Source organism: Garra rufa, chromosome 16, assembly GCF_049309525.1.
Source record: "Garra rufa chromosome 16, GarRuf1.0, whole genome shotgun sequence".
Lineage (NCBI taxonomy): Eukaryota > Metazoa > Chordata > Actinopteri > Cypriniformes > Cyprinidae > Garra > Garra rufa.
In genome coordinates this window covers 25,444,253-25,516,341 of record NC_133376.1, presented here as the reverse complement: position 1 = coordinate 25,516,341, position 72,089 = coordinate 25,444,253, and positions in this window count along the sequence as shown.

Below are 72,089 nucleotides of genomic sequence, written 5' to 3'. Positions count from 1 at the left end.
AACTTTCGACCCTCCGTCGTGAAGGGATGCCAAAACTTTCGAAAAGGGGCCCGTCGCCTTTACTAAAACGGCTATAACTTTTCAATAGAATGAGATATCTTCATCAAACTCATGTATGTAAGAGCTAAATCTGAGGTCACATGAAAAAAAAATGCGGAGCTTGGCCACTTGGTGGCGCTGTAAGAGGGAAAAAACATAAAAACAGCCATAACTATCGACTTGGTCCAGAGGTCATTTAGAAAAGGGGCCTGTCCAAATACACCCAAAATAGCCTATAAAGCCTAAACGAAAACTCAAAACTTCACAAAACCTGGTGAGCATATGCAACAGGTGATTCTAAACAAGCATGCAAAGTTTGAGGGAGATCGGACCACAGCTGACGCTATAATAGTCATACATGTTAAAAAAACATATTTCTATGGTAAATATCCAGTATTTGCCAAAAATGCTTTTTAAAATTATTGATTTAGGTGGTTTCAGACTTGCTAAATAATATGTAGTGTATTTTTTATATGTGCTTGAATGCCTTAAAGAGCTTAGAACCCTGGTAATCATTGCTTGCAGCTATATTATAAAATTTATTTTTCCCTGTGATGGTAAAACAGAATTTTCAGCAGCCATTATGCTTTTCAGTGTCACATGATCCTTCAGAAATCTTTCCAATATGCTGATTTGTTGATATGAAGTTTCCACTGACAGGTCATTTATTTTGGCTCACATTGAAAGCGAAAGTGCTGTAAATTGTGTCAAAATCACAGCCAGTCACTCAATATGCAGTATTTGATGTTTACCATGCAGCTTTGTGAGATGTGCTTTTGGACCAATTAGATATCATAGTGGGCAGAGCAATTTGAAAGAAGGAACCTTTTCTTAAATCTGTGATTTTAGACTGACTAAGTGGAAACTGTCAAGAACATTGAGTTCCTATGTGTTCACTTGGTGGAGAACCTTACCTGGTCCCTCAACACTAGCTCCATAACCAAGAAATCCCAGCAGCGTCTCTACTTCCAGAGAAGGCTAAGGAAATTCCAGCTTCCACCACCCATTCCTCATCTCATTCAATTCAGGGACTACGGAGAGCATCCTGAGCTGGCACATCATTGCCTGGTTTGGAAATTGCATCTTGGATTGCAAGACCCTGCAGCAGATAGTGAAGACAGTAAAGAAGATAATCAGGGTGTCTTCTTCTCTCCATCACAAACATTTACACTACACACTGTATATGTTAAGCCAACAGTATACTGGGTGACACACACAACCCTTGCAAATACACTCTTCACCTTTATCTGGAAAAAGGTACCAAAGCATTCGGGCTCTCACAACCAGACTGTATCTTTCCACAAGCCATCAAAAAGCCATTCTTAACAGAAAGAGACTAGACTGATACACACAAACACAAACACAAGCACACACACAAACACATACATATTTGTTTTGCTATCCTAGTCAGGATATTGATAGACTTCCACTGATTTTCTATCAGGTTAATGATATTTACTATCACCTAACATAACCCCTACTTCTAAACTTACCCATCGAAAAAAAAAAAGTGCAAATAAGATGTAAAAAAATATATTTCTAAGTCTTTTTAACTAGTGAGGAACAGTACATGTCCACACTAGTGGGTTGTCAAAGTATTTCACAATATAAATGAGGACATTTGGTCCTCACAAGTACACACACACACACACACACACACACACACACACACACACACACACACACACACACACACACACACACACACACACACACACACACACACACACACACACACACACGTTGGGTTTACATGTTTTATGGGGACATTCCATAAGCGTAATGGTTTTTATACTGTACAAACTGTACTTTCTATCGCCCTACACCTACCCTACACCTAAACCTAGCCCTCATAGGAGATTGTTCACACTTTTACTTCATCAAAAAAACTCATTGTGCATGATTCATAAGCCTGTTTCCTCATGGGGACCTGAGAAATGTCCCCACAAGGTCAAAATCTACTGGTATTCCTATCCTTGTGGGGACATTTGGTCCCCACAACGTGATGAATACCAGGTAAACACACACACACACACACACACACACACACACACACACACACACACACACACACACACACACACACACACACACACACACACACACACACACACACACACACACAAAATGACGTAATGGTTTTTATACTGTACAAACGATATTTGCTATCACCCTACACCTTCCCTACACCTAAACCTAGCCCTCACAGGAGACTGTGCATATATTTACATTCTCAAAAAAAAAAAACGTATTCTGTATGATTTATAAGCCTTTTGAAAAGTGGGGACATGGGCAATGTCCTCATAAGTCACCCTCTCCTTGTAATACCTATGTCATACCCATGTTATTACACCAATTTGTGTCCAGATATGTCACAAAAACAAGGTACACACACACACACACACACACACACACACACCGCAAATAAACACCTTGAACCCCGAGAATTTATCAGTTGTCCCTTTATCGCATCACACCTGATCTGGACTTGGTACAAAGACAATCTTTAGGACAAATGTAGAAATTTGTCCCCCCATTTATAATGGCTGTCACATCCCTGTTCAGGGCCAAAAACCTGACAGAAAGACTCTCTCCTGGGTCATCCAGTTCCCCAAAGCCCTCAGCATCTAGGATAGATAGCCAGGGAGAAGTCCATCTTGGAAAGGGCTTCTGATTGCCTATTGGGAGGAGTATATTGGGATGAGCTATGTACATCCGCCTGTCTCCTCCTGATAAAGTATGCATACGTTAGATCATACATGATATATTATCCATTTCCAGACTGTACTGGCAGGAGAGACCTAATCAAGTAGCCAGCACACACACTCTCTCTTCAAGCACACACAACTGCATTGATAAGTGACTGACAGCCATGTGAACTGGAATGGATGGAAAATGCTAAGAGTAATGTGTGAATGTAAAGGTCAGCTGGGCATTTTGTACAACTGAATGGAGGAAATGAGGGATGCGGCATTTCCCCCCGGGGCCGGGAGGTGAACGTGACATTGATGTGTTTCCAAAGAACTGTAATATGTTAGAGGGCTGGTGTTCTTAATGTGAACATGTCCAAGGTTAAACAAGACAGCTGTGGCTATTCAGAACAGCTAAAAATCACTGAATTAAAAGCAAACTAAAAGGAACGTTTCACCCAGAAATGAAAATGTACTCACGTACAGGCCATCCAAGATGTAGATTTATTTCTTCATCAGAACAGATTTGAAGAAATGTAGCATTACATCACTTTCTCACTAATGGATCCTCTGCAGTGAATGGGTGTCATCAAAATTAGTGTTCAAACAGCAGTAAAAACATTGTAATTCATGACTCCAGTCCATTTTGTGAAGTTATGTTCAAAACTATGTTTTTAAAAGAAAAAAATCTTTAACCAAGGTGTGTTAACTTGAAACTGTCACTTCTGACTAAAATGCCAGTCCATAATCCATAACAAAACAACACTTTCTACCCTGAAAATGTCCATCCCCTATTGTCATCTCACATCAAAATCCACCAGCAACTGTTTTTGAATGTTTTTAATTGTAAATGGTGCTTAAACTGTTTATCTCCTGTTTCAGACAAGACAACTTATTCACTGGAGAAAGCAATAACATGGATAGAGGACCAGAAACAACAGTTAAAAATGTCTTGATGTTTAAAACAAACACAGCTTTTTCGCTTCACGAGACATAAACTGATGGTCTAGAGTTATACTTTTGGATTATAGTCATGCTTTTATCAACTGTTTGGACTCTCATTCTGATGGCACCCATTCACAGCAGAAGGATCCATGGGTGAGCAAATAATGCAATGCTAAATTTCTCCAAATCTGTTCCAAAGAAGAAACAAGCTCATCTATATCTTAGATTGCCTGGGTAAACCTTCAGCATTTTTTTCATTTTTGGGTGAACTATTCCTTAGAAGGGACATATTCTGAAATCATTGACTCAACTTTATGTCATTCCAATAAGACTGCATTATAACTTTCCTCTACAGAACACACACACACACACACACACACACACACATGTTGGGTTTACATGTTTTATGGGGACATTCCATAGGCGTAATGGTTTTCATACTGTACAAACCGTACTTTCTATCGCCCTACACCTACCCTACACCTAAACCTAGCCCTCACAGGAGATTGTGCACACTTTTACTTCCTCAAAAAAACTCATTGTGCATGATTTATAAGCCTGTTTCCTCATGGGGACCTGAGAAATGTCCCCACAAGGTCAAAATCTACTGGTATTCCTATCCTTGTGGGGACATTTGGTCCCCACAACGTGATGAATACCAGGTGCACACACACACACACACACACACACACACACACACACACACACACACACACACACACACACACACACACACACACACACACACACACACACAAAAAGATATTATGAACAATGTTTCAAATGTTTTTGTCCATATAAAAAAAAGTCAAACTGGCCTAAAACAACACTAGCATCAATCATTTGCATTCTATGGACTGAAATACACACACATACCTTCTTTTGTGTTCCACAGAAAAAAGAACGTCATTCAAGTTTGGAACATCATGAAGGTTAGCCAATGATTATAACATTTTTACTTTTGGGTGAACTATCCCTATACACTATTTCCACCTAAAACGAATGCTTCATTGTGTTTGTGAGTTTAGGAATCTATTCAAGGCCACTTCACTAGTTAAAAAAGTTATTCACAGATGTTTTATAGTACTGTAGAACTCTACCTCACCCTACTTGCTAAACCCTGCTGTTAAGTGCAGACTATTTGTAGGTTTCAAAAGTTGAATTTCTTTGAATATCAACATTAGAAGACTGACAAAAATGAAAGAAAATAGTTTGTTTTATGTCGACTGCTTTTCAGGGAACATGAGAGCATTGGAGTCGAATCAAATCTCCATCTGAGGAAGATCAAAGTGGTATTGATCCTCCCGTTATTATATGCAGAACACCTGATGAGAAATAAGTGTAATCTCCCACCAATAACAGTCATCTTTGCTGTTTATAGTTTAAGAAAACTGTCTGATAATCCAGGTTCTGTGTGTGTGTGTGTGTGTGTGTGTGTGTGTGTGTGTGTTATATAATGCAATTGCGGGCTATTCGTTTATCATTTCTTACATGATATGAATGGCGACCTCTGAGAATACAGAGACGTACGTGGATTGTAGTTTTACCGTCATAGATAGATATAATGTTGACATTAGCAGCGGTCACCTGTGGCACAGCTGACATATTGCAATGTGATGTGTATGATTGTCTCGACATGTGGCATTAGCAACAGGCTTGAATGTTCATTTACTCAGTCATCTGTCAGCGATGCCAGGAACGGGCCCTCGCCGCCGACATGATATTATGACAGTAGCATCTATATGACCAAATTAATAGGTCCTCCTGTGCCCTCAACTGCATCTCAGATTAGAACAAGGTTAATAATATATCAAAACATGTATTTTATTCACACCTAAGAAAGGTTTCATTGTAATCCTATGGCACTTATGGTTAGGTAAAAGTGTTTCCGAGGTTATTTGTTACATAAACACAGGTACACACAGACACATGCACAGTTAATCATCCTTGACTAATGGAGACCCATAGACGAAGCGGTTAACGCTCGGATGGATCTTCTATTTCTCTCTGTCTCTGTTTTTTTTTTTTAATGCTGCTGAAGTACACCAAGCAAAGATAACTTTCATTCACACACCGCCTAATCTGTTATGAACTCAGGCCAAGCCTGAAAGCTTTCTCCATCAAGTGTGTGTGTGTGTGTGTCCACACGGTCTAAGGTAATAACTGGCAATTTGTCTATTAAAATTCACTCACTGACGTGAGTGATGCTATTACTGATACTACAGCTCGGCTTGGCACACAATAAACATTTGAGTATGATTTTATTAGAATTTCGGTCTATATTAGCTAGCACTTTCTGACCTTACAAAATACAATAAATACAATAAAAACCAATGCTGCATTGTAATTCAATATTACTATATTATATCTAATATTGGCACCCTCTGTAAATATGAGCAAAGGCGGCTGTGAAAATAAATGTGCATCGTTTATCTTGTTGATCTTTCATTCAAAAAAATTCTTAAAATTCCAACCTTTCACTGAAGTTAAACAGTTGAAAGTAAGGGGAAACTCACATGTTGGCCACAATTATTGGCACCCCTAGAAGTTCATATGAGGAAAATAACTCTAAAGTATATTCCCATTCATTTATATATATATATATATATATATATATATATATATATATATATTATTATTTTTTTTTTTTTCACACCAGGGTGACTAGAAGCATGAAATTGTCCAGCCATGTTCCACAGGATTATAAATATGAGGTACACAAATGCCAAATTCCCTTAATTATCCATCACAAGGAAAATATAAAACCAAAGAATATAGTTCTAATGTGCAGAACAAGATTGTTGAGCTTCACAAAATAGGAAGTGGCTGTAAGAAAATAGCTGAAGCAATGCAAATTCCCATTTTCAGTATCAGGACAAAACTAAAGATGTTACAAATCTGCCTGGAAGTAGATGTGTGTCTATATCGCATGGTGAGAAGGAGAATTTGAGTGGCCAAAGGCTTACCAAGGATCACAGCTAGAGAAATGCAGAGAGTTTTGGAGTCAGAAAGCCTAAAAAATATATATAAAAAAAAACCCTACATCACCACACGCTGTTCGGGAGGGTTTCAAGAAATATCCTCCTCACTCAGCCAAAAACAGACTCTAGCATATTCAGTTGTCAGACACGACTGCTACTTCAAACGGGACTGGATTCTATGGTGAGATGAAACTAAAATAAAACTAAAAAAAGAGTGTTTTGGCAGCAAACCCATCAGATGAAAGGTACCCCATGCCAGAGGTCCTGGAGATCTTGTTCAGATACATGGCATCATGAATTCTAACAAATACCAACAGATAAAAAGTCTAAACCTGACTGCCTCTGTTAGAAATCTTATACTGGGCTATGGTTGGATCTTCCATCAGGACAATGATTCAAAACAAACATGAAGCACAAAATGAAGCTTCTGCCATGGCCATCCCATTTCCTTGACCTGAACCCTATAGAAAATGAGTGGGGTGACCAGCATGGAGCTGGGAATCTGAAAGATCTCGAGTGATTCTTTATGAAGGAATGGTTTCTGATCTCTTGTCAGGTGTTCTCCAAACTCATCAGGCATTACAGGAGAAAACTCAGAGGTGTTATTATGAGAAAAGAACGTTGCAATAATTGGGCGCCAACAATTGTGGCCAATGTAAACTAGAAAAAAAACAAAAAAAAAACATGTCTTTTCCCCCATTTCCATTGTTTTATTTCAATGAAAGGTTAGAATTTTGAACTATGAGGTGTAGTTGAGTGGGAAGAGGTATGTAACACTTTCTTACAAAGGTTTAACTTAGTATTCAGTGCAAATAACAGCCAATGGGTTTGGAACGACATGAGAGTGAATAAATAATAAAAGCAGCATTAGCTAGTACTTTCAAGCCTTAAAAAAATACAGCACAGTCTTGGTATCGGATGCTTTCCTGACTTCCAAACATTAAATAATGTGTTTCTCATAAGCGAGACAGCAAGTGTGCCAATAAAAAAGGCCTGCGGACAGGTAATGCACTGAGATTTGCTGATAATTTTTCTCAGTATTATTAATGCAATTCTTTCCCATCATAGCGGACCCCACCAATGAGTTTATTGGAAAGCTAACAAGATGATATACTGCCGTCTCAAAAGCCTTTCATATCTCTAAGATTAATGTTTGTGTTTGCGTGTTATGGGGTGAAGGCTAGTGACGGTGACGGCGCGACACTTTCAGGACACGTTGCAGGAAAATAACTCTTTTATGAGGAGGCGAAATTCTGTTAGGAAGGCAAAATGGGGAAGGAAAAAAAAGGGAGTTTGCTATAAAATGATTCTTGGGAACTAATAAAGCAAAGAGGAAAGGTTATGTTTTGCATTCAATCTTTGTACTCTCCAACACCTTACTTAGTCTTTTTTCCTTTTCTTTTTAAGTGGACCAGCCTTTGATCAGCGAGCGTCAGGATTTGAAAATAAGCTCTAGGCTTTTTAGAAATCTAATAATGAGATGATGAAAAGTAGCTTGTTTTAATAGGTAGACGTTGGGAGCATTCCAAGTGCTGATGACACTCAGAGTAAATCCAAGAGGATAACAACCCCCTAAAACACATCGAGTTAGCAAGGCTAAAAATGTCCATCAAGCCGATGAAAATAACCCAGCAGAAGCTCGCAATTGAAAGAAAGGTGGAGTAAGCTAAACTCGAGCGGGTTTAGGACTGTCAGAGTACGAATTCTGGGAGAGATGTGAAGAAATGCCGTGCGGGTTTGTGGTGCGCGTTCTAGAGCAGAAGGTCATGGCTCTCAGTGCCGTGGCCATAATTAAAGTCCTCGTCCACACAAGCACAAGTCAAGTGTCCTGTCCTTGTGCTGAGGAGAGCAGTCGAAGGCTGGGAGAGAGCGAGCAGTGGAAATGTTCATGACATTTAAACTGGAATCCCATAAGACAATGTCTTACATCCTGAAGCACAAACTCAGAGGAGTGGAAAGAGCATATGAACAATACAAATATACAATCGCTATCAATAAGATCAACCTTTTTTACCGGTTCGCTATCTCGAAGTGGTCGGACAGGAGCTCCGATGTCATTCAGAGCATATCAGGTGTGTGTGTGGTCCGCGAATGTCCTCGCACTCAAACGTCCTCACTAAAACCCACCAGGGGCCTCCGTCATTAGATAAAGCACTGGATAAAGAAAGAGTCATCCATAAATACATGAGTGAGGAAGATATGAGCCAGATCTCTCAGCCCCACTCACTGACCTACAGCAAGAAAGACTTTCAATCTCCTAAGAGAGTGGCGTGTTCTATATCTAAAGTGCTGTTCTTGGATCAGCCCTGGGCTTTCAATACTTTCCCATCATCACATGCTTAAAGAGGAACCAGGAAGGGAATTAAACACACTCTGTGCTATTGAGGGTACCACACCTGAAGGCCCTTTCACACTAAATGTGGTACTGAAAAGTGAAGCATATGGTCTGTTCAACAAAGAGTAAAGTTAATATCAGATGGTCTGAATGAAAAGCAAATTTACTCCAGGACAATAGGTGGTGCCATTCACTTTTCAGGTTTTGACCTTGGAGTTAATAAGATTTTTTTAAACAAAATCACAATACTACTTTTATTCAGCAAGGATGCATTGAATTGAACAAAGGAGACAGTAAAGACATTTAAAAAAAAATGTATGCAAAGAGTTTTAAAATATCTTAAAATTACATTAAAATATATGTTAATATATTTTAATTATTTTAATATATGTGACCCTAGACCATAAAACCAGTCATAAGGGTCAATTTTTTGAAATTGAGATTTATACGTAATCTGAAACCTGAATAAATAAGCTATCCATTGATGTATGGTTAGGATAGGACTATTTGGCAATCTGTAATCTGAGGGTGCAAAAATATTGCTTTTAAAGTTGTCCAAATGAAGTTCTTAGCAATGCATTTTACTAATCAAAAATGTATTAATTATCAATAAATTTTAATATATTTACGGAAAGATAATTTACAAAATATCTTCATGGCACATCTTTACATAATATCCTAATGAGTTTTGGCCTAAAAGAAAAATTTATAATTTTGACCCATGTATTTTTGGCTATTGCTACAAATATACCCATGCTACTTAAAACTGGTTTTGTGGTCCAGGCTCACATATTTTAAAAACCTAAAATATATTTTAATGTATACAAAAAAATAAAATAAAATAAAATAAATAAATAAATTTTTATTAAGTTTTTTTTTTTTTCTGTTTTTTTTTTTGGAAATAATTGTTATACAGCTTCTTCCATGCAACAACTGATAGTGACCAGAAGCATTAAAATGTATATTATAATGTATATATAGTACTATTCAATATATATATATATATATTGAATAGTACTATGTATACATTATAATATACATTTTAATGCTTCTGGTCACTATCAGTTGTTGCATGGAAGAAGCTGTATAACAATTCTTTCCAAAAAAAAAAACAGAAAAAAAAAAAAAAACTTAATAAAAATGTAATAAAAATAATAAATCAGATGGGATTTTTTCAACATACCCTAACTGTATTGAATCGCATGTGCATTGCACAGCTAGACAAGATGAGCATTTGTGGTTAAAAAGTGTATAAATATTAATTTATTTAAGAAAATGACCAAACGTTTCGCTAGATAAGACCCTTATTTCCACGTCTGGGATCGTTTAGAGCCCTTTGAAGCTGCATTTAAACTGCATTTTGGAAGTTCAAACTCGCAGGCACCGTTGAGGTCCACTATATGGAGAAAATTCCTAAAATGTTTTCCTCAAAAAACAATAATTTCTTTATGACTGAAGGAAGAAAAACATAAACATCTTGGATGACAGTAAATTATCTGTAATTTTTGTTCTGGAAGTGAACTAATCCTTTAAGACCTACATTTTGTTTACAAGCATACTTCCAAAGACGGGCATTTTGACACAATGAAGATTGTGTATTTAACTACTCAAGGCCTGTAAAGCGGCAAAAATAACTACACTTGTGTTCTGTGAGCACTGTTTTAATGTGCGCATGCCTCTCAGACAGCACACGCATGCAGTGAAATAAGTTCTGTTTCGCTGCTGATAGCATTTCAGAAAATCACTTGTTTTCAAACTGCATGTAAACGCTTTATGTTTTTGTGACCACGTAGCACAGCAACATCATGTGAGCGTGTAACCCGGATAGAGACGATAGTCCAAAATCTCTACAAGTTGACAAATTTCTACCGGTTAATCGTGTCTACCAGTTTAACGGCCAACCCTTAATATACTGTGTTAAATTGGAAGAAACATCAGCATACAAGTTTGGAACGACAATGAGTGAATTTTACAGGCATGTACTTGCATGTCAAAATAGTGCGAGAGGATCATACTCAGACCTAGAGGAGCAGGAGTCAATGGCTTATTTAGTGCCATATGGTGATATTTAGTGAATTTTTGACTCTTGCAAAGTGTGTGTGTGTTTGCAAGTGTGTATATTGTTGCCATCAGGTGCCCATCTGTGCCATCGCTACTTCAAAGAAGTAGTTGTTGCGCACTACCTTGCAGACAGATTAATTATTTACACGGCTTTTTAATGCTGCACAGACAAGCATTTTGTTCGTAGAGGAAATACAAAACCCTGCTGGAAATCTGCGGGTACACACTCCCATCTGGATCAATGATTAAGAGTGTCACCGCGAGTCGTTTTCAAACTCCTGCTTGCGAATTCACACGAGGCAGGTTAAGTCTACAGCTAGCCTCAGCGGATAAAGGTGGAATAATTTGGTTGATTGTCATTGAAGTGTGAACACGCATGCCGGCAGATTCACGTCACCGGCCAATCAGAGCCGCTTTAGAGATAAGCCTGCCCTCTTTCTGCTTGCAGTGTTAATTAAAACTTTTGCACTTCCAGAAAAATACACACACACACACACACACGCGCAAAGATAACAGGAAAGACAACTTCCCAGCGGTGCTAAGTCTCCGTCTCCTTCGCTCTTTCTTGTTCAATCCCATCCTTTTCCTCTCACTCTGACTCTATAACAATCTTTCAATCTTTATTTAAATGGCTCGCCCATAAGTCAAGCTCAAAGCCGTGTCTGCCGGCCCCATGAGAAAGGAATTAAAATCAGCCCTGTCACTCCCTCTCTCCTCATCTAAGAAAAAGAGAGAGGGGGGATAAAGCATCTTAGTGCCAGACTTACGAGCAGTCCGTGCTACATCAGGCCTGACAGAGGCTGCAGTTATGAGGCCTGGCTGGGAGATTTATACTCACTTCTTCTGTGGCCTGCTGGGAGACATGCGCATGCAGAGATGCTCAGGACCCCCCATATTTATCTGCATTATTGCTGCTGCATTTACCCCTGACGGCAAATTTCTCATGACACAGACTCTTCAGAGACTATAGAAAAGCCAGGGTCAGAAGGTTGCCTCTGATATCTTTAGATCTGAGTTTAAAGGCACAACTTTCACCATAATTCGATGTACATCACAAATTTTCTATTTACACTGTGATGTCCAGTGTCTTTTTTGACACAATTTTATAAAAAAAAAAAAAAAAACCCTGAAATGTATGCGGTACCAGGTTAACCTGACTAATTTGTTGGACAGAACGAATTGCGATGATACACAGTATCAAAATAATGACAAAAATGTAACACTTTCAAGCATTTTGCAAACAAAAGACATATGCCAATGTATTTTGTCAATGGAAACATCCCAAAAAGCAAAATATGTACCAAAATACCTTCCATTTAATGCACATTTCATGGACATGGTGTCTATGAAAGAATTGCATTTTAAAACATGCTAAATCATGCAATGGAATGCACTAAACGATTTCAAGGACAAGATGTATCAGAGAAAACACAAAATATATACAAAGTTATATACAAATATATATATATATATATATATATATATATATATATATATATATATATATATATATATAGTTTGGGGTTGTTAAGATTTTTAAATGTTTTTAAAAGAGGTCTAATGCTCATCATGGCTGTTTTTAATCAAAATTAATCACCGAATCACTTGATCAAGTAAAAATGGTTATATTGTAAAATTTAATAACATTTTAAAGGTCCACTGAAGAGCTTTGAAACACGCAGTGTTTTAATATGTATTGACGTAATTTCAACTGAAACAGGATAACAAGGTGGGACATATCAAGCAGTCCTGCCTCTTTTTTTTTCCGTTTATATCGCAGCATGGGCCAGAGGCGTTGCGCTTGGTAAAGATGCGTTTGACAGCTTTTGACAGCCTTTGACAGCCATAGTCTAATAGATTACCCCTTTTACTCTTCAATGCTGTTTGTCTAACTGTTTCTCCTCCTAATTTCATCCATAATGAATTTAATGCCATAATGAATTCAAATGTGTCTGTTACGTTTTGTGGTCACGCCTCTGGACCAAAGAAGGTTTGTGTGAAACAGTATGAAACCAGACTTATTTTGCCCCAATGGAAAGCATATTTACACTGTCTTATTCCTTCTCTATTGCTTATATAGTGCACTATGTTCCATTTATTGTACAGAAAATATTAACTTGTGAACAAGTGTCCCATTTCAGTCAGTCCGATTTCATCCTCACCATCTATTTATAGTGAAGGGGGCGGGACGCTTTGGATTCTGCAGAGCATTTGATTGGACAGAAAATATGATGAAAAGCTGAAGTGCAGGGTGATTTCATCACAATCACTGCTCCATATTGGCGAAAGTTACAGACTGCACGTTTTGAATGCTTATATCTCTAAATGCAATTTTTATCATTGTTTGGGAGCACACTAGCTTATTAGATAACCTCAAGGATAACATATTCATACTAAAAAAACAAAAAACTTTAATTTTGATTTCATGGGGACTTTAAAATAACTTTTAAATATTAATGTTTTAAAATGTCACTTATTTAATTTTCAGCAACTGTTACTATGGTTTTTAGAGTCACATGATCCTTCAGAAATCATACTAATATGCTGATTTGGTGACCAGGAAACATTTCTTATTATAATCAATGTTGCGCTCATGCTAAATATGATTTGTGAAAACTGATACTATTTTTAGGATTCCATGATGAAGCGAAAGTTCAAAAGAACAGTATTTATTTAAAACTTAACTATTTTGTAGCAATGTAAAAGTATTTTACTGTCACATTTAATCAATTTAATGTGTTCTTCCTAACTAAAAAAAAAAAAAAACTCTGAAGTACTGTATCTCATTAAAAAAAGTTGATGAAGAAGTTAGTGACAAGCTGGGTAAACTTAATTCATTAAAACTGATTTCAATAATCCGTGAAATGAAAAGTACATTCATCTTTATGTCCACAAAATAGGGACTTTTTTTGTTTGGTTGTTACCTAAAATTTCTTTCTTTTTTTTCTGTGCAAAATAAAGTGCTGGCATCCCTTGACGAAATACAACTGGCTTTTGGACTTTCTGGATCCTGCTGATTCTGCACGGCATGTTGAGTCACCTACAAGGCAAACGCTTACTTAAGTTGAGCACTTTTCTGGACAACTAGTAAACATGCGTAGTTGTGCAAGTTCTGCTTCATGCACCGATGTATCCAATGTTCGGCCAGAGAGAGGGTTTGTGGGTGGACATCAAGGGCTGTGTGTGCCTGAGGGGTAGGGGTGCTCGTCCTTGACGTCAAACGTGGAAAGTAATGAGCTCTCAGGTGGGATTTACGGCATGCTGTAACTCTTGAACTCCAGACAGAATGGATGAGAAGAGCAGGCAGTGGCAGCTATTGGCACGAGGCCTGAGATATGTAAAGAGCCAGTCATCTCCTGAGTGATGGAGCCACCCGCCGCCGCTCTCCCTGCCCAGCCGTCAGAGCCACTGATGTGGTTATGACTTCCTTTCCACCCTAAATCTATCAGAGCTACTATTCTTCAAACAAATCACCTGCGAAGGAATTCATTTGGGATACTTTCAAACTCTGACGCTTAGGAGGAGAAAGAGAGAGTGCGGGGGAGAAGATGGCTTTGAGACTCTTCACTTCATGATTTTGTAATCAAAACACTGGTTTCTGTTTCACCATGGGGATACATACAGGAGAAAGTACATAAGGTAAATTGTCTTAGTCAATGAACCGTGAATGTCACATATTGCTATAAGAAATCATACCGTTTGGAGCTGCAACAAACAGGCGCTTTCTATTTTCTTTCGAATACAGAACTAGAATTTCAGGTCTGGTTTAGCAGCCCACAGGGCCGTGGGGGTGCTCTTTTACAAAAGACTTGTACAACACTCTCTGCTCCTACCTCGACCCTGAGCGTGTGGTTAGGGTATATATATATATATCGTTTCAGAGGTTGAATTCTTCCCGTAACCTTCCCCTTCAGTTTCCTCTCTAAAGTCCTTTCTTAGCTGAGCCAGGCTTCCCCAAGGATTGCCATACAACCTTGCCTGAAATTGTTCTCAGCCACTCCCTTGTGTGCATACGTGTGTGTGTTCAAGCATCAGTTTTAGGCCTTTTAATTGCCTGCGACTGTTCCCTCTGACACTCTATGTGTGTATCGTGGTGTGAAACGTCAAGATGGTTGCGAGACAGTTTTAGCTATGTGCTTACTCGCCTATTTACACGCAAACATTGTGCATTTGTGAAGCGCTGCAATAAATTAATAAAACTGTGTACAGTAAATTCTCTGGCTGGTTGCAAATAACCGCCCAGAAGGAAATATGTACAGTGTTGTGACAGAATCACCAAACACTAACATTCAAAAGAGCATCAGAAAGTGTTAAATGAATACTTTTGATCAGAAAAGACATTTGCTACAAAAAGTTATATGCTGATCTTTTGAACAACAGATTCAGACTATTTCATTAGAATATTCAGTATACTATAAATCTTGTGTCTACTGCATATGAGACAGAAGTTTCTCTCCAGTGCCTTTTCACTATAATAAATCACTAAAGCCATCTTTTTAACTCAGTCAAACTAAAAGCAATTACATATTCTCCAAGAAGCAAAAAAAATGAAGAGAGTTATTATTACTATGATTATTATTATTATTTTAGTCATATTACGAATAAAGTTTGCTACAGACATTTCAATCCCTCCCTCTAAATAGACTGCACAATTGACAGGATTGTGTCATACATGTTCTTGTGTAAAATGCTGGAAAAATGACAAATAAAGAAAAACCTGAAGTAATTTTAACCCAGGTATTTAACTTGAAGACACGTTTTCTTCCCTTAAAATGTGAGTAATTGCTGAGTGGGTGTAATGTCGATCTCTCTCTCCTTCTTCAGCAACCCACCAATACCTCACCCCAACTGCCCGTTTCAGTCTATTCCCTACTGGCAATCGTGAAAAGAGTAGCGAGAAAAATAAACACTTCAGTGATGAATCTTTTCCATTTCTTTTAATATAAAAACCATCAGAAGATCAGCTTAATTTTTACATCTGCCTCTAAGAGCATCTCAGCTCAGCTGACTGGCAGCTTCTCAAGAGGCTTTTCAATAAATGCGGTAAAATTTTTCTTTTTTCCTTATGGCTTCAGTGTTGGATGAAAGGAAGGAATCTGAGGTGGTTGGACCTTTTTAGAGCGGCAGGAGCTCCACCCTCTGTGTCTGTGACTCATGCTTCTGAAAGGTAAAATGTGAAATGTGAAATGTGAAAGAAAGGAACAAAGAAAGACTGAGAATGAGAGAAAAAAAGGAAGAAAGAAAGGAAGCATAAAAAGAAAGGACTAAAAAAAGACAGAATGAAAGGAAGGAAGGAAGGAAGGAAGGAGAGAAGGAAGGAAAAAGGAAAAGGAAGGAAAAAGGAAAAGAGGAAGCAAGGACAGAAGATAAAAATAATAAGCATATGTCTGTGACTCATGATCTGAAAGGTAACATGTGAAATGTGAAAAAAGGAATAAAGACAGACAGAGAATGAGAGAGAGTGAGAGGAAGAAAGGAAGGAATATAAAAGGAGGGAAAGAAGGAAAGAAGGAAAGAAAAGGAAAAGAAGAAGGAAGAAAGGATGAAAATGAACAGAAAATAAAGGAAGGAAGGAAAAAGAAAAGGTAGGAAGAAGAAAAGGTAAGAAGGAAGCATAGAAAGAAAGGAAGAAAGACATAATGAGAGGGAGGTAGGAAGGATGGAAGAAAGGCAAGAAGGAAGGAAGGAAGATGAAAGGATGAAAGGAAGGGAGGAAGATAAAATGAAGGTGGAAAGTAAGGGGAAGGAAGAAAATGTAGGAAAGAGAAAAGGTAGAAAAGGAAGAAAGGAAGGGCAGGATGAGAAGGAGTGATGAGAAAGATGTGAGAAGGAAAGGAGTGAATTAAGAAAGGTAGGAAAGGTATGGAAAAGAATGAAGAAAATGAACAGAAAATAAAGGAAGGAAGGAAGGAAGGAAGGAAGAAGAAAAGAAAAGGTAGGAAGAAGAAAAGGAAGGAAGGAACCATAGAAGGAACCATATAAATAAATAAATAAAAAAGAATAAGAGGGAGGGAAGGAGGGAGGGAGGAAGGGAGAAGGCAGGGAAGGAAAAAGGAAGAAAAAAAGGAAAGGAAGGAAGAAAGGAAGGAAGGAACTGGAAAGAAGAACATGTAGAAAATGAAGAAAGGAAAGACAGGATGGGAAGAAGGAGTGAAGAGAAAGATATGTGAGAAGGAAAGGGTGAATTAGGAAAGGAAAAGTATTGGAGAAATGGAAAAGGATTCAGAAAATGAACAGAAAAAATAAAGGAAGGAAGGAAGGAAGGAAGGAAGCATAGAAAGAAAGGAAGAAAGACAGTATGAGAGGGAAGAAGGAAGGAAAAAGGAAAAGAGGAAAGAATGAAGGAAGATGAAAGGAAGGAAGAAAGGAAGTAGAAAGAAGAAAAGGTAGTAAGACGGAAATGTAGAAAAAGAAGAAAGGAAAGGCAGGATGGGAAAAGGAGTAAAGAGAAAGAAATGTGAGAAGGAAATGAGGGTAGGAAAAGAAAGGTAGGAAGAAATGTACAAGGAAGAATGAATAAAATGAACAGAAAAATAAAGGAAGGAAGGAAGGAAGGAAGAAAGAAAGGCACCATAGAAATAAAGAAAGAGAATGAGAGGAAGGAAGGGATGAAGGAAGGAAGGAAGGAAGGAAGGAGAGAAAGGAGAGGAAGAGGGAGGAAGAAAGGAAGGACGAAAGGCAAGAAGGAAGGGAAACAGGAAAGAGAAAGGAAGGAAGGAAGAAAGGAAGGAAGATGAAAGGAAGGGAGGAAGATAAAAGGTAGGAAGAAAAGAAGTGGAAAGAAGAAAAGGTAGGAAAGAGAAAAGTTAGAAAAGGAAGAAAGCAAAGGCAGGATGAGAAGGAGTGATGAGAAAGAGAGTGAATTAGGAAAGGTTGGAGGAAATGGAAAAGGAATGAAGAAAATGAACAGAAAATGAAGGAAGGAAAAAGAAAATGTGTGGAAAGATGGAAGGAAGGAAGGAAGGAAGTGGAAAGAAGTAAAGGTATGAAGAAGAAAATGTAGAAAAGAAAGAAAGTAAAGGCAGGATGGTAAGAAGGAGTGAAGATAAAGAGGTGTGAAAAGGAAAGGGGGAAATTAAGAAAGGAAAGGTAGGAAGAAATGGAAAAGGAAAGATGAAGAAAATGAAAATAAAAATAAAAAGGAAGGAAGGAAGGAAGGAATCAGCTAGAAAGGAATAAGAAAGAAAATTAATTGAAGAAAGGAAATGAAAGGAAAAATGCTATAGAAAGAAAAGAGAGGAAGGATGAGAGGGGAGGAAATAAGGAACAAAAGAAAGGAAGTGAAAAGTACAGAATTAGGAAAGGAAGGAAAGAAGAATGGAAAAAGAAAGTAAGAGAGGGAAGTGCAACAAAATGAAAAGCAAAGAAAAAAGAAGGTAAAAAGACAGAAAAAAAGAAAGGCTTATATTAGAGTCCCTGTTTACTCCCTTTAAGTTATTCATTGTTTTGTGGCTAAATCCATGTCAGATAGCTCATGCTGCGCTGATGCATGCTGGGATTGAAACCGAGAGAACCACTGGAACAATCACTATACAGCCAGCGTGACAAATGGAAACTAAGCTTTCTAATTCAATCGCCACCTACTAGAATACCTAAAATGCACAACTCGCAAGGCCCGACATTATTTATGGTAACAAAAACACCACACGTGCCTATTTAAGCAACTTATTACGAGTGCAGAATCATTTCCCGCCGTACGATACACTGATCTGAAATTATTTAGCTTATAATGAGTATTAATGCAATTCAGAGCATAAATGCTAACATCAGTTCAAAATCAGCAAGCGCAGAGTGATCCGTACGGTTGCGCCCAGGCCTGAAGTACACTAAACAATCACCATAATGAATACAGCACTGGACTCGGCGGCGCTGAAGTCGAGTTCAGAATCGGTTGTAGTTAGTGCGTGGGGTGTTTTTTTACGCATAAAGAGGCTTTTCAGCCTCACTGCATTAGCTCAGTGGGCACTTTCTCTAGCACGCTGCCATTTATCTTGTCTCAAAGATGTATGCCACCATGGAAATATATCCCATTTTACCAGCCTTTCATAAAACATATTCTTTGGTAATGGTCTTCTGTCGAGGCCTTATGTATTATTGAACAGGTCTCATTTTCATTCAAACAACCTGTAAGTCCTTCATAGCGGAGAGGGAGGAGGAAAAAATATAATAATAAAAAAAACTTAATAACTTTTCTCACGAAAATTAGTCACCTTGTCCTTTGCAGGCAATTTTCTTTTGGTCGGCGTGGTATTTATCAAGCAGGGGATATGCAGGTGAAAGTACGCCTCTGACGCAGTTTTATTGGCTTCTATTTACTCGGGCTCTAGCCGAACACGGACCGGCGCGCACACGCACACACACGCGCACACGTGCGCTCGCAAGCAGCCAGGGTTCCGTGTGATTACATGCAGAATTCCATTTCCAATTTGACATGAGCTGTGGGTGGTTTATTAATCTTGCGGCTTTAAAGACATGCCACGTTTTCCTTGACTTTCCCTCATCTCCTTAGGCTGAGAGTCTGTGGATTCGCGTGCGACGGGGAAGGTGGTCCAACTGGCAGAATGCTCGGGGGCTGAGATGCGTCTTTTCTTTCTAACGCTCTCTGAACATGTGTTTCAGTGTGTGGTGATCAAGAGCAGTTTCAACTGATTTGTAAATGCATGTGTGTTTGTATGTTTGCACAGGCCCGAGTCTCATACAAAACTGTTTGCTGGCCTTCCTTGTGCTAATGGAATGCTGACCTGATTAATGCCAATATGAAATATGCAATGCCTTTATTAAAATGCGTTTCTAATTATGCAGGCTGTGATATCGACCTTGTTTGTAATTGAACGCGTTGTTTGTAATACAAACGCATTGTGTACTGCTCGTCGATTCATGAGTGACGTGATGGACTGAACATGTTCTCGCACGCCAGGCCAGAGACTCTCTCTCATCACTGACGTGTTTGTGGCAGCAAAAGAACCCTGATGGATTGAGTTAAATGGTTTTCAAACACATTTTTTTGCAGTATAAAAAAGGCAAAATAAATTTTACCTAAAGAAGTAAGGTAAATTTGTTTCAAAAGTTTACATCCACCTTTCAGAATCTGCAAAATGTTAATTATTTTACCAAAATCATACATCAGGATTATGCAAAATTCATGTTATTGTTTATTTAGAACTGACCTGAATATGATATCTCACATAAAATATGTTTACATATAGTCCACAAGAAAAAAATAATAATATAAAAATTACTTTGTTCAAAAGTTTACATCCTCTTGATTCCATGCCCTTGGTTTTCCAGCATTTTTGTGCATTTAAACAAAGTCTGTATAATTTGGATATCAATCTTTTCGCACTGAGGACAACTGAGGGACTATTACAGCAGGGTCAAATGCTCACTGATGCTCCAGAAGGAAAAATTATGCATTAAGAGCTGGGGGTGAAAACTTTTGAACAACATAGAGAGGTGTCCATTTTTCTTATTTTTCTTAAATTTTATTTTATTCATTTAGTACTCCCCTTTAGAGGCTACAGAAGATAGTTGCATGTTTCCCAGAGGACTAAACAAGTTAATCTTTAAAATCAAAATGTTTTCACCCCCCAGCATTTAATGCATGTTTTTTCCTTCTAAAGCATTGGTGAGCGTTTGAACCTTCTGTAATAGTTGCATATGAGTCCCTCAGTTGTCCTCATTGTGAAAAGATGGATCTCAAAAGCATACAGTCATTGTTGGAAAGGGTTCAAATACACAAAAATGCTGAAACCAAAAAAATTGTGTGACCTGAAGGACTTTTCTGAAGACCAGCAGACAATTTAACTGTTCAGGACAAAGGGATTCACAAGGGATTTGTGAACAACTATCACTAAAAAAAAAAAAAGAAAACAGCAGTGGATCATTCTGGTAATAACACAGTGTAAAGAATCAGGGGGATGTAAACTTTTGAAAGGGGTCCTTTTAATATATTAAACTATTATTTTCTCTTGTGGACTATCTTAAATATCTTATTCAGGTCAGTACTTAATAAAAAATGACATGCATTTTGTATGATCCTACTTATTTTGGTACAATAAAAAAGGGGATGTAAACTTTTGAACCCAACTGTACTTTGTGATTTTAAAGGAATGGTTCACTGAAAAAAAATAATTTGTTTAAATTTACTGTCAGGCCTTTCAAGGATGAGTTTGTGGAGAATAGGCATCACTTGCTCAGCAATGGATCCACTGGAGCGAATGGTTGCCTTTAAAATCAGAGTCTAAACTGCTGATATAAACATCACAATAATCCACAAGTAATCCACACAACTTCAGTCCATCAATTATCATCTTGTGAAGTGAAAAGCAGTGTGCAATAAATTCATCATTAGGAGTTTTAACTTCAAACCAATGCTTCCGACTAAAATATAAGGCTGTTGTTCATATTATTACTAGGGCTGTCAAAATTAACGCGTTAATTATGCGTTAACGCAAATTCATTTTAACGGCACTAATTTTATTAATGCGCGATTAATGCAGCGCCCATTTTCTGTTTGACCCATTAACCTAGGATTAAAGAAATGGATGCACAGTGTTGCCAACCTAGCGAAAAGTGTCTAGCAACAATACATAAACACATAATTGGACAAACCTAATATAGTTTCTGAGGCTCTCCGGTTTTGTCGAACGAGCGCGAGGTCTCCCAATGCTCGCGCACCTCCCTCTCTTTATATCTGCGTCTGCTCTGTTCAGCGAGCGGCAGAAGAGCAACGCTTTCAGTTAAACCAGATATTATGTTGCTTCCAGTACTTGAAGTGGGCCGGTATGCAGGCACTTCTGTATTTTATCCTTTTGCGTACTTGCACTTTTTCATGCGTACCGGCACTTCTGCCATAATGAATGAATGCAAGCGGAGTCGGTCTACGTCAGGATTGGTGCTGTGGGGTTGATGCGTAAAGCCACATACGAGTATGCAAGCGTCAAACACATCATATGCACGCCAAAGTTAATTTCAGCTTATTAATAGCACGCCAAATAGAAACAGAAAATCGTGCTACTAGTACGCATTTTCATGAGACCGGGCTCTCGAATCAGTACATTATAACGAAAACAATACCTTAAAAAAATAAAAGAAGCAGGTTTTTGCGATCACATAACTTTAAACGGGTAAACTCCTAAAAAGTCCAAGGATCGTGAAAGCATTCAAACAGGAAGTTAAAAACAACGATAATAATGCAGAGTATAGTGACTTATGTCCAGATGCGATTGAATCATGATCATAATTCAGGATTTTTTTCAGTCATTATTTCATATTACTTTGGTTGTCTGATAACAGAAACACTAACATATTGTCACATCCCCGGACTTTCATGTTGGTTTCTCCCATTCTCCCCCGCAGTTCAGTGTGTGTTTGGTTCCTCCTTCATTGTCTCCACCTGGATGTGTAATCAGTCTGTGTATATAAGGTGTGTGTTTTCCCCTGTACTCTTGTCGGTCTTTGATGTTATATGGATGTCTTACCCTGCTGTTCCTGTGTCTGCTTGTATTCCGTTGGATTTATTAAATATTCGTCTTTTACTACGTTGTTGTTCGTGTGTTCCTGCCTACATCGTGACAGAAAGACCGACCTAAACAGTTATTTTGCGTGTTCACCTCCGGCTGAAGCAGGGGGAATTACCGCTCGAGGGATACACATTGATGTTCCAGCTCGTAGTTCAAACCACCAGCTACTCGGACGACGCGCTCTGTGCATTCTATGACGCAAGTCTCAATGCGTCATGCAGAGCGTCGTCGTCCGAGAACGGCCCTCGAGCGGACTTCGCCGCGTTTATGGAGTGGACACTGGCGAGAAACAAACCCTCGTTTCCCACCCGTTCCCAGGAGAATCTCGCCAGTGCCACTCCAGACCCAGAGCCCAGCCAGCCACCCCGACCCGCGGATTGTGAGCCCATCAGAGACGGGAAGCCCGAGCCCGGAGCGACAGCAGTATGGAGTGCCGACAGGGCCAAAACTGCTGATCAGGTGCGTGAGCCGACTATTACATCTGCGACGGTGGAGTGCTTCGTGGAGCAAGAGAGTGCGGTAGAGAGCCCCGCCCACTGCACTATCACTGAGGGTGAGCTGAAACTAGATTTTGGGGATGTAATTGACTGTGTCATGGAAATACCTATCTGCCTGGACTTCCCACCCACCCTCCCTCTTCTGCCTAGTCCTGAATCTCCGCTGGTTCCGCCCAGCCTTCCTGAATCCCCGTTGTCGACTGTCTGTCCCCTTGCTCACCCTCAGTCCACCATCTGTGCGTTGGGTTCGCCGCGGGTCTGCCAGTCTCCATCGGTGTCATGGCTGGAGGATCCCTCACCATCGCCTCCAGCCTCAGAGTCCTGGACTCCGCCTCGGCCCTCCGACCCTGCGGCTCCACCCCGGCTCTCTGCTCCCTCGTCTCCGCCGTCGCCCGTCGATCCACCAGCTCCACCGGGCACCATCGTCCCTCCGGCTCCGCCCTGGTCAGTCGTCGCCCCACCTTCGCCTCTGGACTCTACTCCTCCGGCTGTGCCTCGTCGCGCCGTCCCACCGGCTCTGTGGACCTCCTCCCTCCCGCGGGCACAGCCTCGGTCCTCTGTCGCTCCCGCTCCGCCGCGGATCTCCGGATCTCCATCTCCGCCTTGGTCGCCAGAGCCTTGGGTTCCACCTTGGCCCTCCGGATCCGCGGTGTCACCCAAGATCATCGGCTTTCCGTCTCCGCCTCGGGCTCTCCCACCACCTGCTCCGCCTCCGTCGGTCGGCTCCTTGGAGTCGTCAGCCCTTCCTCCACCATGGCTCCTCCCTCCATCGGCTCCACCGTGGGAATACATCTTGGCTGCGTTCTGGGTCCCACCTGGCTCCTCCTGCTCCAGCCCATTCCTGTCACATCCTTGGCTCCTCCCTCCGTCACCACCCTGGACTCCATCTTGTGCCCTCCTCCCGGGAGTCCGTCCTCCGCCGAAACCCCCTCCTAAGACTGTTTGTTGTTTCCTGTTTGTCGGCGTGAGGACACGCCTTCCGGGAGGGGGAGGTAATGTCACATCCCCGGACTTTCATGTTGGTTTCTCCCATTCTCCCCCGCAGTTCAGTGTGTGTGTCTGGTTCCTCCTTCATTGTCTCCACCTGGATGTGTAATCAGTCTGTGTATTTAAGGTGTGTGTTTTCCCCTGTACTCTTGTCGGTCTTTGATGTTATATGGATGTCTTACCCTGCTGTTCCTGTGTCTGCTTGTATTCCGTTGGATTTATTAAATATTCGTCTTTTACTACGTCGTTGTTCGTGTGTTCCTGCCTACATCGTGACACATATAACAATGGAAACATTTTTGTTGAGAACTTGGCTGCGTCAAATGACTGTATGTGGGCACTGAGAGGCAAACAAATATAATAATAAATGTACATTTTGCATGTTCAGAAGAAGTGAGCTGCCCTGTCCAGCAAATAATGTAAACAGGCTTGTGTAAGTAAATTGCTCAGTGCCAAGAAAGAGAAGTAATGGGAACCTGGTATTTCTATGTTCTTTTTTTCCATGTGTCGAATAGACATGAAGTTATTTGAAAAACATCTGACCTTTGAAACATGTCTAGTCTTCATCTTCTATGTCGAGTATGGTTTCACTAATAATAAACATATTTGCTTAAAACATCCATATTTGTCCATGCCAATGTTGATTAGAGTATTAAATTTAAGTATTAATTTAAGGTACATTTAGAACAGATAAAAAATGTGATTAATCACGAGTTAACTCATGACAACCATGCGATTAATCACGATTAAAAAAATTTAATTGATTGACAGCCCTAATTATTACTATATCAGGAAAGAAATATGCACAAATCAAGCACTGTTTACAAGTGGAAACAGTCTGAACCATTCTAAAGAAATATGTTGGTGAATTTTGATGTTAGAGAACAACGGGTGATGGACGTTTTCACTAGAGGAAGCTTTACAAACTAGTAATTTTACTAGAAGTGATGAATTACAGTTAAAAGCCATAATGACGAATTTGTATAATACAAACACATGTTTTTTTGCATTAATTGATTGATTGAACTTGTGTGGATTATTTGAGGATTATTGTGATGTTTTTATTAGCTGTTTGGACTCTCAATCTGATGGCATCCATTCACTGCAGAGGATCCATTGGTGAGCAAGTGTAATTGTAAGTATTCCTAAGTGTCCAAATATTTTTTGCTGTCACTGTACTGGACAAATACAGACATTATTAATAATATATGTGGAAGGGATAGTGGAAGGGATGATGGAAAAGTGAAGATAAAAAAGTAAAGGCAGAATGGATAAGGGATTAAAAAAAAAAAGATACTGCTTCAGAAGTGCATTTGTTTTAGAAGTGCTGTGAAAAAAAAAAACACATAAAGAGTCTTTGCTAGACTGATGTATGATTCCACTGTAGAATTACCAGCAATATCTAAGAACAGTGTAAACTATATTATCTGGAAATGCCATCGCTGCTTGTTATACCTCATGTCTTCCATAACAGATTCCCTTATCTATATGCAAAAGTGTCCTGTGTAATAGGCATGCACTTTAAGTCAATACACTGGCTCAAAAAGTCAGTCTTATTATGTCGGAACACTTTACACGTGTCCTTCTACTTTTTCATGTGGTACAAATGGGATTGTTGAAGGAGGTAATTACATTTTGTGGGGCAACAAAAACGGTGTCCATGTGGAAATCCTTTGGGGAATCTTAAATGATATCCATGTCAAAATCCTCCAGGGAGTTTGTGGCAATGTTCTCTCTGAGAAAGACTGTTTTTCTCAGAGATTTTGTTTTCTGCTAGGTAATGAAGTCCAGTTTGCTGTAAAGACATTTTTGCCATGAGTGGGTTGGAAGACATATTGTCTCATAAGTCCAATTCTTGTTTTGTGGCAGGGTTTGCTTTAGTGCATGCTTTAGTGGACTGTCTTGTTCTGCAATGAGGACTGTTCCAAATCTACACTGAAGCTTTGTTCTAGTCTGGGAGATGAGTGAGTGAACGAGTTTTGTGATAAAATTGCTTTGGTCGTAAATAAGTTTGGACTGTCTGTTTTTTTGCCCCTTGATCTCAGATCCATCTGCTGTCATACTATCAACACAAACTTAATTCGCTCAATCCATTGCCACATTATTGCAGGGATAAAATAAGGATGAAAAGAACTACAACACCCAATAGTGTTGTTTCTAAAAAAAATGTGAAATTACAAAAAGTGCTTTTGTAGGACTGAAGGTGTTTGATTCTGACCATTCTTCTAGTATTTCAAAATAATGGGGAAAAACAAAATCTCTGTCTCTCTATATAGCAGCACTCTGATATACAGCATTAAACTGACATAAGATATAATGTGATGAAATTTTGCCCTCAGCCAAAACTATTTGCTTAGATTAATGAGACCAAAGACTGCCTGTTAGATTTACTTAAAATGAATTATATCTCATGTTTAGCCACTATAGAGACATCAGAGCCAGCAGCTAATTTCAGAAGTATGCTGCTCTGTTGGGTTCATGAGTGCTGAACGTTCACTGACACCTGGAGCTCACATTTCCGAAAACATTGAAGCAGATATTCAAATAGATGTTATCCTTATTAACAAAGTGCATATTTGAAGTCTAAACAAGTGCATTCTTGCCTGAAAACTCTTTAAATCACATCCTGTGACAAAAAAAACAGTATTAATTATAAACTTATGTTGGATTTGACATGACACTCCATGTGAGAAATACCACAAGCGGAGTGATAAAAACGTCTCAGGTTACGTAGGTAACCCTAGTTCCCTGAGGACAGGGAACGAGACGCTGCGTCCTGGTTAGGACACTTTGGGAACTGCCCTCAGCATGACTGGTTCTGAAGCTCTTATAAAACAACGACAATGAACTTGACATTGACCGGCGCCAGCCCATGACGTCATTAACAAGGCGCCTACTAGTATAAAGGGGCGCTTGTGAATACATCAACCATCTTTTTGTCTGATGGAGACGTAAGTGGGGCCCGAAGCATGGCTACGAGACGCAGCGTCTCGTTCCCTGTCCTCAGGGAACTAGGGTTACCTACGTAACCTGAGACGTTCCCTTCCGGAGGGAACTCTATGCTGCGTCCTGGTTAGGACACTTTGGGAACGATATACCAACGCCGCCATGCTGAGGAGTAAGTGAACAACTGACTGATTGAGGAGTCAAGAAGGAACATCACTCCCCACTACTTGGGCCGACGTCACAGCTAGCTCGGCCACCCAAGCACGGAACTCCTAGGAGTGGAGGCCTGATACTTCTAAGCGAGAGTAGGCCTACCTACACTCACCGCTAGTAGTGAAGCTTACCCTTAAGTCTTCATACTAGGCGGGGTTCTGAAGAGCGGAGGCTCTAAACAAACTCTCTAAACGAGAGGAAGCCTAGCAACACTCTGTGCTTGCGGGGAACTCTGGGAGTGGAGGTCAGAGACCTAACTACACTCAACACTGGAGGTGATCCATGAGGCTCCAGGAGCCTAAGCAATAGAACCACCTAAGTGGAGTTCTCAGGAGAGTGGAGGCTTCACAGAAGACTCTCTAAAAAGAGAGGAAACCTGACAACGTTCAATCCACTAGCTCTTAGGAGTGGAGGTCTCAAATAACCCTTCAGTGAGGGGAGACCTAGCTACACTCACGCCTAGAGGTACTGGAAGCGGAGCTTCTGGAAAACGGAGGCTTCACAGAAGACTCTCTAAGGAGAGGAAACCTAGACAACATTCAATCCACTAGCTCTTAGGAGTGGAGATCTCAATAACCCTTCGTGAGGGGAGACCTGACTACACTCACGCCTGGAGGGAGAGACTGGAAGCGGAGCTTCTGGAGAACGGGGGCCTCACCAGAGGGGAAGCCCCGACACGCTCAATCCGCCAGCTCTTTACGAGTGGAGGCCTCAACGCTCTAAGTGAGGAGAGACCTGACTACACTCACGCCCAAACTTATTTTCCCTTTAGGAAGAGTGGAGGCTTCTGCAGGAAGACTCTGTAGATGAGAGGAAGCCTAGCGGCACTCAAACCTATAGGTAGTGCTATCTGCAGTGGAGTTGTAACCACCCAGGGGTGTTTAGAACCAACTCTAGAATGGGAACGGAGAAATACTGCGTAACCCATACCATACAGGATTTTAGAAAAGAACCCAACCTTCAGGGGGGAGTCTTTACCACTCATGTGGATTTTAGAAAGTGCCCAAGGACTTGCGTGTGCACTTACCACTTCACGTGGGTTTTTAAGGAGTGCTCAAAGCTTCGCGTGAGTACTCACCACTATTGTGCGTTTGAGAAGGTGCCCAGAGCGTAGCGAGGGAAACACCATATAATTATCACAGGCGATAGCAAAGCCTGGAGCTTCGGAGCTCTGTAAGAGTGGAGGTCTCAAACATAAACCCTTGTGTGAGGGGAGACCTGACTACACTCATGCTTGTAAGTACAGAGGCGGAGCTTCTGGAAAACGGAGGCTTCACAGAAGACTCTCTAAGGAGAGGAAACCTTGACAACGTTCAATCCACTAACTCTCAGGAGTGGAGGTCTCAAAAGAGCCCCTCTAGTGAGGGGAGACCTGGCTACACTCACGCCTAAAGTACTGAAGGCGGAGCTTCTGGAGAACGGAGGCTTCACAGAAGACTCTCAAAAAGAGAGGAAACCTGACAACGTTCAATCCACTAGCTCTTAGGAGTGGAGATCTCAATAACCCTTCAGTGAGGGGAGACCTGGCTACACTCACGCCTAGGTACGGGAAGCGGAGCTTCTGGAGAACGGAGGCTTCACAGAAGACTCTCTAAAAAGAGAGGAAACCTGACAACGTTCGAGCCACTAGCTCTTAGGAGTGGAGATCTCAAATAACCCTTCAGTGAGGGGAGACCTGGCTACACTCACGCTTGAAAGTACTAGAAGCGGAGCTTCTGGAGAACGGAGGCTTCACAGAAGACTCTCTAAAAAGAGAGGAAACCTGACAACGTTCAAGCCACTAGCTCTTAGGAGTGGAGATCTCAATAACCCTTCAGTGAGGGGAGACCTGGCTACACTCACGCCTAGGTACGGGAAGCGGATCTTCTGGAGAACGGAGGCTTCACAGAAGACTCTCTAAAAAGAGAGGAAACCTGACAACGTTCAATCCACTAGCTCTTAGGAGTGGAGGTCTCAAATAACCCTTCAGTGAGGGGAGACCTGGCTACACTCACGCCTAGAAGTACTGGAGGCGGAGCTTCTGGAGAACGGAGGCTTCACAGACGACTCTCTAAAAGAGAGGAAACCTGACAACGTTCAATCCACTAACTCTTAGGAGTGGAGGTCTCAAATAACCCTTCAGTGAGGGGAGACCTGGCTACACTCACGCCTGGAAGGGGAAAGACTGGAAGCGGAGCTTCTGGAGAACGGGGGCCTCACCAAAGGGGAAGCCCAACCACGCTCGATCCGCCAGCTCTTTACGAGTGGAGGCCTCAACACTCTAAGTGAGGGGAGACCTGGCTACACTCACGCTTGGAGGTACTAAACACGGAGCTTCTGGGGAACGGAGGCCTTCACCGAGACTCTCAGAATGAGAGGAACACCTGACAACGCTCAACCTCCCAGCTCTAAAGAGTGGAGATCTCACACCAAATATTCAGTGAGGGGAGATCTAGCTACACTCACGTCTGAAAGTACCAGAAGCGGAGCTTCAGGGGAACGGAGGCTTCACAGAGACCCTCGGATGAGGGGAAGCCTAGCAACGCTCAATCTCCTAGCTCTATGGAGTGGCGATCTCACCCAAATATTTTAGTGAGGGGAGACCTAGCTACACTCAACGCTTAGAGAATACCGGGACTCACAGCAGGGCCCAAATGCTGAGAGCAGGGCCCTGTAGAGTGGAGGCTTTGAAACGAATCTCACAGAGAGAAAAAGCCTGACAACACTCAGTCTTGGTGAGCGGTATTCTAATAGTCCCTAGCGAGAGATGCTCGAGAGTGGAGGTCTTAACGAAAAACCCACTGAGGGGAGACCTGGCTACACTCAACGCTACAAGTACATGAACCCACATCACAGGAATCTGTAGAGTGGAGGCTTCAAGTCTGGAAAGAGAGAGCCTTAACAATACTCAGCTTTGGCAGAGGGCTCAAAGCACAGAGCACAGCAGTTAGCGAGGCCTAAGCAGGCCTACCAGCTAAATACCACGAGTATGTACTTGTAAGCGGAGCACTGAGGGGAGCGAAGGCTGCAACTGGACGGTTCTCATGCAGGAGAACACATCTAACCATTCTAAGTCTAAACCATAGGGAAGACCAGTCGCCCGACCTACATCATGACGCCACTAGGCGAAAGGAGGTCTGATCAGCAGCAGCGAAGAGCGGAGGCTCCTACAGAAGGACTCTCAATCGAGAGGAAGCCTACAGTACCCTGACAACGCTCACCGTGGCAGGAAAGTCTAGGAGTGGAGGTGCTAACCAACAGAGCTCATTAATAATGAGGGGAGACCTACTACACTCAACCCCCTAAATGCTATCTGGACAGAGCTGTAAGCGCCTATACAGGGTTCAAAAGGTGAAACCTGGAGGTCCAGACCAGGGCTTCCGCCAAGGAGGACCTTTCGGTGTAGAGCGAGGCTCACGAGAGCCTACCAGCTCCCAGAACTGCCCAAATCTGATAGAACTGTGAGAAATCAGCCTAGACAAGAACCTCCATAGAGGGGCATCTCGTCAGCGCAACTCTCAGAGAGAGGAGGCCTGAAAAAATCCTCACACTTAGGGGGGGGGGGGGGGGGGTTCCTCTCTCACTAAAGAAAACTTCTTTCTTTCCCTTTTTGACAGGGCCCTGGGGAGCGGGGCCTTCAGTGCACTGACTCACAAAGAGAGGCAGCCCATGCGCTCAACCCTGGGTTGCTCCTATCTTCTTAAAAGGAGGGTGGGGAACCTACCCTAACCTCCCGGTCTTCACACTCAGACGAGCGGAGTCTAGAGGGACTCTTACCACGGGACGGGGTAGACTGCCACACCCAGTAGGTGTGTAGACATGCATATGCAGGTATAAATAGTGCCTAAGCCGAGCTCAAAAGCAGCGGAGGCTTCAAGGGATAACTCTCAGAATGAGAGGAAGCCTGACAACGCCTAACCCCTACAGGAGTCATTTACGAGTGGAGGTCTTGGTACACTAACTCACAAACGAGGGAAGACCTGGCTACACTCGACACTCAGGGACCTTAGGAGCTCAGTAGCTCAAATACTAAAGTCTCACCCAAGCGGAGCTGGTAGACAAAGAATACGTACATATACATATACACAACCACCTATATGTCAGTTCATGTACCGGGCCAACGGATTGAATTTATCAATCTATCATCAGCCCAGCCCCAGAGTCTTAAGGGGAAAAAAGGGCGGGTGGCCGCACGACGTGAGGGAGAAGGGAGAGGATCGTTTCCCTACGATCCCGTCTCCCATAACGCACATCACGTCTCCTCTGAGACCTACCCCTCCCAAGAGGAGGGTCTCAAGTGGCCACACAAAACCGCCTGGCCCTGCCTCCAGCCCGCAGGCCAGGAGGGGCCAGGCTCCCCCTGCGTTCGGGTGGAGATGAGGACCGGTGAGAAATAACAGACCCCAAAGGATCTATTAGCCGCTGAGCACGCCTCCGCCTCCCTGAGTTAGTCGAACATCGTAACAACGGATGTACCGAATAATTCGGAAGGCGAAACTGGCGCATCGAGGAGAAAGCACTCATCTTTCTCCCCGATGTCTGCCAAAATTCACCTACAAGCCTGTGGTGTGAAACAGCTCAGCCCTCTCCACGGGTCTTCATCCTCCAGCAGATCAGCCCGGTACACCTGCAACACTGCCACCGCGTGCAGGCAGCACCAGCCTGACCCGCTGCCGCGTATGCCCTCAGCGTCGACGCCACCCACGCCGAGAGACAGCAAACGTATCCTCAGGTTATGGCATCGACGGCCTGCCATACTCACGCACTCACTCTGCACCAGCATAACTAACATGCTGATATAGATGAGTGCGGCTGAATATGGTTTATCCCATGCCCTCCCGATCCTAATATATAGATCAGGAGGGAATGGGATGTATATGGGGACTGGTCCGTTATGGTCAGGGTGAAATTGCTCATATAATTTGTTATGAGCAACCTCCCCCTGCACGTGCTTTCACCGCAGATCAAAGCAGACCGCAGCGCGGCTCATAACAGACAACAGCTCATCATACGCGGGGCAGGCAGGCTGTGAGAGCTCAGAAAATCACTTTTCGCCCATAACAGCCACATCCTGCTTACCTGGCTAAAACCAGTAGAGCACTTGCCGCTGTATCAAAGGATGTCAGAGATTAATACATCCTTCGCCCGCAGCTCGCCCTCGTCCGCGGCTGACGAGCGTGAGAGATTACACATCTCTCAACTCGTGTGCGCGCTTCATCTGTAACCACCGCGGGCTCGTTCTCCGTGCAGCCTCGGCTGCAACGGGACCCGAGCCGCGTAGGGCAGATAAATGTCCCGATTCCCTCGGAAAAGGGGACAAACGAGAGCGGAGTTTCCTTAGAGAGAAACTCTCACGATGAACGCGCTCTGCACTCTCAAGAACAGAGCGCGCGTGCTCACTCACCCAAACACATAACAAACAGACTGCGCACGTCATCTGGTGTCAGATTTCTCTGACACGGATTCTGCACACTTGCTGAACTGTATACTCTAGGAATCATCATTTTACTCGAGCTTAGAACAAGGTAAGTCTGAAGAACAAAAAGATGGTTGATGTATTCACAAGCGCCCCTTTATACTAGTAGGCGCCTTGTTAATGACGTCATGGGCTGGCGCCGGTCAATGTCAAGTTCATTGTCGTTGTTTTATAAGAGCTTCAGAACCGGTCACGCTGAGGGCAGTTCCCAAAGTGTCCTAACCAGGACGCAGCGTAGAGTTCCCTCCGGAAGGGAACAGTGAAACAGTTGGAGTTCCGATATCACTAGAATATCACACTCCTCTTAGCCAATCAAATTTAAGGACCAGAAATAAATAAAGACATTTATTTATTTATTTATTTACCCACCCCGTTCCATTCCATGCTTTTTTTTTAATGTATGTTCCCTATGGTTTTTCTCCATAAAAAAGTAATTTTATAGTGGGCACAAGCTACAAAAGCACCATATGTGGTTCACATGACTTGCACACTACATGGCAAACAACAGTTAAATACAGTGCCTGTGGTGCAGGTTTTACCTTAATAACATAAAAAATCATTGGTTGTCAAATGTTTCATTAAAGCCTTATGACGTCAAACCTGTGCCATATTTGATTTAATAGCTGCAGTGAAGATTATCAGTTACAGTTTTTCTCCATTGGTTTGGCTCATTTCTTGAAACAGAAATTACATTCTCAAAACAACATGGACAAACCTCCAAACCACTTGGCAATTGTTCACAACAGAATTGAATTTCTCATTCATTTCATCAAATTGCAAATGTCTAAGTACATCTTTGCACATTATTAAGTACAGATAGCCTACATTTAGCACAATTTCCAAGTGAATAGATCTTGTCGATCTAAACTGATTGTTAATTCTCAGTCTAATGGTTGTTCTCTCCAAAATGTGTCAGCATCATTTCATTGTATAAGTCATTACATGCACAATAGTCTGTTCAATTGTCAAAATTAGTCAAGACCATAATACCATGAATACCATACAGTAGTTGAATCATTGGAACATTTGATTACAAATTATTACAGCAATTAACAGTCAGGTGAAACTAGAACTTGACTAATGAAGGAGGAGTTTCACACATCTCAGTTACTGGTTGTCCATCATTATAACCTTTTTACAATTAAGCAGTGGTTCCCAAACTTTTTTGGCTTCAGTACCCACTTTACCTGATTTGTGTATCCAGGTCATCCAGGATGAAAGTATTTGATTTATCTGACTTCAACATTTTGCCTAAAAACTGCAGCTTACTATATGATGCAATTATCAGTATAATCCTTATTTTGAGGAATATTACATAAAATAAGAAAAAGGGTTAAAGAGCTGCAATTAGGGCCTCCCATGTAAATCTAATACTGTGGGTTTTACTGTAACATTTCAGTAAGTCTATCATTGAAGATTTCCCCCCTCCCCTTTCTGTCAAATACCCCCTGTACTACCTCTGCACAGGGGTACATGTACCCCAGGTTTGGAACCACTGGAGTAGTGGCCTCTAGTATACTGAACTTTTGGAGAACATAGAACATTCCTATGTAGTTGTCTGTAACTGTAGTGTATGTACATTCAGGCCGTTTCTTCCCTAGTTGCATCGCAAGGGTGAATATACGCTGTGATGTGGATGAGAATCTGTGGCCACACAGACTGCAGCGTGTGGATGGTCAGGAGGGTGAGGACGGCGGGCAGTGAAGAACTGTTATGAAACTCCAGATTTATTTATAGCACTCTAGTTTTTTGTTTGTGCGTTTATATTACAGTTTATTATGCTGTATAGTGCTTTTTTGCTCGGATATATGGATGTTACTTTGTGTGTGGTTGATCATTACAATAAAAAAGGAGTTACCATTTCCTTGGCAGTATGAGTGCAATGTGTGACGTCAAACCTTGGAGGCTACTCTTACCCTAAAATCCTATTTCTTTTTTTCAGTTTTATACACAGTTGTATTCTGTTAGCTAGACAAAAACAGTACAGTAACCATTGTCAATGAAGGACTGGGCCAAGACTGTAAGGACGACATGAGGGGTATTTTAGTGGTCCTTTTGCCATAGTGACAAAACATCTAAACATTTTGACTTGCAGTGCTTACACAATGCCAAAGGGATGAAGCATTTTGGGGGCACTGACTGTTTAAATGAGAAGGAAATTTAGTTTTGACACATGAGTGAACCGTTTTGGGAAAGGTATGAGCTGTTGCAGGTGAACCATGGTGTTGTGCCGAACCATCCACATTATTTTGGCAAAAGCACCAAGAGTGTTGAGAATGTCCGGTCTGTTTCAAGAAATGAGCCAAGCAATTGAGAAGGATATTTGCCATTTTTGTGGCACTGACTTTTTATATGGGAAAGGAATTTAGCTTTGATGCATGAGTGAACTGTTTTTGAAGAGATATGAGCTTTTGCAAGTGAGCTATAGTATTGTGCTAAACTGTAACACTGTTTTGCCAAATGATCTTAGAATTTTGAGAATGTAATTTCTGTTTCAAGAAATGAGCCAAACCAATGGAGAAAAACTGTAATAATGGCTTAAATTAAATGCACACTACATGGAATACTATTATAATTTACTTTGTCCCTTGGCTGCAGTCACTATGAAAAAAAAGCGTTAAAGGTCCACTCAAGTGCTTTGAAACACGCAACGTTATTCTGTGTTGATGTAATTTCAGTTGAAACAGGAATAACTTTTTTTTTTTTTTTTATAGCCAACAGTGTTTCGTTTTTATCACAGTTTGGGCCAGAGCTGTTGAGCTTGGTAAAGCCATATTTGTCATCTTATGACAGCAACAATCACATCCATATCCATATTTAAATGGGTCTGAAAGGTTTTGTGGTCTGTGCTAATTCATGCATACAATCAACTCCATGCTCTCATGTCTCCGGGCCGATGCAGACTGTGTGCTTTCCATTGGGGCAAAAGAAGTCTGGTTTTGCACTGCGTCATACAAACCGCCGCAGAAACCAGATTTCCCTCTTACCCCCCAATGGAAAGCATATTTACATTTTCTGAATCATTACTTATCCCCAATATAGTACACTACATGCCATTCACCATACAGAAAATACTAACTTTGTGAACAAGTGACTGATAGCATCTATAGTGTAAGGGGCGGGGCACTTCGGATTTTAGAGAGCATTTGATTGAACAGAAAGTTTGATAAGAAGCTAAAGTGCAGGGTAATCATAAATCATTGATACATATTAGTGGAAGTTAAAAACTGTAAGTTTTGAATGCTTATATCGGTAACACTTTATAATAACTACACACTATGAGTCAGTAGTTAAGCATTGGTAAATAGTTAATTAATCATTTATAAAGCATTATTCCTACATTAATAAACATTTGTAAGCAGTTCATAAATACAGCTATAAATGCTCTATTCTTATTTTATAAGCATCTGTATAATATGCTTAATAATTGTATTTTCATACTTTATTAAGGATCAGTTAATCATTTCTAAATTACGCATTACATTATTTACAAACCGGTTAGTTAGTAGTTGTAAATGGTTCATGAGATCATTTAGAAAGTGTTAGTAAATGATTCATAAACCATTTGAATGCACATTTATACATCTTATTATTCAGACATATATTAACAGTTAGTCAGTGTGTTAATAAATGCTTTAATAACACATACTCCTACTGTAACTCATAATTAATTCAGGCTGTTATAAAACATTTACTAGCTGTCAGTTAATGTTTTTTGTGAGCTCATCTAAAGTGAGGACTAATTATGCCTTGTAAAGTGTTTACAAAAATCGTTCTCCTGTTCTGGCGATATCACTTTTAGCATAGCTTAGCATAGATCATTGAATCCTATGAGACCAGTATAGCATAGGTGAACGGCTGAATAGATTTCAAAATGATAAAACTCTACTTATTAACACTTTACAAGGCATAAATAGTCCACACTTTAGATGAGCTCACAAAAACCATTAACTGACAGCTAGTAAATGTTTTATAACTGCCTGAATTAATTATGAGTTACAGTAGGAATATGTGTTATTAAAGGTCCCATATTGTACACATTTCTGGAGGTTTATTTTAGTTGTTGATGTCCTTAAGAATATATATTTGTGGTATAAGTGCCAAAATCCATCTCAATATATTTTTACAGCTCCTTTTTTAGGAGCCCTGTCAAAAACAGGTCGATTTTGGCCCATCTAATTAATATTCATGAGCCTCTCTTCTGATTGGCCAGTTGTTTTCTGAGTGACGCACAGCCAGGCCAATCACAGGTAACTACGTCATGTATGCTGTAAGCGAGCTCAGAGCCATAGAGAGAGCCTAGCTTGCTGATACTCAACAGGATATTTCAGAATGATCATTAATGTTTTTTCTTTTTCAAACACCGAATGCAGTAAGCTACATAACTGTTGCTTCATTAAAGCCCCTTTCACAATGCGCGCTGATTCTGGAAAATTACGGGAACGAGCGCTGTGTGAACAAAAGCCAGAACCATAAAAGCAGTGTTGTAGTGATGATGCACGTTATCATGCGACTCTTCACAACGAAAAAAAAAAAAAACGTGCAAAGTGGAATGATGCAGCGATCGGGCAGAGCCAGCTCCTCACTATCAGCGCTGAAGCACAGTTTGTTCAGGTTAGTTTAGGCTTAGTGAAACGTATGCGTCGCATTACACTTCACATCCAAACATCACATGTCTTTATGGGTTGTGTGTAAAGCACGCACAGATTCCGGAAAACAACTGTGAATGAACCAAATTAAACAACTCCGGAACAAATCATGGGAAACATTATCCGTGTATTTACCGGAATCGCTGTGTGAAAGAGGCTGAAGTTGACGTGCTACTGGTCTCTTATATTCACGTTGTTCTGAAGCCTGTGCAATGATGTAGTTTCGACATCTATAGACTTAACAGGGTTTTCTAGATTAGTTTCCGTGTTGTTGTTGCTTAGCAATGTTATGGACGCGATATTGTCTGGGTTTGACAAAAGGAGGGTGGGACGTGGTTGGTGCTCGGGGTGGTGACTGAAGGCGGTGACTGAGTAGATCGGACGTCACATCGTTACGGAAGTCACAGCGGCTCGTGAAAATGAACAGCTACTTTAAGCAGGCTGTATGCAGTTTACTGTGGATTGACTGTTTTGAAACTCATATGGTAGTTACATAGCCCCTAGACCTCAGTTATCATGAAAAAAAGCCAGGAAATTTCGATTTTGACAATATGGGACCTTTAAAGCATTTATTAACACACTGACTAACTGTTAATATATGTCTGAATAATAAGATGTATAAATGTGCATTCAAATGGTTTATGAATCATTTACTAACACTTTCCAAATGATCTCAAGTACCATTTACAACTACTAACTAACTAATGTATATGCGTATATGTATATGTATCTATAATGTAATGCGTAATTTAGAAATGATTAACTGATCCTTAATAAAGTATGAAAATACAATTATTAAGCATATTATACAGATGCTTATAAAACAAGAATAGAGCATATATAGCTGTATTTATGAACTGCTTACAAATGTCTATTAATGTAGGAATAATGCTTTATAAACGATTAATTAACAATTTACCAATGCTTAACTAATGACTCATAGTGTGAAGTTATTATAAAGCGTTACCCTTATATCTTGTAAATGTGATTTTCTTATAGATAATCTTAAGACTAACATTTTCATACTAAAAGCCATAAAACTTCAATTTTGATTTCATGGGGGCTTAAAAGAGTACATAACGAAATCTTTCTTTGATTGATCTAATAATCTACTATGTAGTTTGTCGAATTGTATAACAATTTACACTTAATACATTAAATCCAGAGGCAAAATAGATTCATTTTCAACACTGGTCGCAAACTTTTGCACCCCATTTTACAAATGACCAAAAAGTTGTGACATTCAAGACTTTATCACCAACTCTGCGGCTTTATAAATCGTAAAAGACGGTTTCTCTGGTCAAATGGAAGCCAGTACACTAACTCAAACACAGTGACATTCAAGCCTGCACATTAATAGGTGAGGTAAGAAAAAAAAACAGCATGAAATTGAAATTTACCATTGCTCATGTACCATCCATCCATGCTCCTATCTCTCTATTTCTGCTGATTGATTTGGCAGAGCAGTAAGTGATGATGGTTGGGGAAGCAGAGCAGTAACTCTACATACAGTGTGACAGGCCAAACTGGCGGTGAGCTTCCTGTTTCATCTGTCACCGAGTGCCCCTGCCAGACAGGGAACTGATGCGGGGCAGACACACAGAGAGTACATCAGCACTGCAGCCCTGAGCCTGGCCTTTAGCTCCGCCGGCTAATATCTGTGTGCGTACGTGACCACACATGTCTGTGCTCCAACCTGCCTGTTTGTTTAAAGAGATTTAAATCTTTCCAAAAGTCAAAGTCCATATATTATATTAGGACTGTAAATAATTTCAAATTAGTAATCAAATGACAAGCTAGTCACACTTAATTAACAATATGTGCAATATTCAAAAACATTATAAGTTAAGTGTTTTTATGTTTTTGTAAATCATACGTCTTGATTAGGGTGACCATACTGTACATCCTCTTTTTCCCAGACACGTCCTGGCCAAGATTTCTATTTTGCCTAAAATATCCAGGTTTTGGCTTCGTTTTTTCTGTTTTTATACTTGCTGAAGGTAATGATCAAAAACTAGTTTGACCAATTAAGTAAAGTAAAGACATCAAAGTACTGTGAGAGCAATTCAAAAGCATAAGGAGCCGTCTGCTCTCTATATGTGTCACGATTTACACTAAACACACGAACAACGACGGAGTAAAAGTGAAGGTATTTAATAATCCAATGGAAGCAGGCAGAAACAGGAACACAGCGTGGTAACATTTAACGATCGACAAACATCATTGGAAGCACACACATTAAATAGACATGATGATTACAAACACAGGTGTGGGTAATGATGGGGACAAACCAAGTAACCGAAAACAGCGGGGGAAAATGGATGGGAGAAACCAACTCAAAGTCCAGGGGTGTGACATTACACCCCCCTCCCGGAAAAGGCGCGTCCACGCGCCGACCGAACTACAAAGTCCTTAGGAGGGGGTTTGGGTGGAGGACGTTCTTCCGGAAGGGGGGCCAGGAATGAAGTCCAGGGTGGTGACTGAATAATCCATGGTGGTGATGACGGAGGGAGGAGCCAAGGAGGAGACGGGAGGGACCCGGAGCAGGAGGAGCCAGGTGGTACCCAGATCGCAGCCAAGATGGAACCCCACGGTGGAGCCGATGGAGGCAGGAGCCATGGTGGAGAGTGGGCTGACGACTCCCGGGGGCCGACCGACGGAGGCGGAGCAGGTGGTGGTAGAGCCCGAGGCGGAGACGGAGAGCCGATGATCCCGGGCGACACCGAGGATCCGGAGGGCCAAGGTGGAACCCAAGGCTCTGGCGACCAAGGCGGAGGCGGAGATCCGGAGGTCCGCAGCGGAACCGGAGCGACAGAGGACTGAGGCTGTGCCAGAGGGATGGAGGAGTTCCACGGAGCCGGTGGGATGGAGCAACGAGGCGTAGCCGGAGGAGTGGAATCCTTAGGCGAAGGTGGGATGACGACAGACCGAGGCGGAGCCGGAAGGACGATGGAGCGCGGTGAAGCTGGTGGACCGACGAGCGACGGTGGAGACGAGGGAGCTGAGAGACGGGGTGGAGCCGCAGGTTCGGGGGGCCGAGGCGGAGTCCAGGACTCTGAGGCTGGAGGCGGAGATGAGGAATCCTCCAGCCATGACGCCGATGGTGACTGGCAGACCTGCGGCGAACCCACTGCACAGATGTTAAGCTGAGGGTGAGCAGAAGGACTGACAGGTGGCAGTGGTGGCATGGCTGACACATTATCGTTAATAAACTGAGGGAGGGTGGGTGGGAAATTATGACGGGTAGTAAGTTCAGAGATATTAGAAAGTTCAGTCCAAACATCCTCAGAATAATCCATATTAATCACAGAAATGTCCATAGCATTGTCCATAGAGAAATGTCCCGGAATCTTATTAAGCTCACCCTCAGTGGTGGTGCAGTGGGTAATGCTGTCCTTAGCATTCTCAACCTCCACTGACTTCTCCACCGTCGCGGTTACTGCAGCCGGCTCACACACCTGGTCTGACGCCTCGTGCCACTCTGGCTCCGTGACGATCAGCTGCTCTGTCGCTCCTCCTCGCGATGGCACGCTGGTCGCGGCGGGCGGTAGCTCCCCGTCAGCGGTGGGCTCAGGCTGATATTCCGCGGGTCGGGGTGGTACTTGGCTGGGTTCCGGGTCGCGCTGCGAGACGTCTGCGTGGTGTGACTGGACGGCGTTGTAATCCTCCTCCGCTTCGTCAAGGCAGAGCTCTGAACCCCAAGCACTCAGCAAGATGTTAATATATTGAGTTAGGGTCCAGCATGGTTCACCTTCGGGCATGACGAAGCGGAGATCCTCATCCAGTCCCCACCAAAATCCCTCCATAAGGCAGACGTCATCGCAGCTAGCAAGATGACAAATGCTGATAAACTCCTCCACGTAGTCCTCAAGATCCCTGCCATCCTGGAAGATAAAGGTGGTATAACCATCCAGGATGGCGTTTCCCCTCCTTGGACGGACGTTGATGGAAGCAAGTTTCATATTGGTGAAATCTGGTGACGAACACGACGGTAGAGGTCTGCATTCCCGCGGCTCTCCCGCGGGAACCGCGGGACCCGACCAGAATTCTTGCGACGCGGGAATAAATTTCCAAATAAAAGCGGTTGCGGTCGGTAACTCCGGTGTAATTTGAACGGGAGCGGGCGGTAACAATATCCCGTTCCCGACGTATTTTCTGAACAGCAAATCTGAGCTTTACTCATTTTTATCGAGCACCTGTCGGCAACAGCCTGCGCTGATAACTGTTATGCACTCGCTGCACTCATGGACCAGTGCTTTCTGCGTCATGCATTTTATTGGCAAGGTCTCATAGGCGCGGAAATGGGGTACTGATGGTGTTTTTCTGTGCGCAAATGTTTATCAGCGTTACTCCAGAGCGCAAAGCCACGTTTGGAGTGCCAAAATCTTCATAAAGTTATGCTGACTGATTTTTCGCAATCCGTGTGGTTGTTAACTCCTGACCCAAACCCGTCTTTTTTCCGCTTTGCCAAAACAATTTATACTACTACGGCAATTAAAACAGTTCAGTTTTGTATGTAATGGAAAAGTGATTATAATTTCGTTTCTTTTTTATTAAGTTAATTTAGAAAAAAGCGTTTGGAGCATTTTTTGTTCGTTAAACGTAAGCTTTTTGTTTCTTAAAGTAACGACCAAGCGGAGTTGACCTACTCTGTGTTTGAATTTGACTTCTCAGAATTGGCTACATATATAGATATAAATAATAATATATAAATGTGCGCTATTTGGCGCATGTCTGTGCGGAGAGTGGAAGCTAAAATGCATTTAGGCTCAAGCCCGATCACTTACATTTTTTTTTTCAGTGTAAACTATTTAACCGTTGTTTTTGTCAGACATGATAAATATATATAGAAAGCTTTAAATTAGTACTTAACGAAATAAAACAGATCGAAAACAAAAACTCTTTTATTATGCAGCTAATCCGTAAAGATGAATTTCTCTCTAAAGGTGCGTCCAATGAGGAGATGGATGAGGAGGATCGTTAAAAACTCAGAAAACACAATAGTTTATAAATAAATTATTAAAATATCTCCTTACTATTTCACAGTCATGTTGATTATTTTTGCTGGTGCTTTGTGACAAGCTACTGCCTACTGCGTGCACTTTTTTATCACCATTGAATGTATAAAATATAATTGTAGCCCGCATTTGATCTATGATGGGGTGAAATACAGGGCTGTAATATACGTCTTAACAGTGGAACATGGAAATATAATAGATGTACTGCGAAAAAAAAGTTAAACTCGATATTGTTTCCTGATGGTTAAATGTGAGATTCTGGAAACGAGAACTAATTTTAGCGGGAACGGTCGGGTCGGGAAGAAAATTATTCTAAGCGGGTAGCGGGTGAACAAAGTGTGAATATATAGCGGGAGCGGGTGGGTGCGGAATAAAACCTCGCGGGAGCGGGCGGGAGCGGGACTAGAAAAGCAGTCCCGCGCAGACCTCTACACGACGGAAACAAAAGACTGAAAAAAGACGCAAAACAAAACCGGGGAATTCACAAAAAATAAACTGTTTCGGTCGATCGTTCTGTCACGATTTACACTAAACACACGAACAACGACGGAGTAAAAGTGAAGGTATTTAATAATCCAATGGAAGCAGGCAGAAACAGGAACACAGCGTGGTAACATTTAACGATCGACAAACATCTTTGAAAGCACACACATTAAATAGACATGATGATTACAAACACAGGTGTGGGTAATGATGGGGACAAACCAAGTAACCGAAAACAGCGGGGAAAAATGGATGGGAAAAACCAACTCAAAGTCCAGGGGTGTGACAATATGTGACCCTGCATCACAAAACCAGTCGTAAGAAGCATGGGTACATTTGTAGCAATAGCCAACAATACATTGTATAGGTCAAAATTATCGTTTTTTCTTTTATGCCAAAAATCATTAGGATATTAAGTACAGATCATGTTCCATTAATTTTGTAAATGTCCTACCATAAATATATTATTTTTGATTAGTATTATGCATGGCTAAGAACTTAATTTGGACATCTTTAAAGGCGACTTTCTCAATATTATTATTTTGCACCCTCAGATTGCAGATTTTCAAATAGCTGCATCTCGACCAAATATTGTCCTAAAAAAAAATTACCCTTATGACTGGTTTTGTGGTCCAGGGTCACATATCTCTCACAGTACTTTGATGTCATACACCGATTGGTTTAATATGTAGGCGTGTTTGTATCACTTTGACATTTCCAAATTATGGAATTTATAGAATATGTCTTCAGTATTTAAAAACATACTACTATTAATTATAATAATTATTATTATTATTAACACTAAATTAACATATTAAACTGATTGCCCTATGAAGCTTTCTTTTATCTATAGGAAAAGAAGAAGCAGAAGAAGAAGGAAAAAAAAAAATGCCAACTAGAACTTGTTTGCTTGACATGTTTGCAAGACATTTCCATCTTATTAGCTTTTCATCTGTCACCCTCCCACTAAGCAGCTAAAAGTCACATCGCTTTACATTTATATAAACCCATATATCAAATCCAAGTCACAGCTATGATTATAGAACGCTATGTGTGATGCAGTAACCCCAGTTACTCAACTTCATAAACAAGATTTCTATTTCTAGATTTCTATTTTAAATATTTTCTGAACTTTTTTTCATCAAAGAATTCTGAAATTAAGTATCATGGTTTCTACAAAAACATTAAGCATCACAACTGTGTAAATCCATGTAAAGCAATGTTAAATATGTGTTTCTGTCTTGAAATGTCTTTTGAGTGGTGCAACAATGTACCATACTTCACCTAAACCCGATAGTATGAACAAAAGCATTCCATTTGAGCTTGTTTTCGATCTCTCATCTTTCAGCTCTTTTATCGTGAGTCATGTTTTTCACAGGATTCGTACCCAAAGATTTCACATCCTAAGTCCATTTTGTGTCCGGTGTTGTGTGCATTTTTTCATACCCCTTGCCAAATTATTGACCCTTTTTGCTGAAATCGCTACATAATTGCTTAATCCTAACCCCTTTAAACCCCTCTAACTCTAAACCTACCAATACCACCCAGATAGACACGTACGTCTGCAAGATGTCTGTTAAATATCACTTGATCTGGAAAAATGTCAGTTTTATATACATTCTAAATAATTAACATCTTAAAGACATCTAATACTGTAGATGTGCATTTGACATCTGATAGGAAACGTCCTATAGACGTATTGCAGATGAGCAAACACTAAATACGTCTTACAGATGTAAATGCAGATGTCAAATAGACACTGGAAAGCAAAACATATGGAGCTCTAATCATAACTGTGTACGAGTTCTGCAAGATTTTTTATTTTTTATTTAACCAAACTAAAATTGAAAATGTCTTTCCTTAGCAACAGCAATAAAAGAATACAATTTCCAAATTAACCTCAATATATTGCATTTGCACAATCTGGCCAAATCTGGAGCATCTGTACAACTACTGGTCCTGTCTCTCTAACACAGTGGTTCTCAGCCTTGTTTCTGGAGGCCTCTCTGTTGTGACCTATAATAAGGTCCTTTGATGCATTTGAGAGGGATGCTCGGCAGCAGCTGGTGATAAATTTTTGCCTCGTTTGAATTAATCAATTTGTGGAATTCCTGTGAGGCCTTTATCAGAGTCTGGTAAATAGAATACAAATCGCCCCAATTATTCACAGCTTTGCCATCACACGCTCCAAACACAAACAAACAAATAGACACGCAAATAACTCCTCAGGCCGTATCCACATTCCTCGAGATCAGGACCCAAACAAGACACTCTGAGAATTTCACAGACTGGGCTAATCAGCAAATAGTCTCTCAGAGAACTTTAAAACAGTCCCAAAGTCTGAGCCCACTAGTGTCAATCTAATTTAATAAGATCTTTTCATTACAAATTATATAATCAGCATAATAATTTGAGTCACAAGTTGAACTGAAAAATTAACATGAATTTCAGAATGTCTTGGTATTTGGTATGTACTAATTTTGCTTTAATAGACAGCAGCCCTCAAGCTGCATGAACTTGATAAGATTGCATAAAAAGTGATGATCGTGTTCTTTATCTTGTGCTCCAAATGGATGTAAGAACACCCGACCATCTGTACAAAGATGATTTGATTTATTTAATTAGTCACCAAGAAATAGTTCAGACTCTTCATTAAAACCTAATTTTTCTTTAAACATCTTTAAGCTTATTTCCAGGTAAGTTTTCCATGAAATTACTATTGAAATAATTTGATTATCCACTTTTTCTTATCTGTATAGTACATTCATTGATAAATAAGTTACTTTAATAACAATAATTACAATGATTATCAGTTCTAACAAACATGCAAGCAAAGTGCTTTATCCACTAGAATGCAAATGAAGATGCATGCCATGGTCCTAAATTGCTTGGAAAGCCAGTGTAAAGTGCAGCGTTTGTGATAATGCAAGTGCTAAGAAGCACTCTACAAACATTAGAGCTCAGCAGCACTGAACCCCCACCGATAAGTAGTCTGAATCTCAGGTGGGCGCTGTGTTTTCAAGTACTTGACCTGCTTACATAAAGAATATTTGGAGTGTTTTTCTTTTTTTAAACACAAATTACACTGGTGACTAAACAATACTCTGTCAGGACTGTGAATGACAAAACCTTTATTAGAAATGGCGCAGAGTACTGAAGATGCCTCAGCCACTCATGAATCTCTAGGAGAGTGAGAGAGTGAGAGAGAGAGTGAGCATGCTCAGTCGTTGCTCAACATTGAGCAGAACATGGCAAACCTGGAATGCATGCAGTGCCATGAGCAAATGGTTCCTATAACAAACCCAACCTGACAGCTGCATGCAGAGCTCTGTAATCTGTTGGGTATCTGGCTTCACTGCTGCATCTTAATACACATCTGCAAGCTGGTGTGTGATTAGAGACGCAGTTTAAAAAGGTTAACAGAGAGGATTCAACCGGAGAGACTCTCAAAATACACTAACCCTCAGGTCATTTCAGAAAATATTGGGTAAGCTTTGAAAAGAGTAAAAGTCACGATGTGAGTTCACAACAGTTGTGTGGCAGGATTAGACTAGTGCTTCATTCACCAGCCACAGAAATGAGAATTTAAACTGTGGTAGCAACAATTTTGAAATGTAAATAAGTTTAATTAAATTGAAATCAAAATGTAGAGAAATGTAAATAAATAAATTTGTATAGAAATGCAATTTGTTGCCATTTTTACTAGAAAAGTACAGACAGACAGACAGATAGAACGACAGATAGAACAACAGATAGAATGATAAAATGATAGATAGATAGAACAATCCAGATAGATAGATAGATAGATAGATAGATAGAACAGACGATAGAACCATAGATAGATAGATAGATAGATAGATAGATAGATAGATAGATAGATAGATAGATAGATAGATAGATAGATAGATAGATAGATAGATAGATAGATATACTGTAGATATAGATAAAACAAGAGAAAATGACACAGATAGAACAATAGCTAGACAGACAGACAGACAGACAGACAGACAGACAGACAGACAGACAGACAGATAGATAGATAGATAGACAGATAGATAGACACAGACAGACAGACAGATAGATAAACAGAATGATAGACAGAATACAGTATAACAAAATGAAAGAGCAGCAAACAGAATAATAGACAGAACGATAAAATGATAAAACAATAGATAGATAGATAGATAGATAGATAGATAGATAGATAGATAAGAGACAGACAGATAAACAGAATGATAGACAGAACACAGTATAACAAAATGATAGAGCGACAAATAGAATAATAGACAGAACGATAAAATGATAGATAGATAGATAGATAGATAGATAGATAGATAGATAGATAGATAGATAGATGAACAGAATGATAGACAGAATAAAGTATAACAAAATGATAGAGCTACAAATAGAATAATAGACAGAACGATAGAATGATAGAACGATAGAACGAGAGAGAATGACATACAGATAGACAGACAGACAGACAGATCGATAAACAGAATGATAGACAGAATACAGTATAACAAAATGATAGAGCGACAAATAGAATAACAGACAGAACGATAGAATGATAGAACGATAGATAGAACATGAGAGAATGACAGACAGACAGACAGACAGACAGACAGACAGATAGATAGATGATAGATAGATAGACAGATAGATAGAATGATAGATAGATAGATAGATAGATAGATAGATAGATAGATAGATAGACAGACAGACAGATAGATAAACAGAATGATAGACATAGAATTACAGAATAACTAAATGATAAAGCGACAAATAGAATAACAGACAGAACGATAGAATGACAGAACGATAGATAGAACGAGAGAGAATGACAGACAGACAGACAGATAGATAGATGATAGATATATAGATAGATAGATAGATAGATAGATAGATAGATAGCTAGATAGATAGATAGATAGATAGATAGATAGATAGATAGATAGATAGATAGATAGATAGATAGATAGATAGATAGATAGATAGATAGATAGATACACATTCAGACAGATAAACAGAATGATAGATAGACAGCCAAATGATACACAGATAGAACTACAGAATGACAAAATGATTGAGCGACAGTTAGAACAATAGAACGATAGACAGAACAACAGATTTTTCCCCAGCATGCAATGCTTGTGTTGAATTTCTTTGAATTGCAATTCAGTAAATCCCTCTTTGTGTCATGTTTGGTGTGGCCTATTCAATTCAAATTCAAACACATGAATGGAAAAGGCAGCCAATTCCTCACTTCTGAAATTTGCCCAACTCTGGGCAGGATATGGATTAGGTTGTAAGGTAGGAGGCCAAATTTATGAATGAATGAGCAAGAATTGTATGCATTTGGATAAGGGCCACAGCGCTGGTCACGATTATAATGTATTAGCCAAGCATAATTTTAGAAATAAAAGAGTGGAGTGAACAAAAAAGGTCTACCTGGCGATGAGTGCATTGCATATTGTGTCTGTGTGTGTGTGTTTGTTGGCCTGTTTACGAATGCATGGACTTTGCTTTTAAATCAGCCTATTGTTATTTCTGCTGAGCAAGCAGACCAGTCAGTGACTCTGTAGAGAGAGCGAGAGAGATGTTTGCTCACATCATTACGCTATATACTCCAAAATTACATATCAGGGAAATATCACCTCACCAGCAGAATGCAGGACTCTATTATCCAGCATCTCAGCAATATCATGAAGAACGGGTCGTGACTTCTCAATGAATTCTGAACAGTTTAGTGCGTACGCCCAATCTCCCGCTTTCACACAAACACGGACTCGCACACATGACTGCTTCAAAGTTTATCGCGCACATACAATGCTAACTAGCATGTCTGCGGTGGAGTTGTAGCTCAAGTTAAACCTCTAAAACTCGACCTTGGATTTGTGCCTCCATGACAAATCACAGTGTGTACGTCAAACTTTGGGAAGAAATCTGATTTTTGGAGCTAAAACGGCACGGAAAACTAAAGCTATTACCCCGCACACATTCTCCGCTAAGCTTCTTACAGTGCAGAGATACACCTAGCGTACAAGACCCCTCGGAGGAAGCTAATCCACACTGGGAAAACGTAATCGCGTGTTAGGTGATCAAACGCACAACGAACCTCCACCAATATGAAGTGTAAAAGCTGAAAATCCACAGTAACTAATCTTGTTAGCTTGGCTTCCAACCAGTCGAGGAGTTCAGGAATATACAGTAGCAGGCACTCTGGGTGGCATATTTATCACAATTAAAAACGAAGGAGTTTTAATTCTACGATTAGATTAGAGTTTTGTATCTAGCAGTAAATCTAAGTGGTTTTCTTTTTCTTTATGTATTATTATTTAAAGTGCTCGGCTCCCTCACTTATTCAGGCTTCATTATATAAAGAGAAATACACAGAACTAGCCTTATGTGACTGTTTTTGAAGTGCACCAATTAGGGTAAGACATTGCTGCTGATGATGTTCCTCACAAGATGTTCAATTCAAATGAAGACAGAGCTATTTGCTGTGTTCAATCTATTCAATTTATAGTAAGAATGCTGGAAAAAAAACATAGTAAAACAAAGAGCACTAACATGTTCAGAAAATGAGAATCCCAGCAGGTTCCTTAAATTCAAACGTGAGGAGCCTTGAGTGTGAATAGAGATGTGCTTAACTCCTCTCCCTCTCTGTCTGTCTCTTTCCTTTGCTTGATTAAATATACTTGAATAGCTACGCTCAATGGCTCAGTGTGGTAGCTCAGGGTTGCAGTGTCCAGCTCTTGACATGTTGTAATTTCTGGATGTTTAATGCTTGTTTGGTCAGGCAGAAAGGTCATGGTCGGTCAGCAGCACGAGAGACCTGGTCTCCAATAAAGACAGCTTAATTACCATGTAAATACCACCACAGGGGTGGGCCTGCGCGCCGGCAAACTGGAAGGGGGTCCTGCTTTCATGGCTGTTTGACAGATCAAAATCTTCACAGACTACCCATAGTTCCTCACATGTCAGGCCCACAGCAGCACGGCAGTTGTATGAGATTATTACCTTGAACAACTTTATTAATGTTACACAGTCAAGCTGGTGAAGGTGTGTAGAGAATTTTAATGCCCGAACTTGAAGTATCTGGGAGCATTTTACATTAGATAGTCTATGATAAAATCATGAAAGCAGTAAGAATAAATATAAGCAGCTCTAATATGTGCATGTAGTTCCATGGAGACTCTTTACTTTTCTCCTTCTGCAAGTTATTGTTAGACCAGGAGGTGGTGATAAGAGACTTTATAGTGTCCTAATGAGCGTGTTATTTCAAGTATTCACTCAATCCTTTTGCTCAAAAAGGTAGATTCATTCAGGAACCAAAGAGTGATATTAAATCATATTAAATAAATTAAATTATATTAAATAATATTTGCACAAAACACGCTAGCGTTCAAAAGTTTGGTGTCGTAAGATTGTTTTGTTTTTCAAGCCTACATTGTTAAAAAAGTTATACTGTGAAATATCCCAACACACAACTGTTTTTCATTTAATATATTTTAAATGTAATTTTAATATAATGTAAAATATATTACTCTATTCTTTCAGGTCATGTGATCCTTCAGAAATCATTATAGTAAGAGTTTGTGCTAAAAATAAGTGAATAAATAATTCTTATTCTCACTGTTGAAAATAGTTGAATTGCATTTTTGTGGAAACAACATTTTCTTTGATAATTCGAAAGAACAACATTTAGAGCACTTTTTTCTTCATTATATATTTACTGTCACTTTTGATTAAATGAATGCATCTTTAATTAATATTTCTTTCTTGCTTGCTTTTTTCCAAAATAAAAATAAACCAAAATAAAAGGGATCATACAAAATCCATTATTTTGTCATTTAGTACAGACCTAAATAAGATATTTAATATATTTTTTAAAGATTTTTACATATAGCCCATATATATATATATATATATATATATATATATATATATATATATGCAAAATAAGAAAAATGTACATCTTTATTCTGTTCAAAAGTTTATACCCCTGGCTCTTAATGCATCATTTTTTTATTCTGAAAAATGAGTGAGCGTTTAACCCTAACCTGTAATAGTTGCATATGAATCCCCAGTGTCAACAAGGGTCATTGTTGGAAAGATTTCAAGTACAAAAAAATGCTAAAAACAACAACAAATAATTTGTGGGACTGCTTATATCTATAAATATACATTGATTTTATTGTATTAATTAAAAAAAATTGCCTTGGGTAAACAAATAATCTTATACGTGCTGTGTAAGTTGAATACAGCACCAGGGTGGCATACAGAACAAGAATAATATTTCCTTATGAAATCATGTTGTGTTCATTAGTTTTGCTAGGGGCCTACTAATTACATTAACATACATAAACACTACTTAATGCTGTGATCAAAACGTATTATTATTATTATTATTACTAAAATACCTTCTCCCTATTATGCGATACATTCAAAAACAATACAGAGCAATGAAAGAAGTTTTTAATTACTTGTGCATCATTAAATAGTTCTTCTTCTGTAAAGAAAATAAAAAGACATTGTAAACACATTGGTGTAATTTCTATAAAAAAATATCAGTTTGGTCATTTGTCTTGCAGCAAAGCACATAAAGTTGATTATCCACATTTGGATTTATTTTTTCAATGTCTGCATTCTGAGTATATTTGTGTCGGTATGTAGCTGAGTAAACAAAACCCGATAGAGAGAGCTTTATTACGCCAACATTTCATTTCAGCCTCCTTCAAACAAAACAAAATTATGCTTGTTCCATAAGTTTATGACAGAAACAATGGATTATCATGCGGGGGCTTTCGAATCGGTGCCGCTGACAAAGATAGTGATCAATAATTGTCTCTTCAAGTGTTCTTTCATCAGTCTCTCTCTTGTGGCAAAAACCAGCAGCCCACAAATCCAAGGCACGGACGGTTGTGTTTATCCCGCCACGCTACTAAGCGAGAATAATGCAATTGTCTGGTTTATGGGTGCACCCCGGTGGGTGGAAAACCGTCGGGCTACGGCCTGAACATTGTGCGGCTCGGGCCCTCTCGCAGGACCCTCCGAGACTCTCAATCTGGAGCATTATGTGGAGAATTCCTCCGATATGAAGAAACCCCAAAAGAACTGCGGCTAATCCAATTTGAGACACTTGACTGGCAGAGCTAATTACGGCGCGAGGGCATTGTCCACACACGGGGACCAGCGGGTCGCACTGGCATGCTGAAGGGAGACAGCTGGGCGAGCTGAATGCGTACAAACGCGCGTCATGCTAGAGAACCGTGCGAATGCTAATTTTCGCTAACACATACTAATCCACCACAAAGGAGGATGGTCGCATTCTCTGCATCTTGAAAAGTCTCTCGGTGTCTTTTTGTGTCGAAATATGTTCCCAGCTCATTTAGGAGGATAAGACAGAAGGGGAGGAAGGAATGAAAGCGGTTTCATTGTACGTATCAGAGTCTCGGTCGCGTTGTTTTCGCAGACACGGCTCGATTTAGCGATCCAGCTAATTGAGGCTCATTGCTACGTTAACCTATTCAGAGTGTGGGCTGGTCTTTCATCAACGAGTCTTTATTTTTCAAAGACCGTTGAACAAGCGCACGCATACGTTTGCACGGCAGCCGTTTGAAGCGGTTGTTTTTTTTGTCCTGAAGGGCTCCCCCGCTTGTGGTCCCTCTCTATTGATGTGTGATAACAGGATTCCGACATAATATCGCCAAATGTTATTGTGAACAAGAAAAGGGTTTATACTGCCGTCTTTACACAGACCAACAGGATTTGCATGTTTGTGCAAGTCATTGTGGGCATTCGCAGTAGTTTATGCGGCAACATACTACAATTTCCATTATGTAGCCTGAGTGGATTTGCATGTGTTTTTGTGTCGTGAGTATGTCTGTGTGAATAGCACTTGCCTAATGTAGCTTTAACTGGATTTCCATGCCACTTGACTGCATCGCTAGAGACATATGGGCTTTAAAACATATACAAAACCTCATAACTGCTCACGACATTTGTTACAGACATGCAGCCTCTTGCTTTTTCTCTCACACTCTCAAAACGATTGGGTGCGCAATCGCGGCAGCTGCACATTTAAAGGCCATTCGGGACATAATTCACAAATAAATACCTGCATATATGGAAACTACACATTGGCTGTGTGATATATGACTATGGTTAGCCGTGGCCTAAAACAAAACTTTTTAAGTAAACATTAAGGCCTACAGGTATTTTGAACAGACATCAATCATAAACACGTCAGAAGCTCATATTCACGTGCCATTCGTGTTCATGTTATTAATCAATATGATGAATAAAGCTCTCGGGCGAACATTAAAAAAAGAAAAAGAAAAAGAAAAAGAAAAGAAAAAACGTTTATTGTTATTACACCGGGAACTTTTAGAAACTCTGGAACTTCCTCTCATATCCAAGACTTTTTACAAGATGATGTGAGCTGCAATATATATAATACTTTTTTTTTTTTTTATAAGCTCACAATCGTTGAGCTTATTGTTGGTCAATTGTCGGCCATCTAACGTAATAAAGCCCCAAAACTTACAATAACCTCAACAGACAGTCAATGGTCCTGAGGGATGTTTTTCAGGATAGAGAGAGTCGCCTCACATATTGGTCATCTTTTTCTGTCACATCATATAAAACGTACCCAGTGCTGACCAGGTCACCCCACACACACGAACACACACAGTGATCTGTACAATATGTATGTCAGTAGCAGCAGGCCAAGAGATGACATTTCCCAGTTGGATATCCAATAACCCCCATGACCCCTCAGGTGAGGCCTTTTTGTATGTGTGTGTATGTGTATGTGTGTATAAATTCAGTTCGGATCATATCATATTGGACCTGAGCAGGTAGTTGAGACATGGAATCCCCCATACACTTCCTCTTCATGACTCTCTCTCTCCCTTTCCCTCTCTTGCTGCCCCAGTCCCTGTCTCTCTGCATTTGTCTACCACTCAGAGCACAGAGAGAGATACACATTGTCATAGATAAAAAAAAGTATCTATCTATCTATCTATCTATCTATCTATCTATCTATCTATCTATCTATCTATCTATCTATCTATCTATCTATCTATCTATCTATCTATCTATCTATCTATCTATCTATCTATCTATCTATCTATCTATCTCGTTCTATCATTCTAACTCTGGGCACATTTGTCTCTCAGTGGTCTCTCACACAATGCCCATGGGCACCTAAGAGCCAAAATGGAGTCTGTGAGTTGTTTACAGTGCACAGTCTATAAATAGCCTCAATTTTATTCCGGATTTTCTTTCACTTTGTTTTTCATGGTAAATTTTTTTCCCAGTCTTTTAAATTATGAAGACAATTTAGAAAGAAAGCAGTGAAGTGATAAGTGATGAGTAACATTCATTGTTCATTAAACCTGGAACTACCTCATGGCCACACTGGGAAAGGGGAATAAATGAAAGAAAAAAAAGGTTTAGGATTTACTTTTAAACAATTTCAATATGAGTAATTTTTGGAAGCCTGTTTTGCACCTGATAAAAAATAAATAAATAAATAAAATAAAATAAAAAAGGTATTTAGATTTTTTTTTTAATCTTACCATTCTGACTTTTTTATTGCAATTGTGTGATACAAACTTGATATAAACTCACAAATCTGAGAAATGAAGTCACAATTGAGAGATATAAACTTGCAGTTCTGACTTTTCTTTCCTCAGAATTGTGTTATATAAACTTGCAATTACGAGAAAAAAATTAAATACAAACTTGCATTTCTGATAAAGTCACAATCTTCTCACAAATGTGAGTTTGTATCTCACAATTCTGACTTTTTTTTCCTCAAAAATGTAAGATATAGTCTCGCAATGGGAATTATAAAGTCCATTTCTGAGGGCAAAAAAATAGACTATGTTCTCACACTTGCAATTTTATATCTGACAATTCTGACTTAAAAATTTAACTTGATATTGCAAAGCCAGTATTGCATGATATAAACTCACAATCGCAAGAAAAAAAAAATAGAATTTAAACTTGGAATTCAGAGAAAGAAATCACGTTTGCGAGACTAAAACTCACAATTTTGAGGGAAAAAAAGTCTAAATTGTGAGATACAAACTCTACAAAATACAAAATTGCACGTTTTTATCCCACATTTCTGACCTACTTTGTGAGTTTATATCTCGGAATTTTGACTTTAACTCACATTCGTGAGTTTATATCTTATAATTCTGAGAAAAAAGTCAGAATTGTCAGATATAAACTCACAATTCTGAGAACATTGTCTTTTTTCCCCTCAGAACTGGATTTTATAACTCACAATTGTGACTTTATTTCTCGCAACTGCGAGTTTATATCATGCAATTCTGAGAAAAAAAGTCAGAACTACAATTTTATATCTCATATATATGTTATATCCTGAAAAGTTTGAGTTTAACTCGCAATCGAGTTTATATCCAACAATTTGAAAAAAAAAAAAAAAAAAAAAACGAATTGTCATAAATAAACTCGCAATTCTGCGAATATAGTCTTTTTCCCCCTCAGAACTAGATTCACAATTGCGTGACTATATCTCACAATTCTGAGAAAAAAGGCATAATTTCAAGATAAAAATTTGCAGTTACATTTTTTTTAATTTAGTGAAGGAAGTAAAAGTAATACAATAGTATTGCAAATTCAAAGTAATGTCAAATTTCACTTAAATAGTATTTTCTTTTAAAACATATTCCAATGAAGTTGAAAAACTCTTTTTCTTACAGTCCATACAGTTATAGTAGGAAAAAATAAAAAAAAACCTTCCCAATGACTTTCAATCGATCAGAATTAAGAATTAAGTCATGGTACACAACGCAATTTATAATACTTGTGAGAAATTCTTAGTTATATTCATGAGCCATGATATGAAAAGCGACAGCATGCATGTTACTATCTCAAGCGTAAAGTGAATAATGAGCTATATCAAACATGCAGGCCTTCTTATTATTTTATTCCTTCAAGTAGTGCTTACAACATTAGAGACCTCAGGACTATGTATCCCTAAACAGAACAGCATGCACTTAATAAATAAAAAAAAGCTATAATGCATGGATCGAATATAGTTCCTCATTAAAACAACATATAGAGACATGCGAGCATCCACAGTGAACTGGCATTAGCTGATGTTATCCTCCATCTCTTGGAACTAAGTCAACTCTTTAAATAATTCACTTGCGGGAGGCTGAGATTCAAGCGGTTAGGTAATGCATAGGCAAATGAGCGCTGCCTTCTGAAATAACGAGGTTGTCAATGAGGGCGTTTGATACAAGAACCTGTTGTTACACAAGCCAGATCTTGTTTGTATTGATTCTCCATTCAGTGTGGTTGCTTATTTGGAACCAAGGGCCAAAAATCTTATTTCAGCAGTTAAATTTGGTTGAATTACATTTTAAACACATCGACTATGCACCCGTTACGTGTGCATCAACCTGATTTAACCATAAAAATGAGGTTGTTTACTCATTGGGGAGATTTTTTAGTTTTTTTCACTACTGCAAAGAACACATTTAGAACAATAAGCGGCCTTGTTAGTATTCTTCCTGTTTTGTTTTATTCTGGATCGTGTTACTGTTTAGCTATAAGAGGTGAGTTTTCTTTGAAACTGACGCACTGCAGGTCAAAGGATTCAGGAATAATTGTGTTGCCAATCAATATTGCTGTGATTGTGAAAAATTTACATTTAAATTTACATTTGCATTTTTCCCAGATGTTTATTTGCATAAATGACAAAGAATAAACTGAACAAATCACATAAGTGTGAATAAGCAGGCTATCTGAGAATGTACCACAAATGTAAACTATTCCTTTAATATCAGACATACCTTGCAAATACCATGGTATATACTTATGGCCTTTCTTGGTGAACTAACCTGTTAAACTAACCTGTTAGAACAATACACAGTGACACGATTAATAATTAGTTTTGAGCGTCTGTGTAAGAGAGATCTCATTAAAGCTAAAGATCCTGTTGGTATTTCTATTGATAGTGACAGTGGCTGTGACTACAGGCTTTAAGTGACACACCGTCACTCCAAAGTACTGACAACTGTGAAAGGAAGAGGGAATATTGTCATAATGAGTGTGATAGTGTCACATGGAGAGTCAGACTGAGATGTTCGGATCCATTTGCAGCATTTATTGAGATGTGTCAACAGGCAAGAGTAAACACCAGAAAACAGGAACAACGTAGGTAATCCGGGAAACAGTTCAATACTCAAGCAATGGTCGCAATGGCAGGCAGCAGGAATCAATAACGGGGTACACAGTCCAGAATCATACACGGGAAATCCAACACAGAAAGAAACGCTCAGAATTACGACCATAGGGAAACAATAAGACTTCGCAAGGTGGCTGTGTGTGTGAGTGGCTTAAATGCAGACAGTGTGATGAGGTGCAGCTGTGACCAGTAATCAGTAAAGTGAGAGCAGGTGAATGCAGTGATTAGAGCAGTGGCTTGTGGGAAATGAAGTCCATGATGTGTGGTGCAAGAGTTCATAATGACAGGATAGACCAGATACGTGACAGATAGCAGAGGGGCTCCTTGTGTTCTCACACCTTCACACCATCATACACCTACACCTACTCAACTAGTCCAGTTCTTTCTCTTCCTTCTTTCTATCTCCCTTCATTTAATCTCTAATGAACACACGTGCAAATGCCATTGCTACATTTAGATGCTATATATGTGTTATATTAATAGATATTATTGTAGAAGGTATATTTTAGCCTATGTTACCACATTTATACCAGTGGTGTACGGTGGTGTTCTGGTCTAAATTTATGCCCCAGTTACATTTTATTGGTTAAACATTACTTACACTATCAGGAAAAAAAAAAAAAAAAAAAAAAATATATATATATATATATATATATATATAGAGAGAGAGAGAGAGAGAGAGAGAGAGAGAGAGAGAGAGAGAGAGAGAGAGAGAGATGTTTACATTAACAATGTAATCATTATTCTGTTTTTTAAAGCCATGTATGAGTCTCATTAAGTCCAAAATAATAACTGAAGGCAGTAACAAATAAAAATATATTTTATTTGTGAACTTATGTTCAGCTATTCTTTTTAATAGTTTACTTTTAACTTTTCAATTTCTCGGCTCATCAGTCATCAAAGCTCTGTAAACATTGGTCACAGACATTGATATTTACTTTAAATTTCACCAAGCTGATTACTCACTAAAAATCCCACAGATCATGTTTTCATGCCATTTAGTCTTATTTTGATGTAAAAAAAAAAAAAGGGGGTAAAAAGGGCATTTACACTGGGTACGGAAAGTATTCAGACCCCCTTAAATGTTTCACTCTTTGTTATATTGCAGCCATTTGCTGAAATCATTTAATTATTTTTTTTCCTCATTAATGTACACACAGCACCCCATATTGACAGAAAAACACAGAATTGTTGACATTTTTGCAGATTTGTTAAAAAAGAAAAACTGAAATATCACATGGTCCTAAGTATTCAGGCACTTGAACTGATTGCAATTTAACTACAAAAACAGTATTGTACAGTTGAGACAAGAGAGTGAAAAGGAAGAGAGAGAGTAAAAGATGATGGTGGTGGTGGGTCGTGGGACTTTGTCAGTGAATAAAACATGCTACGCCTCGCTGTCCTGAACTGACTCCTGCTCTAGTTTCAGTCTAACCTTTCGCGAGAGTCGTAGGCACCTGCATTTATTCATAAATCCCTTAGATTACTGGAAGCCTCATGCAAATCACCCCATCCTTGCCATAATTAGGTTAATAGGTCCCCCTTGATATCTGTGTATTAAAACGATTACTAACAAAGTGCACACATAATAGCCTCTGTATCAAGTATGCACTGCTATTGTTTATTACCAGGGTAAGTCCACACGTTTATAATAATGATTTACCGCTCAGAAACTATACATAGCTACTTAACATTCGCCTACACTTATCACTGAATAAATTACATTAATGCGTATCTTGAATATGCATAAGCACACTGAATTCCTACATATATTGAAGTGATTTAGATATGAGTGCGTATACTAAAAATAAAGTGGCAGGAATTTTCATTCAAATTTAAGTGCACGCTGGTAAAAAGGGATATGTTTCCATCCCTCATGAGACTGTCGGATATTATCATGCTCCACAAGTACAGGGTCTCTTCCTCTCACTCCTCTAATATGGAAATGAGTCACACAGGCCAGTCATAAAGCCATACTTTTTAAACTACACACACTGGCACATGCTTTTGAAGGTTACTGATAGAAAGTTGGGTATGGAGAGACAGAGCCTATCGTGAAAATGTGTGCGTATCTGAATAAAAAAACCTCTGTGTGTGTGTGTGTGAGCGAGCTAGCTAGCATTAAAACCTTAAAACAACAAAGCGGCGGGTCAAGCGCTGTCTGGTGCTCGTAATGCCCATAACAGTAATAACCTCGAGGTGAATTATGAAAATAAGAACAGACGTAAAGCTTTTGGTTCTCTTCCAAGATTAATCCTTCAAATAATTTCAATTTAATCTGATGGGAATGAGAAATTGAGTGCAAGACCGTCAAAACGGTTTGTGTTTGAGTGAGAAAAGAGAGAGAGGGAGAATAATCTGGTTATTAGTTTTAAAAGGACAGAGATATAAAATGCCACCTCGCTTACAGTGCATTAAATTATTGCTGCATATGCAGTGATTTCTTATCTATTTATAACCCTTGGGCCAAAAAGTGTTGTTCATTCATACACTAAAAAATATCATTACAACTATCTGTCTAACAAAACGTCTATTCTCATGTCCACGGAGGAACGCTTTAAGTCTTCTGATATCTTTGGGAGCAAATGCATTTCATTACATGACAGGCTGATCCGATACTATTAATGTCTTTATATCACCTGGCTGTTTGTCAGATTTTAGATGTGTGTGTATGTGTGGTTACAGATAGGAGAATTTTCTTGGTTGTAGCACTAAGAGCACTACTGCCAGCTCGACTTAGCATCACGGCTCCACCAGACGAGCAAGCCAAAATAATAAACATGCAGAGACAAACACAGAGCGGGTGTAAGTGACAAGAGCAATGTAGCACCATCAAGACATGAAAGCCGCCCCTTCCTGCTCCGGGGTGTCTCCATCTGCAATGGCAGCCTCTGCATCACAAATAGCCCCTAAATTATTCACCTTTCTTCTTAAGTACTGCTAAATATTTACTTGTCGATTAATTTGTAAACACGTTCTCAGCTCTTTTCTGAAGCGTAATCCCCGTGCCTCCCGCCCCTCGTCTGACAAGTTCTCTGAGGCATCACAGCTCCTTCATAATGAAGGGAGACAGAATGAAATGTGTAACTCACGATTTCACTGTGTAACGTTATCAATTTATTATCAAGCGGGCCGTTTTCAATGCCTGCACTGATTTGCCATCCGACAAGGGAAATCTTCATTGTTTTGTCAATTGACTGATTGACTGGCCCATTTTGGAGAGTCACTGTGACTGAAATTAATTTGCATTTGTATCTTCAATATTAAATATATCTGAATTTTTATTTGAATTTAATAATGATGTATGCATTTATGCTGAATGTTATTATGAAATATTTACATTCCACATTAATACTTTGCATAAACACATGTACTATTATGCTTTTTTTCTGAAACTTGGGTTGTTTCTCACATGTAGGTGACAAATTCTGTTAAAAATATTTGTATTTTTTAAAATTATCATCACAATAGTATTACATATTACAATTTTTCTTTGCATTCTTATCAGTAGTATATGGAAGCATGTTTTTTACCACCGAATTAAAAAAAAAAAAAAAGATAAGTGCAATTTTTTATCTGACAGTTTTGACTTTTTTCACAACTGCGAGTTTAGATTTCACAATTCTGACTCTTTTTTTTCTCAGAATTGATACAAACTCTCAATTCTGACTTTATATCTCAGAATTGTGAGATAGAAACTCGCAATTGCAAGCTATGAAATCAGAATTGTGAGATATAAAATTAGCAATTGTGAGTTATAAAGTCAGAATTGTGAGATATAAAATTGCAATTCTAATAAATTCAGTCAGAATTGCATGATAGAAACCCGCAATTGCGAGTTATAAAGTCAGAACTGCAAGACAAACTCGCAATTCTGAGAAAATAAGTCAGAATTGAGTTTATATCAGTTCTGACTTTTTTTTCCCTCAGAATTGTGAGATATAAACTCACAGTTCTGATAAATTAAGTCAGGATTGTGCGATACAAACTCCCAATTGTGTGTTATTAAGTTTATAACTCACAATTCTGACTTCATAACACGCAATTTTGAGTTTTTTAAGTCAGAATTGTGAGATATAAACTCGCAATTCTGAGAACATATCAGTCTTTCTTTCCCTTCAAAATTTGACTTTATAATTCAAAATTGTGAGTTTGTATCTCTCAATGAGAGAAACATGTATTGCAGATATTGATACAGAATTGCGAGATACAGACTTGCATTTGCGAGAAAAAATATCTCGCAAGATATCATGCAATTCTGAGATAAAAAAAAAATCGTAATTCCAACTTCATTTCATTTTCAAAAAAGCACAGCAAACTTGGAACTTCAAAAATGCTAATTTGACAGAAACAAATGCTGTTTACTTGGCCAATTAAAAGCTTAAAAAAAAAAAACTCAATTATACTTTTTTTTTTTTGACTGACAAAGCTGTCAAATCCAAATAACTGGATTAAGTTGTCAGTCCACCTCTACATCAAAGCGTTTGCCTTCACCTGCTCTGTTTTAAAAGGTGAATGGCTGTTTGACAGTCCCTCCTGTCTGTCTGTGTGTGTGTGTTTGTGACAGATCAATACACACTGGAGAGTAAAGGGTCTGAAAAGTTCCACAATGCACCTTCAGTAATCTCCATTAGCTACTCAAACCCACTTTGCATTGATTCCCACACACACCCCAACCATCACCGGAGATCGATAACACACACACAAATGCGCACACGCGCGTAAACGGCCAACAAAAATAAAACCAAAACTCTTCCCCAACGTCTAAAAGTGATTCCTTCATTTGAAAACCACATTAAAGCACTTGGTTTTCCTAAAAGGCAGACTAAGGTCGATATAGAGACAAATGCTGTGTCTATATTCTGAGTATGTTCAAAGTATGTAGGGAATTCAAAGAAAAATGCACTTAAACGCTTCAAGTATGTTCTGTAGTTACGCTGGAGTGTAGTATAAATACATTCCTAGACATCATAGACTACATCTGCCATGTTGGCATCATCTTTGATATGTGCTCTTACTAATAATAACCAGGTCTTATTAGAAAAGTACAACTCAACCACAACGATTAGCTGTATTTGGTGCTTTTAAATTTAAAAAGGAGACATTTATTTTCTATAGCTCTCTACCAAATTGTATTTTTCAACTTTGAATCTGGCAGCTCCTCAGCTCTCGTGGTCTCGTGAGACAGAAAAGTCTCCACTTCAGAAACTCAGCGGATGCAGTATGTCATTTAGACATTGTTTGCCTACATATTCTCCCTTCCTACTCATTTGACATACTACTTTTTGCATAGTGTGTAGCAGGAAAGTATGCATAGTCTTATTTACAACTGTTACATTTGATCAATGACCCTCAGTGAACGCACCGTGCACACAGACAGCCAGAAATCATCTTTTCTGTGTAATATTACAGCTATAAAACTCCCCACACATCAGCAGTTTTTACAGAGCACTCCTTCTGCTCTGAAAGGTCACTGTGCATTACGTTCGTATGTTTCCTGGCAGCGATCAGTTTAGACTGAGTTCAGAGAGATTAGGCATGTGGAAAGTCATTTGCTATTTTTTTTTATATAGCCAGCAGTAGACTGAATATGAAAATTAGAAACAATGTTATACAGCTTATGTTCTTATACATAAACACAGTATAATGAAACATAAAAGTTAGTATTATTAAACTGCATAAAAGTGATATTATTTGTGAATTATGATCACGTACATGTCAGTTAATCATGTGACCTTCCGCGAATTATCGTGGAGATCAATAACAACTTATCTCCTGGTTGACTGACAGTTCTGAGTTATTATTCAGGACTGCAAGGATGAATGAAGAACATATGGCATTATCACTGATACTATCATCTAAGACACACACCCACATTCACAAAATTTCATTTCAGACAATAAAATAGAACGGTCTGATCCTAAAGGTGTCTGATTTCAAGGGGATTCATTTTACCAGCTGCTCTTGATGCAGTTTGATTGAATGGCATTTTACAAGATAACTGCAAATGTTAGAGGACTTAAAATGTTAGAGAGGGCTTTTCTAACTTATCATCGTCCCTGAAAATCTCTGAAAATATCCCAGAGGCCTGAGATCTAACAACACACACACACACACACAGCTATTTTCACACTATCAGTCATACATAAGCTCTTTGTTACAGAAGATGAAATATGAATTTCACTGTACAGACAGATCCACATGAGGGAAAAATAGTCAAAGGGCAAACATATCTATATTTGTAGAAGGGTAATTGCACCAAGAAAACCGAGCTTTGATTTCTGGTAAAAGCACATATGTGACCCTGGACCACAAAACCAGTCATAAGGTTAAATTTTACAAAACTGAGATGTATATATAATATGAAAGCTCGGTAAATAAGCTTTCTATTGATGTATGGTTTGTTAGGATAGGACAATATCTGGCCGAGATACATCTATTTGAAAATCTGGAATCTGAGGGTGCAAAAAAATCAAAATCCTGAGAAAATCACCTTTAAAGTTCTCCAAATTAGGTTCTTAACAATGCATATTACTAATCAAAAATTAAATTTTGATACATTTACAGTAGGAATTTTACAAAAAATCTTCATGGAACATGATCTTTACTTAATTTCCTAATGATTTTTGGCATAAAAGAAAAATCAATAATTTTGACCCATGCAATGTATTTTTGGCTATTGCTACAAACATACCCCAGCGACTTAAGACTGGTTTTGTGGTCCAGGGTCACATATGTAAATGAAACTCATTTACATAGAAAGAAGGCATGTTTGTCCTGATAAGAATGACAGTTACATCATTTATTAGGTTACATTTTATAGTAAGGTTCAATTTATACAACTTGAAATCGTAAACAGGGCTGTGTAAAAAATATATTGATTTCTCGATTGTAATCTATTCTAACTTTTACAAAATAGTATTGATTCTTAAATCCCAAGAATTGATTAGTCTAGCCTGTTTTCATTTTATAAACAAAACATCACTCAATCAGTGTTTCAACCACAGAAAGACGTCACATTTACCTCAGAAAAAAACATATTTGGTGACCATACATTTGTTAGTCAGCTAGAAAAGATAACTCTAGAGTGGAGAATTTGCTAAATATACACACCATACATATTCATTATCATTTTTACTGTTCTTTAATATTTCATTTACGTTTAAACAAATGACATGCTTTTATGACATCCACCATTTAAATGTTCATTTTTCAGAAAACAAATTGCAGTAGAAAAATAACTACGCAACTGTAAAATTCGTTTTATAACTTTATTATTATAAAAACTTTCAGGATAATTTATGCTTGTATATAAATAAGTGAATTTGAACTCACAATATTATAATGTAGTTTACTGACTGAATGTATATTTTACAGCATTAGTTAAGAGGTTTTTTTTTTCTTTGAGAAAATGTGTCATGTACTGTACCTGATATATATCCAAAATAATCAATATTGAATCAAATCAAATTGAAATCGGAATCAAATCGAAAGCTTGTGAAATGAAATGAAATCGAATTGTGAAACTTGTGTCAATACCCAGCCCTAACACAGTCAAACCAAAAATGATTCAGATTTTGATCATTTTTGATATATATATATATATATAACTTCTCAATGGTGGGTTTTTTGGTGGTACAACGTAAACTGCACATGTTTCCATGTTTTGTATGTGTGTGTACCTATTTAACCATATTTTAGGGACAAACATGTACCCAAAAGTGAGCAAAACCTGACAAAATCCCTAAAAACTTCCCTTTGGGGATGTCCTAATTTTAAAACTGGTATAAAAATAAAGTAAACTTTTTTTTTTTTTTTTTATGGTAAAAATGCAGAACATTTTCGGTTAAGGGTAGGTTTAGGAATGAAAATGTATAACAATTTTTTTTTTTTTTTATAAAAACAATATATTTCTATGTAACGTCCCTTTTTAGATAGCTAATTAAACGTGTGTGTTTGTGTGAAGTACATCCAAGTATCATCCAAGTATTGACAATTAATATTTACTCATAAATTGAAAAAAAAAAAAAAAAACATTATACAAACCTTCCAGATTTCAAATGTGTTTTACATCTAAGCATCATCCAAGTATTGGCAAATTTATATTTACATCTTACCTTATTTAACTCTAAATTGAAAAACCCCATTATAGAAACCTTCCAGGTTTTGACGTTCTGTATTGACAACAGAATAATAAAAACATAGTATAAAAAAGAACATATACACACATTTACATACAAGTCACATCACATCAGTGTGTGTCTCTAAATAATGGCCTAACAATTTCACTATTGTATTCCTGAAAGGCATATCTCCTTACACAAACAAACATTGCTTGTGGTCACCACAGGCAACATATCAGCATCAGTGTACTAGGAACACTAGTAAGTCTGCCAGGGCATTTCTGTAATATTTCCCAGTTAGTGATACGGGCCATTTATCACCGTCATGCTCTCTGTAGTCTTGCTTCGTGCAAGCAGTCGCCGAGATAAGGCCGCGGACTTAAGGAAGCTACAGACTTATTTTTAGTCAGATGCTGGCTCAGCTGTACTCCAACACAGTGGCAAATGTTTGGACTATAAAAGCATTATTATGTTATACATTAACATTATTAACTGTTATTTAAGCACCATGTAATAAAAAGGTCCACAACAAGCAGGTCCACAACAACCTCTCCTGCGGATGTTTACAACAACAACAACAAAAAAAGACTTTGTGACATGCAAATGTATGTGAGGACGCCCCATGTAAGGCAATATTTCTTCCTCTCTCAGTGCTTGCGGGTCTATGTGTTTAGAAATGAATAAGCCCTGCATAATGTTGTCTTCCTGAGAGCGCTTGTAGTGTGTTTATCCGGTTTGATGAATCATTTGGCACAGCTAGAGCAGCGAAAAGAGGCCATAGCTTCTGTTTTTCAGCTAAGTTTGAAGCACTGCACATCGGTTTAGAGTTGCACTACTAGCTGCCGGCCTCAGTATCGAACACGCATATGTTAAAATTATGAGTCATGTAGCTAAAAGCGACTCTTGCGACGCTTAGAGGAAGTTCCAACATGTTATTCTGCGATTTAACAAATCACCTGCCCCCGTTTCTTACTTTCATCCCGGGTAAACTTCAGCAATCCATTGGAAATAAATATCTGCTAATCACATGTAGCTCGGCGAGGAGAGGAGCCAAAGATACGACTGTTTATTTCTCCCAACGTGTAGTCGTAAAGTTCTGACGCTTGGTTTATAAGTCATTAAACTTAATGATTGGCATAATGAGGTTGGGATGCTGCCAGAGGGGGGGCCGCAACATCAGGTGGAATTACCATCAGAAGTTCTCCTGCACACAGTCACACATCCAGCGCTCCCTCGCACACACGCGAGTCGGCAGCCGTCGATAGCTGGAGTCGGTCTCGTCAGGATGATAGCGAGGGCTATCATTACTCGTCAACAAACAAACGTAAAGGGAGCGGAGCGACAGACGAGAGTGAGGTAGAGAGAGAGGTAAAGAAAGCGAGACAATTCGAGTGGACAGCGGGCTCGCAAAGCACTGTCAGCTTTGAGGAGACGTGACAGATCGCCAGATATCAAAGACACGTGTAGATGTGAACGTCTCATTACCGGATCCATCTCCTCCTGTGTCTTTCTGTTCAATAGCTATTTATACCGACTTCTCATCGCTGTCACTTGTTTTGTTTGTTCCTATTGTCTATTACTGCCTTTACTGCTAATTTTGTCTCGGCTTGATTATTTTTCTTTGGCACCCTTTCATGTGTTTCACAATAAATGAAATGTGTCTCGTACACGTCTCGCCGAGTTTGGAAAAGAGGGCTGGATGGGCTTACTGTCATTTTTGAGGTTCGTTTCATCGGGGTGGTTAGAAACATCCAACGAATGGACGATGCTACAACATGTTTGTGGTGAAGTTTTGAAGAGCCTAATATCGAGTGCAGATTGCAGTTTGTGAAAAACAGTTCAGTTCGTAAGCATTCTTCTATTATTTTATCATACAAAATGCATGGCATTTTTTATTTAGTACTGATCTGAATAAGATACTTCACATAACAGTTATTTTAAATTGTAATAATTCAAAATATCACTATTTCACTGCATTTTTGAATAAATAAATGCAGCATTGTTGAGCATAAGAGGCTTCTTTTAAAACATTATTATTTATTTATTTTATATCTTGTATCACTGAAATATATGACCCTGGACCACAAAACCAGTCTTAAGTTGCACAGGTATATTTGTAGCAGTAGCCAAAAATACATTGCATGGGTCAAAATGATTGATTTTTCTTTTACACCAAAAATCATTAGGATAAAAATATCATGTTCCATGAAGATATTTTATTTCCTACATGTACCATACATATATAAAAAATAAATGTTATTTTTATTTAATCCTAATTAATCATTAGGAGACAAAGATCATACTCCATGAAGATGTTCTGTACATTTCCTACCGTGCATATATCAAAAAAAAAGGTAATATGTAATAAAAAGTAATAAAAAGTAAAAAGAGTAATATGCATTGCTAAGAACTTAATTTGGACAACTTTAAAGGTAATTTTCTCAATATTTATTTTGCACCCTCAGATTCCAGATTTTCAAATAGTTGTATCTCAGACAGATATTGTCCTATCCTAACAAACTATACTATAAAATACTGCTCTACTATAACTATACTATACTAGCCTTTTAATATTTAAACTTGGAGGGTTATCAGTATGTACAGTAATTAAGACACCAGCAAACATGCAAAAGAACAAATATATAAATAGCCAAATGTAAAATCAGCACAAACATGAGACAAATAAAACCCACACATACGCACACACAGGTTGTTAGTATATAACCTCTGTCCTGTGATTAATGATGTAATTAGCTCTATTTCATGCAGTGCACCCACTAGGCTTCTCAGAAACGTCCTAATGGGCCGAATGTCATGCACATGAACACACACACATTAAGCATGTGCAGTATAACAGAACTTTACATGTACATATACAGAAAACACGTCAAACAGTCATTTCTAGAACTAATTGCATTCTTGCTTTGTTTTTTGTTCCTTGTGTGAAAAAACAGAGTCTAACAAGGCACAATCACTCCTTTCTTAGGCAGATCATGCTCATAAGGATTGTGTTTATGTTGGTATGAGTCCACAGCAAATGTGTAGGTTTGGTTATAACATTGGTAATGACATTTAAAATCGATCAAAGATGCACAATGTTTCCACCTCCACAGCAAAACTGCCATTTACAATTGATCAACTCTTCACAATTGAAAAACTCACTTTTGTTTTCTTTGCACACAAAAAGTATTCTCATAACTTCATAAAATTAAGGTTGAACCATTGACTATATTATCAATGTCCTTACTACCTTTCTGTGCCTTGGATGTGTCAGTTGTGTTGCTGTCTATGCAGGGTCAGAAAGCGCTCGGATTTAATCAAAAATATCTTAATATGCGTTCTGAAGATGAACAAAGGTCTTACAGGTTTGGAACAACATGAGAGTGAGTAATTAATGACAGAATTTATATTTTGGGGTGAACTATTCCTTCAAGTGAGTGTAGATGCAGTTTAGAGCTAATGATATAGGCCTTGGTGGTTACAGTAAAGCATTATTTGCCTACCTCCAGATTATGTCCAACTTGTAGAGTCAAGTTTGACATATTTGATGTGAAATGTTCAATGAGTGATGCTAAAAGAGTATTTTTTTTTTCTGGGAACAAATGAGTGTACATATGTTAAATTTTATGTGATGTTTTATGTGACGTCACCTTGAAATGTCCGTTCAGTGACGTTTAAAAATATGTATGAACAAAAGCGAAAGTGGCGTAAAAAAAACACAATCGCAAGTATGCCGTTTAAGCATGTTTTTGATCTCTCATCTTTCAGCTCTTTCATTGTAAGTCATGCTTTTCACTGGATTTGTACCCAAGGATTCTGGTGCCGGCTGAGCTACCGAGCAAGCTGGTTACATCCGGAAAGCGAAACATATGGAGCTGTAATCATAACTGTGTATGAAAACAAACACAAGTGCTGTTTTACCGCCTCTAGTGTTTATTTCTGTTGGAAACGGCAGTAATCTGTATTTATTGATATGTACTTTGCGAAAAAGCTCCCGCAGGTACGTTTTTATCATGACATCAGGTTCTCAAAAAATTGTCCAACTCTTCATACCTAAATGTATGCTCATTCTGAACAGCTTGTCACTTGTGGTCTCTAAGTCACAGAAACTTGCACTAGTTATAAAGAGCCATTTTACAGATGTAAACTTTGACTCAGGCTCAGTAATGATTGGGCGGCAAGCTAAACTTGGCCAAAAGAACAGGCAGAAGATACAGTGAGAGATGGCTTTAAAAAAATAAATAAATAAAAATACAGGACCGTCAGGAGAAGTCAGACTGTGTCTGCAAAAACCCGCCATGACAAGACAGGCCTAGTGAAACGCTCCAATAGCTTTTCCCATTACCCCCTCACAACACACTTACCCTGCTCTAGCTCTTATACACATACACACACCCTGCTTTCTGTGTAGAAAACTTTGCCATCTGCAATTTGTCCATGAAGTGTGAGTCTGAGTGGGTGCACTGTGTGACAGAGTGGTGTGTGAGGGGGTGTGTGACATGAGGGTGAATGTTTTTGACATTCACTCTAACCCCAAACTACTGCTATTCTCCTCACCGATGTTTACAGCAACATGGCCTGATAAACCTTTTACCCATCACCTGCAAGTCAGACAGGAGCAATCATTAGGTCTATGTGTGTTTTACATGTTCGCTCTGTGCGTTTATATGTGTATTTTGGCTTTAGTTGATGTTATGTGATGTTTTAGTTGTTTGTGTGTGTGCGAAAGCAGAGTGGCATTGATTGTCTCTCTCACACCTTGTATATTCCCTGAATGAAGTGAGTTGACACCGTGAACCCACTCAAATGAAACGGCCATCATTCCTGACGGCTGAGCACAGTGAGCTAAGAGTGTGTGTAAATGTCTATGTGTGTGTATGTGTGCTAAAGCAGGAACACAGTGGACGAGAAGCTGCCATTCTGAAATAACCGCCACAACACACCTGAATCAGCATCCATGTCAGTTCAAGATGGCTGCCATGTTATTCTCCCTCAGAAATACTGGGACATAAGGTACAGCTCAGGGTGAACGTGGGTTCTCTGAAATTAAACAGAAAAAAGAAGCCAGAAAATCAGAAAAAAAGATGGATTTAGAGAAACAAAGGACCATTTGAAATTTAGAATGGTAAACCATACTTTGACAAAAATAACATCGCCACAGTCACTGTTATATGTCTGATGGATGTCTAGTGGGCAGAACTGTAAATCAGTCTATTTATACATGTGGGTCAAAAAACATCCTTTCATATTTCAGTCATAACAAAGACTGTTTACATATATAAAGTTTAAGTCAAAAGTTTACATACACCTCGCAGCATCTGCAAAATGTTATTTATTTTACCAAAATAAGAAGGATCATACTAAATGCATGTAATTTTCCAAATCAGATATTTCACATTAAAGATGTTCACACCATCTTTTCAAACTGAGGACAACTTAGGAACTCATATGCAACTATTACAGAAGGTTCAAACACTCACTAATGCTTCAGAAGGAAAAACGATGCATTAAGAGCCAAGGGTGTAAACCTTTGAACAGAAAGAGGTTGTGTACATTTTTCTTATTTTGCCTTAATATTAGGGCTGTCAAATAATTAATTGTGATTAATCACATCTAAAATAAAAGTTTGTTTTTACATAATATATGTGTGAGTACTGAATATATTAATAATGTATATATAAATACATACACGTACATGTATATATTATAATAATAGTTGTCTATATATACTTATATTTATATTTAATTCTATATACATATAACATTTTGCATCAAATATATATACATGCAAGTGTGTGTATTTTTATTTACATAATAAATTTACACAGTACTCACACATATATTACGTAAAAACAAACATTTATTTTGGATGTAATTAATTACTAATCATTTGACTAATCATTTGACAGCCCTACTAAGATTAATTCAAGCAAGGGACAATAATAGCGCAACTCCGATGCAATGGAATACAAATCTGTATATCAATATTTCAATTTACATTGAAATGTATTAAGGTGAAGGAGATCTCCTGGCAGCTTAGATGTGTTGTGTCATCTTGGTGCGCTGTGTGGTTTGGGGCAGTGCCCATGCTGGGGTTTTGGCTCTGTCTCAGTTCTAAGACTGATGCCAGTCGCCCGCTGGTTATGGCTCATTGTAAGGGGCCTAATGGAATGGGAGCATCTCCATGACGATTAACCGGGAGAGTGGCTCTCTGGCTGGGCATGGACTGGCTCTTTGCCTAGCAGTTCAGTCAGAGCAGAGCTCAGCTACACAAACACACCGAATCCACTGTCCTACACAGACAAGATCAGCCAAACACAGCTCTCACATACACATATAAATCCAGACACAAGCCTCATCTATCTGCCCATCGCAACAGCCAGTGGCAGCAATGCTGAAATGTTGCAGTCCACAGCCATTAGTACAGCAGGCTCTACACAATGAAATACATTAGTGTGATTGCTCTGGGTGCAGACAAGCAGTGGGACATGGGGCTGCTGTTTTTTCCCCTTTTTTCACTGTAGTGGAAAGTAAATTAAAAAAATACCTCCTATCAGAACTCCTTGACATGACGGCACAAGTTGACCATGACTGAGTTGACTTAAGAGTATAAAAAATGTTTAAAAAACAGGTTTACAAACTCTGAAGGTCAAAGCGGATTAGCTTCAAACTGAGATAATCTATTTGCGTTTTAAAGAAACATTACTGAATAAAAACAGTTATTTGATGCTTTTGAATGCTGGTGCTTCCTTGACACTTCTAGCACTAATTTTAACACATTTAATGAAAATGTCATTCAAATGTAGTCAATATTTTGTCATGCCATTTTACTCTTATTTAAAAATACTCTTACTCCTAGATTGAAAATAATTTGCAAAATAACCACACTTGAAATAATAGCATACACTG